This window comes from Hyperolius riggenbachi, chromosome 5, assembly GCF_040937935.1.
Source record: "Hyperolius riggenbachi isolate aHypRig1 chromosome 5, aHypRig1.pri, whole genome shotgun sequence".
Taxonomy (NCBI): Eukaryota; Metazoa; Chordata; class Amphibia; order Anura; family Hyperoliidae; genus Hyperolius; species Hyperolius riggenbachi.
This window is the reverse complement of record NC_090650.1, coordinates 149,945,941-150,018,029: the sequence shown is the minus strand read 5'-3', so window position 1 is coordinate 150,018,029 and position 72,089 is coordinate 149,945,941. Positions and strand designations below refer to the sequence as shown.

Genomic DNA, 72,089 nt, shown 5'->3' with positions numbered 1-72,089 from the left:
CAGTACAAGGTCACTGAAGGATGCACCAGGCACAGTACAACGGCACTGAAGGATGCAGTGGGCACAGTACAAGGTCACTGAAGGATGCAGTGGGCACAGTACAAGGTCACTGAAGGATGCAGTGGGCACAGCAGTGGGCACTGGATATACAACTATGTCACTGAAGGATGCAGTGGGCACAGTACAAGGTCACTGAAGTATGCAGTGGGCACAGGCGTGGGCACTGGATATACAACTAGGTCACTGAAGGATGCAGTGGGCACAGTACAAGGTCACTGAAGGATGCAGTGGGCACAGCAGTGGGCACTGGATATACAACTAGGTCACTGAAGGATGCAGTGGGCACAGGTCACTGAAGGATGCAGTGGGCACAGCAGTGGGCACTGGATATACAACTAGGTCACTGAAGGATGCAGTGGGCACAGTACAAGGTCACTGAAGGATGCAGTGGGCACAGCAGTGGGCACTGGATATACAACTAGGTCACTGAAGGATGCAGTGGGCACACAAGGATGTCACACTGTGTAATGAGATGCTTATATGCCAGCTAGCGAGCAGTGGGCACTGGGCACGGCACAAGGTCACTGACAGAATGAATGAACAGCACTGGCAGAGAGTGGCGGCGCCGGCGGTGTGACTGGCTGCCTGCAAATAGTACAAGTGTATAACTGTCACTAGAATATACAAGTGAACACTGCAGCTGCACTAACCTGCCTGCCTGCACTACACACAGATAATCCCCACTCCCACTACACTGACTACACTGCAGCACTGAACCTGCCTGCACTACACACAGTTAAATAATCACTAGACTCCCACACTCCCACTACACTACACTGACTACAACTAACTACAGCAATCACTCACTGAATAGCTAACTGTGTACAGTATAAGAGCAGTGTTAGCAAAAAAAACGCTTTGTTTTTAACACAATAAATGCACTTGCTCAAACAACAATGGCCTGGAGATAATCCTCTCAGCACCACAGTCTAGCAAGGACAGAGCTTTTCCATCATGGCCGCCGCTTTATATTCAGGAGGGGAGGGCATAGCTCCCCTCCTGTGATTGGTTGCTAGGGCCTGGCTGGGGCCCTCTGATTGGCCTGCAATGTGTCACTTCCACATAGTTTGACGCATTTCCGCTAACCACGACTTCAGCGCCGGGTTTCACGAGCGTGAATGCAGATTTCTGTCTGCATTCACGCGAAGCCAAAGCAGATTTTCGTGGTTGAAAATCTATTCACGGCTTAGCGTGTCCGAGGCGGAATGCGTCAAAATGGTCAAGAATCCACGCGTAAGCGTGATCACGACCTGGCGGTGAGCACCACTGCCTGACATACCACTGCTATGTGGACGACACCCAACTATATCTTTCCTTCAAGCCTGGTGTGACAGACCCAACTCTAACTATAAACGCCTGCTTACGTGAACTACAGCAATGGATGAATGACAACTGGCTGAAACTGAATGCAGACAAAACTGAAGTCCTTCTGATCGGAGGGCAGCGCAGGACAACAAAGCAACTTAACTTGCAGTCTTCACCACTGGGAATAGGAGGCACGGATCTGCGCTGCGGAGCGCTGTAGCATATATAGATCTTGCTTGTCAGTTGCTGGTTGTCTGCCGTTGCGAATATTTACGTGTGAGCACTCAGAGCTCAGTCAGATCCTACAGTGTGTTAGAACCAGATGGACCTGGGAATTCACACTTAGCCAGATTCCGCTCTTGTTATTTACTGTGTTATACTTTAGACCAGTTCCAGGGTGTTGAGACCAAGGACCTCACACCCAAGCTTAGGATTACTGTGTCATTACTGTGTTATACTTTAGACCAGTTCCAGGGTGTTGAGACCAAGGACCTCACACCCAAGCATAGGATACTGTGTTATTCTGTAGACTAGTTCCCGGGTGTCGAGACCAAGGACCTCACACCTCAGACTAGGATTGTGCTTGATATCTGTTATGACCTCTGGCTCTGTTGACCTCTCTCTTGCTTTCTGATTCGGTACCTCTGCCTATCTGTCTACCAGTTGCCAACCTTGCCTGTACCCGGTTACCGAATCAGCCTTCTGTCTCTGTACCTTATCTGCTCATGTGTTGCCGACCTGGCCTGCCCGACCCTTCTGGCTGTCACTCATCCCTCGAGTGATCAGTCTGTCTGTACTACCCGTGACACTAATCGACTAGGTGTCAGTTAGCTGCAAGGACCTCCTGCTCCTCAGAGAGTCCTTCCTGCAGTGCAGCCAGTGGCCTCTATCCCATAGGAGTCCCCTGGCTGCAATACAGTCTGATTCCCAATCCATCTGGGAATCCTGGGCTGCAGTACAGTCTGATTTCCAGTCTACCAGGGAATCACTGGCTGCAAGATTATCTCTATCTCCTCCTCTTAAAGAGATAGTCCCTGCACAGCCGGGGGCCACCTGCTCCTCAGGTAGTCGCTGGCCGTAGTATATCTGTGTCTCCCGCCCCACGGGAGATAGCCTACAGTTGCACCAAACACTTACACTTCATTAGGTGTCCAGAGGTTAGTCATAATTGTATTATTGGTGATTCTGCAAATCATCCATAATCAGGTATACATCTGTATTGTTGGTGATTCTGAAGATCATCAACAATCAGATTCTCTCTGTGTGCCAACACCAATCATTACACGTAGCCTGGGAGTTCTAATTGATGGGGATTTAAACTTCAGAACTCACATCTCTGCTGTGGTGAAATCATCCTATTTTCACCTTAAGAACATCGCAAAAATCAAGCACCTCATCCCCCCAGAAGATCTACCAACTTTAGTTCATGCCTTAATTACCTCCCGACTGGACTACTGCAATGCTCTCTACACTGGCCTTCCAAAAAAGGTCTTATACCGCCTACAGCTGATACAGAATACTGCTGCCAGACTGCTAACCAACCCCGTCACTGCCACATAACGCCAGTGCTGCACTCCCTTCACTGGCTACCTTTAGAATGGAGGGTCCTATTCAAGATCGGCCTACTGACATTTAAATCCCTGAATAATCTGGGCCCTGGATACATGAAAGATATGTTGTAGCTGCGTAGCAATCCCCGCATTCTCAGATCCACAGGTTCTAATAATCTAGTCATACCCAGAGTCTACTTGGAAACTTTTGGTCCCAGAGCCTTCTGTCATGCTGCCCCTACATTTTGGAACTCCTTACCTCAACAGATCAGGACAGCTCCATCCCTGGACGTGTTTAAATCCAGACTGAAAACCCACCTGTTCAGTTTGGCATTTGCAGAAATATAACTTTTGTTGTGTGAATACTTCATCCTACTACCAATTACTGAATCTGAGAGAGCCTAAGCGCTATAGAAATGTTATTGTATTGTATTGCAATACATATGTAAGTAGAGCAAGTATTTATCTACTTATCTATTTGTGTTTTTATTTCTGAGATAGTATGGCTGACAGCTCCTCTTTAAGAAATGATGTTACTAAGAACAGGCGGATACCAGAAACATGCAGATAATACCTATGACAGGCAGATAATATGCATCACAGACAAATAACACTCGCAACACTCACCCCTCGGTGCCCAAACATACCCTTTGGCGCTCAACTATAGTATCGCTGAGCCCCTTTTCCCGATCATGCGCCCATTGTACTGAAGTCTCTGCACCAAAACTAACCCCTGGTGCTCAGCTATACTATAGCTGAGAGCCCTTTAGGAGTAATAACTAGTACTCGGAGTTGAGCCAAGTTATAGCCAAGTGGCCAAAAGATTTGAAAGCCCAAACACCCTAAGCGGAAAGGCGCTCGTCTATACTGTACTATAGTTGAGCGCCCTTAATTAAAAATCACTGCACCCAAATTATTCACTTGTTTCTGTGATAGCAGCATTTTGCATTACAGCCTATGGTGGCGCCCAAGGCGTTCATTTTACCTGCTTCAGGTCTCTTCTGGCAGATAGGCAGGTAGTAGTGGGCAGTTTCAAATGACTAATTAGCAGTGACAAGTATCTGACCACTGCCACTTTTGCTTCTTGTGATGCTGCAGGTAGAGGCAAACCACTGGTATGATTAGAAGCTTGCTGGCATTGCTTGCTGCTTGCTATATTTTGCCACTAGCAGCTCAGACAGCTGACGCATGAAGAGGCCACATCAGTATAGACCAGGCATGGGCAAACTTGGCCCTCCAGCTGTTAAGGAACTACAAGTCCCACAATGCATTGCAGGAGCCTTACAGCTACAGTCATGACTCATAAAAGCAAATGCATTGTGGGATTTGTAGTTCCTTAACAGCTGGAGGGCCACATTTGCCTATGCCTGGTATAGACACACAAATATTGTTATCCAAAACAGAAATTTTCCTACTTAAAACAAAAATATATTTGTGATTATTCCGATTGGAGAGAGTATAATATGTCTCCCATAATGCATCACTGCATATGCAAACTCCCTTTGTTTTCCCTGGATGGTGTAATGGTTAAGGGCTCTGCCTGTGACGTAGGAGACCTGGGTTCAAACCTCGGCTCTTCCTATTCAGTAAGCCAGCACCTATTCAGTAAGGAGTTCTTTGGGCAAGACTCCCTAACACTGCTACTGAGTGCGCTCTAGTGGCTGCCTCGCAAGCACTTTGAGTCCGACAGGAGAAAAGCGCTATACAAAAAAAGGAATTATTATAAGCACACCTCCAGAACTGCTTAAATGCAATGATGTGTGAGCTTGTTATTTGTACAGATGTTGTCCAGAGCTATTAGTCAAGACTGCCATCAGAAATTTGTGAGCCCCATACTAGTTTATCATGCTACCCACTGCTGAAAACAAATAAGTTTCTAACTATGGTAAAGCTGAATGCTCAACAGAACTTGCTGGACCCAAAAGATTAGATGATAGAGCTATAGTACACAACTAAATTTTAGTTTGCCATTCCTGCCCAATCATTTAATGATCAAGAAATTGTTTGGAACGGTTAACTGCACAAAAAGTTGGCTGCACATCCCCTCCTATGTAAGCAAATGACTTTCTGGCTTCAATATGGATGGGTCGGACCAGCACTGCTATTCTACATGCAGGCCACCAATGTTTAACCTCTTGAGGACTGCAGTGTTAAACCCCCCTAAAGACCAGGCCATTATATGTAAAATGGGCCACTGCAACTTTAAGGCCAAGCTGCAGGACCGCACAACACTGCACACAAGTGATTCTGACCCCCCCCCCTTTCTCCCCACCAACAGAGCTCCCTGTTAGTGGAGTATGATCACTCCCCGTGTTTTTTTTTATGTAAATATTTTTGTTGTTTATATTTTAATACGTTTTACAATTTTTTTTCTTATTTTTACCCTTGACCCTCCCTCCCCCTGCCAGCCAATCACTGTGATCAGCTGTCATAGGCTTCAGCCTATGACAGCCGATCACCTTCAGGTCTCCCAGGGAGACAGCCGTGTCACACGGCTGTCCCCAGTACAGCGCTGCTGCTGATTGCAGCGATGTACTATGTCAGTAGACGGCGGTTTTGCCGTCTAACAGTCACCCGAGCGGTGATAGCCGCTCGGAGACTGAGATGCGCACACAGCGATCTCCTGCAAACTGCCGCCCCAGGACTTTACGGCAATCGGCGTTAGGCGGTCCTGGGGCTGCCGCGGCGACCACGCCCATTGGCGTGACACGGTCGGCAAGCAGTTAAGCATGCAGCGGACTGCATCTATAAGTAATACATTTTGTGTATGGATGGCTGGTAAAAAAAGCCTCAGGGGGCCGCATTCGGCCCGCGGGCCTTAGTTTGAGGACCACTGCTTTACACTGTCGCATTGTTAGAAGGTGTGGTTATAGATAATGGTTATGGTTAAAGATTATGACGTGGTGGCTGATTATGGATCAAACAACATGAACAAATTAAACGGCGAATATCAATCATGTCTTGATCTCCTATTTTTTAACTTCTCACTTTGCAATGTTCCTCTTTGCTTGTCACTCAGAGGGGCTCACACTCTAATTTCTACCCTAGTCATATGTCTATGTATGTATTGTGTAGTGTATGTACCATAGTCTATGGCCAATTTAGGTGGAAGCCAATTAACTTATCTGTATGTTTTTGGGATGTGGGAAAAAACCAAGGTGCCCGGAGGAAACCTACGCAGACACGGCAGAGAACATACAAACTCCTTGCTGGGATTCGAACCAGGGACCCAGCGCTGGGCTTCCTCCTTATTTATGTTCTGCCAGGCCCTAATGACCTGAGCCCACTAATGCAGTTCTGTCTGAAGTTTAATCTTCATCTAGTGAACTGCATGCTCAATTGGGTTAAGATCAGGTAGCTGACTTAGCCATTCAAGAATTTTCCACTTCTTTGCTTTAATAAACTCCTGGGTTGCTTTGGCTGTATGTTTTAGGTCATTGTCCATCTGTATCATGAAACATGCATTTACCTGGAGTTGAGCAGACAGTATGTCTCTGAACACCTTCAAATTCATTTGGCTGCTTCTGTCTTGCATCACATCATCAATAAACAGTAATGTCCCAGTGCCCCATGCTGCCATGCACACCCAAATTATCACACTGCAGCCACCGTGTTTTACAGATGCTGTGGTATGCTTTGAACAATGAGCTATTCCATGCCTTCTCCATATTTTTTGTAGTAGAGGTTGATCTTGGTTTCATCTGTCCCAAAAATATTTTTACAGAACTGTACTGGCTTTTTTTAGATGTTATTTAGCAAGGTCTAATCTAGACTTCGATATCGATATCCCTACCCAGGGCTATGGAGTCGGTACAAAAATCCTCCGACTCCTCAGATTAGGATTCCTACGACTCCTCGACTTCGACTCCTCTAATTTGCTTGTTACAATTTTATTGATTGAAAGTAGATAACAAAAACGGCATCTCATCACTGCCAACGCATAGGATTTTTTAAGTGCAACTGAAGTGAGAGGGATATATGAGAGGCCATATTTATTCCCTTTTAAACAAATCCAGTTACCTGGCTATCCTGCTGACCCTCTGCCTCTAATACTTTTAGCCATAGACACTAAACATGCATATGCAGATAAGGTGTTTCTGACATTATTGTTAAAGCTGACAAGATTAGCTGCATGCTTGTTTCTGGTGTTATTCAGACATTACTGGAGCCAAATAGATCATCAGGACTACCAGACAACTGGTATTGTTTACAAGGAAATAAATATGGCAGACTCCATATTATTCTCACCTGAGTTGTCTTTTAAAGTTATATTAAGATGACATCTACTTTTAGGAACGAAGAGCTCATGGACAGGAAGCTGACACTTTGCCCTGTCAGCCATCCTGCCCTGTCATTGTCAATGTGAATGCCCCAGTATGTTTTCTGTATAATAAGATTCACGGGAGCCCCATATCTGTTGGGTTCCAGTTTGTAGCCCTGCCACTTTGCAGTAAAAGGCCTCTAACTTTGCAATATCTGATATAGAAAAGGCCAGGGACATTTTCTGCAAGGAGGCAGAGCTGTGCACCAGAACTAGTGTTGGGCGAAACAACTAGATGTTCGGGTTCGGGCCGAACAGGCCGAACATGGCCGCGATGTTCGGGTGTTCGAGCCGAACTCCGAACATAATGGAAGTCAATGGGGACCCGAACTTTTGTGCTTTGTAAAGCCTCCTTACATGCTACATACCCCAAATTTACAGGGTATGTGCACCTTGGGAGTGGGTACAAGAGGGAAAAAAATTAGCAAAAAGAGCTTATAGTTTTTGAGAAAATCGATTTTAAAGTTTCAAAGGGAAAACTGTCTTTTAAATGCGGGAAATGTCTGTTTTCTTTGCACAGGTAACATGCTTTTTGTCGGCATGCAGTCATAAATGTAATACATATAAGAGGTTCCAGGAAAAGGGACCGGTAATGCTAACCCAGCAGCAGAACACGTGATGGAACAGGAGGTGGCGCAGGAGGAGAAGGCCACGCTTTGAGACACAACAACCCAGGCCTTGCATGAGGACAAGAAGCGTGCGGATAGCAATTTGCGTTTTGTCGCCATGCAGTCATAAATTTAATACAGATGAGAGGTTCAATAAACAGGGACCGGAAACGCTAACCCATCACAGATGTTCATTGTTCATGTTACTTGGTTGGGGTCCGGGAGTGTTGCGTAGTCGTTTCCAATCCAGGATTGATTCATTTTAATTTGAGTCAGACGGTCTGCATTTTCTGTGGAGAGGCGGATACGCCGATCTGTGACGATGCCTCCGGCAGCACTAAAACAGCGTTCCGACATAACGCTGGCTGCCGGGCAAGCCAGCACCTCTATTGCGTACATTGCTAGTTTGTGCCAGGTGTCTAGCATCGATACCCAATAGTTGAAGGGTGCAGATGGATTGTTCAACACAGCTATGCCATCTGACATGTAGTCCTTGACCATCTTCTCCAGGCGATCGGTGTTGGAGGTGGATCTGCACGCTTGCCGTTCTGTGTGCTGCTGCATGGGTGTCAGAAAATGTTCCCACTCCAAGGACACTGCCAATACCATTCCCTTTTGGGCACTAGCTGCGGCTTGTGTTGTTTGCTGCCCTCCTGGTCGTCCTGGGTTTGCGGAAGTCAGTCTGTCGGCGTACAACTGGCTAGAGGAGGGGGAGGATGTCAATCTCCTCTTTAAAGTCTCCACAAGGGCCTACTGGTATTCTTCCATTTTGACCTGTCGGACTCTTTCTTCAAGCAGTTTTGGAACATTGTGTTTGTACCGTGGATCCAGAAGGGTATAAACCCAGTAATTGGTGTTGTCCAGAATGCGCACAATGCGTGGGTCGCGTTCAATGCAGTCCTAGGCCGAAGAGGTCATAGCCTAGGGTCACAAAAACCTGTTTATTTGGGCTATTTCAATGGTAGTGATGGTGACGTACATAAATCTCAGCCATGGCCGTTAGCAACGTCTGAATTTCACGAAATGTCTCATGCAGGTAGAAGACATATTGTTAGACTTGGATTCCAAAGATGGGGTCCCTACATCTCTGCAAACCAGAGTTACAGGGGTCCAAAATTGGTAAAATCCCCCATAGACTTTCATTGCCTCCCTATTTCACTTTCCAAAATCTCACATCTTTTCAAAGGGCAATGGCTCAGCAGTACCAAATTTTCTAGCATTGTAGGGACCCTTAGGGGGAACATGACTGGTGAGTTTCGGGCCCCTATGCCAAAGAGGTCATAGCCTAGGGTCACAAAAACCCGTTTATTTGGGCTATTTCAATGGTAGTGATGGTGACGTACATAAATCTCAGCTATGGCCGTTAGCAACGTCTGAATTTCACGAAATGTCTCATGCAGGTAGAAGACATATTGTTAGACTTGGATTCCAAAGATGGGGTCCCTACATCTCTGCAAACCAGAGTTACAGGGGTCCAAAGTTGGTAAAATCCCCCATAGGCTTTCATTGGGCCTACTATTTACCGTTCCAAAATCTCACACCATTTCAAAGGGCAATGGCTCAGCAGTGGCAAAACTCACCAGTCATGATCCCCCTAAGGGTCCCTACAATGCTAGAAAATTTGGTACTGCTGAGCCATTGCCCTTTGAAAAGATGTGAGATTTTGGAAAGTGAAATAGGGAGGCAATGAAAGTCTATGGGGGATTTTACCAATTTTGGACCCCTGTAACTCTGGTTTGCAGAGATGTAGGGACCCCATCTTTGGAATCCAAGTCTAACAATATGTCTTCTACCTGCATGAGACATTTCGTGAAATTCAGACGTTGCTAACTACCATGGCTGAGATTTATGTACGTCACCATCACTACCATTGAAATAGCCCAAATAAACAGGTTTTTGTGACCCTAGGCTATGACCTCTTTGGCCTAGGGGCCCGAAACTCACCAGTCATGTTCCCCCTAAGGGTCCCTACAATGCTAGAAAATTTGGTACTGCTGAGCCATTGCCCTTTGAAAAGATGTGAGATTTTGGAAAGTGAAATAGGGAGGCAATGAAAGTCTATGGGGGATTTTACCAATTTTGGACCCCTGTAACTCTGGTTTGCAGAGATGTAGGGACCCCATCCTTGGAATCCAAGTCTAACAATATGTCTTCTACCTGCATGAGACATTTCGTGAAATTCAGACGTTGCTAACGGCCATAGCTGAGATTTATGTACGTCACCATCACTACCATTGAAATAGCCCAAATAAACAGGTTTTTGTGACCCTAGGCTATGACCTCTTTGGGCTAGGGGCCCGAAACTCACCAGTCATGTTCCCCCTAAGGGTCCCTACAATGCTAGAAAATTTGGTACTGCTGAGCCATTGCCCTTTGAAAAGATGTGAGATTTTGGAAAGTGAAATAGGGAGGCAATGAAAGTCTATGGGGGATTTTTCCAATTTTGGACCCCTGTAACTCTGGTTTGCAGAGATGTAGGGACCCCATCTTTGGTATCCAAGTCTAACAATATGTCTTCTACCTGCATGAGACATTTCGTGAAATTCAGACGTTGCTAACGGCCATAGCTGAGATTTATGTACGTCACCATCACTACCATTGAAATAGCCCAAATAAACAGGTTTTTGTGACCCTAGGCTATGACCTCTTTGGCCTAGGGGCCCGAAACTCACCAGTCATGTTCCCCCTAAGGGTCCCTACAATGCTAGAAAATTTGGTACTGCTGAGCCATTGCCCTTTGAAAAGATGTGAGATTTTGGAAAGTGAAATAGGGAGGCAATGAAAGTCTATGGGGGATTTTACCAATTTTGGACCCCTGTAACTCTGGTTTGCAGAGATGTAGGGACCCCATCTTTGGAATCCAAGTCTAACAATATGTCTTCTACCTGCATGAGACATTTCGTGAAATTCAGACGTTGCTAACGGCCATAGCTGAGATTTATGTACGTCACCATCACTACCATTGAAATAGCCCAAATAAACAGGTTGTTCTGACCCTAGGCTATGACCTCTTTGGCCTAGGGGCCCGAAACTCACCATTCATGTTCCCCCTAAGGGTCCCTACAATGCTAGAAAATTTGGTACTGCTGAGCCATTGCCCTTTGAAAAGATGTGAGATTTTGGAAAGTGAAATAGGGAGGCAATGAAAGTCTATGGGGGATTTTACCAATTTTGGACCCCTGTAACTCTGGTTTGCAGAGATGTAGGGACCCCATCTTTGGAATCCAAGTCTAACAATATGTCTTCTACCTGCATGAGACATTTCATGAAATTCAGACGTTGCTAACGGCCATGGCTGAGATTTATGTACGTCACCATCACTACCATTGAAATAACCCAAATAAACAGGTTTTTGTGACCCTAGGCTATGACCTCTTTGGCCTAGGGGCCCGAAACTCACCAGTCATGTTCCCCCTTAAGGGTCCCTACAATGCTAGAAAATTTGCCACTGCTGATCAATTGCCCTTTGAAAAGATGTGAGATTTTGGAACTGTAAATAGGAGGCCCAATGAAAGCCTATGGGGGATTTTACCAATTTTGGACCCCTGTAACTCTGGTTTGCAGAGATGTAGGGACCCCATCTTTGGAATCCAAGTCTAACAATATGTCTTCTACCTGCATGAGACATTTCGTGAAATTCAGACGTTGCTAACGGCCATGGCTGAGATTTATGTACGTCACCATCACTACCATTGAAATAGCCCAAATAAACAGGTTTTTGTGACCCTAGGCTATGACCTCTTCGGCCTAGGACTGCATTGAACGTGACCCAGCATTGTGCGCATTCTGGACAACACCAATTACTGGGTTTATACCCTTCTGGATCCACGGTACAAACACAATGTTCCAAAACTGCTTGAAGAAAGAGTCCGACAGGTCAAAATGGAAGAATACCAGCAGGCCCTTGTGGAGACTTTAAAGAGGAGATTGACATCCTCCCCCTCCTCTAGCCAGTTGTTCGCCGACAGACTGACTTCCGCAAACCCAGGACGACCAGGAGGGCAGCAAACAACACAAGCCGCACCTAGTGCCCAAAAGGGAATGGTATCGGCAGTGTCCTTGCAGTGGGAAAATTTTCTGACACCCATGCAGCAGCACACAGAACAGCAAGCGTGCAGATCCACCTCCAACACCGATCGCCTGGAGAAGATGGTCAAGGACTACATGTCAGATGGCATAGCTGTGTTGAACAATCCATCTGCACCCTTCAACTATTGGGTATCGAAGCTAGACACCTGGCACAAACTGGCAATGTACGCAATAGAGGTGCTGGCTTGCCCGGCAGCCAGCGTTATGTCGGAACGCTGTTTCAGTGCTGCCGGAGGCATTGTCACAGATCGGCGTATCCGCCTCTCCACAGAAAATGCAGACCGTCTGACTCAAATTAAAATGAATCAATCCTGGATTGGAAACGACTACGCAACACTCCCGGACCCCAACCAAGTAACATGAACAATGAACATCTGTGATGGGTTAGCGTTTCCGGTCCCTGTTTATTGAACCTCTCATCTGTATTACATTTATGACTGCATGGCGACAAAACGCAAATTGCTATCCGCACGCTTCTTGTCCTCGTGCAAGGCCTGGGTTGTTGTGTCTCAAAGCGTGGCCTTCTCCTCCTGCGCCACCCTCCTCCTGTTCCATCACGTGTGCTGCTGCTGGGTTAGAGTTACCGGTCCCTTTTCCTGGAACCTCTTATATGTATTACATTTATGACTGCATGCCGACAAAAAGCATGTTACCTGTGCAAAGAAAACAGACATTTCTCGCATTTAAAAGACAGTTTTCCCTTTGAAACTTTAAAATCGATTTTCTCAAAAACTATAAGCTCTTTTTGCTATTTTTTTTTCCTCTTGTACCCACTACCAAGGTGCATATACCCTGTAAATTTGGGGTATGTAGCATATAAGGAGGCTTTACAAAGCACGAAAGTTCGGGTCCCCATTGACTTCCATTATGTTCGGAGTTCGGCTCGAACACCCGAACATCGCGGCCATGTTCGGCCCGAACCCGAACATCTAGATGTTCGCCCAACACTACACGTGACCCGTTCGGCCAATCACAGCGCTAGCCGAACGTTCGGGTAACGTTCGGCCATGCGCTCTTAGTTCGGCCATATGGCCGAACAGTTTGGCCGAACACCATCAGGTGTTCGGCCAAACCCGAACATCACCCGAACAGGGTGATGTTCTGCAGAACCCGAACAGTGGCGAACACTGTTCGCCCAACACTAGCCAGAACCCAGCTGGTACTGGGATCCAGTGAATCTTATTAAACTGAAAATGTGTTGGGACACTCTAACTTTGAAGCATTAGCACACCTCTGTGTTTTTTATGTGCACCAGAGATGCATTTTAAGTAAACTTAGAATATAGCTGTAGAGTAGCTGTTAAATAGAAATCAAAACTAGTCCTTAGTAAGAGTACTTGTAGAGGGTCCAGACAGGAACAAAGAACATCGATCAGGCCGTAGGCAATCTAACTGTGGGTACATGTAAGAGTGATGTGCAGGTATGTTTCAGGAGAACAAGGGGATTCTGCTTCTATTAGGCCTAGTTCACATTACACGCGTTGCCGTCCGTATTTCATCAACCCGTGTAGGAGGCAGACACGCACGAACATCATAAGCGCATAGACTGCACTGTTTGATGTTCACTCTGCATGTGTTGTGTACCAGTGCGGTGCGCTAACACATGCTGCTTGCATTTTTTGGCCAAGCGCGCAGCTGAACCAGTCACTGGATCAGCTATGCAACGCAGATGGTGTGCAATTGTACGCGTTGCGTTCCGATTGCACGGCCATCTGCGTGTGATGGTGTGAATGAGGCCTTACACATTCTTCATGCACGATCTGAACCAGGTTTACGGGTGATAGACAACACCTCTGCGATCAGTGTGCACAACATTCTCAGTGGATTCACAACAACCCAGCGGGGAGTGCATATGTATAGTACTACTATGTAACTTGGGGAGTGCATATATATATATATAGTACTGCTTTGTATATTTATTGATTTCATGAGCAAAAGGAGTGCATACATTTTTTTTAACAAATTATTTTATTGATTTTAATACAACAAAACAGTGCCGAGAGGCCACAACAGGACAGAATTAAGCTTAGATACAATCAGAGGTCAACAATATCATAAATCATAGTACAGGATATTCTAGTACATAGTGGCTCCTTCCTAGAGATTCTTTTAAGAATTGTTCATAGAGTCCAGGGAGCCCAAATTGTATCAGGAGCATTAGATACTTTGTCCGAACTTAATTATAGTCCATCAAATTATAACCTCTGTATTAATGCAGGGTATATAGCTTAAAAAGAGAGAAGAGAAGAGAAAATAAACAGAAGAAGGGAAGAACAGGTTAGTTAGGTAGCCTCCACCCCCGCCCCCCAGCACCACACCACCAGGCATTACAACCAGATTAAAGTTATTAATATTAAAGATTATAACTTTAGCTTAGGAAGGAGTGTCAGAGGTAATATCTGGATTACCAGTCCATGGAGACCAAATTTTTTCAAATTTATTTGGACAATTTCTACTCAAATAGGTCAGTTTATATAATGTCAAAGATTGGTTCACTGTTTTCTTCCAATGATTGATCGAGGGGCCCCCAGCGCCCTTCCATACTCTTAGTATTTTTTTGCGGCCATAAAAAGTAAGTAGTTGGATTAAATACTGAGCATGCTTATTGAGGGAGGTTTCGCCAAGTATCCCCAGGAGCGCCAACTTGGGATCAGGAACAAGTTGGACGGTTAAAATGGCGTTAATTATCTGGAAAACCTCAGTCCAAAACGTAGCGATGACAGGGCATTGCCAAAATACATGAAAAAAGGTACCGTCTTGTTGATTGCATTTAGGGCAAGTAGCACTGTTTGCACGTGAAATGCTGTTCATTCGTACTGGGGTCATGTACGTCCTATGCAGGAACTTAACTTGAATCAGTCTATCTCTAGAACATATCGGAAGCTTGATAAAGTTCTCCAAGATATCCTCCCAGTCTTGGCTATCGATTCCCACAATATCCTCATTCCACTTATGTTTACATCTATCCCACCTTTTAGTTTCAGTATACAGTAGCTCCATCCCTATTAGTGTAACAACTACACATCAGGCTTTTATTCTTACAGCAGAGATGGTATTTATGATATATAAAATAATCCTGTGTACACATCAGATATACAGTCACAATCAGATATGTGTATCTGACTTTAAAAATATGGTGACTGCTTTATTGTAGCAGCACAAGTAACTATTTTTTGTTTGGTTTATTTCATTTTTGTGGACTAAGCACTGCTATTACTGTATATATGTTATTTATGCTGACTATTACATGAGAAACAAAACATTTTGTCATATTTTCTCTTTTATTTACAGTTTAAGTTCATTAGGAGTCGGAGTCGATGGATTTTTTTCCCAACTCTGACTCAGACTACAGGTACCATAAAAAATGCTCCGACTTCACAGCCCTGCTCCTACCCCCAGAGATTGTTGTTCACTTGGTTGGCTGTTGTCTCTTCACTATAAAAATGAATCTAAGATCATCCACCACTGTTGTCTTCCGTGGACGACCAGGTCTTTTCAGGCATGATCGCAGGGGCAGCTTTTAGTGCTGGACGTGAGTCTCATGTCCAGGAACCTTTTACTGTACCTTAGCTAGTTTGGATATTAAATTAACGTCCAAGAACCATAAGTAGTTAAAGAGAAGATGAACAATTATCTCCTAGGAGAAAAAAGTTAATTGCATATGAGCCCAAGGCCAATATGGTATTAACTTTTTCTCCTGGGTCTTCTCCTAGGTGAGATTTTCAAACTTGTCAATAAAATGCCTTCTAACCCACCAGCAACCCCCCAAAAAATGCTAAAAATGTTTTTGATAATGCTTTTTCACCTACTTTCTTGACACTCTTTCCATTGCAAGGTACTGAAAAGCTATTTTAAATCAAAGATGATAAATTTTCTCCTAGGAGAAAACCAGCTGGTGTTCCAGCAGCTTGTTTGGCTCTTTCCTAGAGCACAGCCATTTTATTGTACTGGCCAGCACAATTGGGTTGTCTCCTGACCATATGGCATCCTTACTATCCATGTATATGCATATGCCCATGCACAGACAGGCTACTTATAGAGGCGCTTGCATATGCATCTTTCTTATTCCCTCCAGTGATGCAGTTAGCCACATACCACTGCTGGAGCGGATTTGTTATCATTAGTTAACGCTTTGGCGACCGGCTGCCTAACTCCACTTAAGGACCAGGCTATTTTACATGCGGGGGCCGTGTTTGGGGGGGTCAGACAGCCGGATCCCCAGTGTGGCTGCTGGGCATGGTGTCCCCCCTTTAGCCAGATATCCCCCCTGTAGCCAGCAGCCTTTACTCACCTTCCAGGCTCCAGCGATGAGCAGCTGTGGATACCTTCACTCCGGCTCCCCACTCATTCTGCCGCTAAGTTCCGGGTTGTGGCTTGATCACGTCATCAAGCCGGGACCCAGCACTTACGTCAGAGCGAGCGGGGATGCCGGCTGGAGCAGAGGGGAGCGCCAATCGCCGGGGGAACGTCAGGAAGGTGAGTGGATGCTCTTCTTCCCCCCACTGCCGCAGCGCTAACAGGGATCACTAGCCATCGTAGTGATCACGTGATCAAGAGCCATACACGATGGCCCCTGATCACGGAGGGGAGAAGTCAGCTGTCATATGACAGCTTAATCTCCCATATCGGGTGCACAAGATTGCGTCGGGAGCAGAAACGGCGGGCGGCGTAAGTCCTTTGCCGCATCAGGCTAGAACAGCCACAAGTGTGGCGTAGGATTTACTACGGGCGATCCCCAGTAGGTTTAAAGGAAACCTGAAGTATGTAAAAAAAAAAAAAAAAGATTCACTTACCTGGGGCTTCTGTCAGCACCCTGCAGTTGCCCCATGCCATTATCAAACGATCCTCCTGTCTCCCGCCGTGGTTCCGTTTCACTTTCTTAAGTTGCCGTTGCCTGCACAGCCCTGGCAGTGTGCGTCCTTGTTCATCCTCGAGCCTCCAATTAATTCTGTTATCTGGAGACACATGACTGCTAAAATCTGTTTTTTTAGGGCACAATATTATCCAATTCTGGTTTCAGGTGGTACATAATTACCTAATTTAGACATTTAGGGGCCATGCAGCTACCTAGCTGTAGATCCAATGAGCAGAAAAAGGGGCCTTGCACACCCCTTTATAAAACTTTGCTTTTATTCCAATCGAGTAAAAAAGGCATACATTACATATCCTGTGGAAAATAGAGAGAGGTTCAGGCAGGTGGAGAGGTCGACAGCCATTTCACGCCGTTATATGTAGTGGTGTATCGTCAGGACAACCACCCCATATGAGATCCCGCCTTATATAAACACTTACCCCAGTCAATGAGGAACAGCTGCAGTCTACCGCCCAGAGAATTGCCGTTCATTTGTGGAGCGCACGCCAAGCATTCCAAAGAACGTTGGGCAAGCGAACTTCCGCCTCATGGAGCGCAACCCAGAAGACGCATCCGTGTCATATCCGGCGAGCACTCCACATCTAACTACGTCAAGCAGATGCGCCTAGACCGGCGCACCAACTTTAAGTGACATCTGCGTGGTGTCCCGAACTGTCCACAAGAGGGCAATTTAACAAAATTATGTATACGACGGCTGGCCAATAAACTATAAACATTCTGCTGCCATCTAGTGGCCAAACAGATTGTGGCCACCAGTTGTACATTACTAGAATCAGATAACGAAATGATTGTGGCAGCTGTTCCCCAAGGATACAATTACCAATATAAAAATAGTTGCAATCTCTATAGGATCTCAGCCACAGTCCGTCCCCATGGGGGAGAGCACTACACATTTAATATATAAACAAAATAAATACTATTTATAGAGGCGCTTGTATATGCGTTTTTCTTATTCCCTCCAGCGATGCAGTTAGCCACATACCACTGCTGGAGCGGATTTGTCATCATTAGTTAACCCTTTGGGGACTGGCTGCCTAACCCCAGTTAAGGACTATAAAGAGAAACTACATCTATCGATGCTAAATGGTATTCAGATTGCCATTCAAAAGTACCCAGAATATTCAATACTTCTGTAGTGTCCCCCACATATGACGGCAATGATCTCAAAAGGGGTCTTAACTGGAAGTCCAAAAATTGGGATAATGACTCTGTTAGTGATCAAATGGCTGAAACAATAGGGCGGCCCTGTGGGTTTTCCAAGGATTTATGTATTTTTGGAATACAGTACCACACCGGTACTAGCTGTTGTATCTGGGGCACACATCTCACAGTTCTTGCATCTAATGACACACAGCTACTTAATTCAGTATTAGGTTTTATATGGCTTGCTATTTCCAGACCTGTGGATACATGGCAGCATAATTTTGATAACGGTGGAGACATAGCTACCTAATTTTTGTATCTGGGGCACATGGCTACCTTACTCTTGGTTTTCAGACACACAGCTACTTAAAGGAACACTATCAAACAAAGTGTTCTAAAATGACTATGTACAAATGATGTCTAAGTAGCTGTGTAAACATTTTCCTACTTTTTATGTTAAATATCAGATGCAAAAGCTGTAATTCATTGTGTGTAGATTTTAGTTCGGTTGGATTGTCTCATTTGCCTAGGTGAATATCTGCAGTCTGACATGCTAAGAACAGTGTAATATTTAAGCAGAGTTATATGAAATGCATCTGGTGTCAGGTTTCACATACTATTACAAATGTTTATGTTGCACATAAGATACATTTCCTCTGAGTTCTGCAGACAGCTCTGTTGGAGACACAGGACACAGGCAGCTGCTAAGAGCTTTCTTTCGCACAGGTTTAACAGATGTAGTGTGAGGGATTCCCCCTCCCTTAATGATTTAGTCTGTGAGATTTTAGCGTCACTGAAGTGTGAAAGTATTTTGATAACAGTAAACATAGAGATAAGCATTGGAATGTATATAGCAGCACTTCCCAAACAATTCCTATCTCAATTGAAGAAAAAAAACATGCTAATTCATAGTTTTACTTTAACACATTCTTCTGTGGGGGCACATGGCTACTTAATTCTGGTATCTGAGAGCACATAGCTACCTAATTCTGATATCTTGGTGTACATTGTAGCTTAACTTTGTTATCAGGAGGTAAATGGCTACCTAATTCAGTTATCTGGAGGTTGCCTATATGATGGATCTGGAAGCACACCGCAACTTCTTATTTGGGGATTGCGTATAGCTACTTAAAATTTTTTAATCTGAGGCCACACAACTACCTAATTTAGATATCTTTGGTCACATGGCAACTCAATTCTGATATCTGGGGCACATAGCTACCTAATTATTTTATCGCAGGGCACATGGAAGCTTAATTTTGATATCTGGGGCACACAGCTACCTAATCCTTGTATCTCGTCTTAAGCTGGCTCTGCATATTTGCAAAAAATAATAGCAGTTCATCACTAATTTGAAATAATATATTAATATGTATTTTTTGATTTTATTAATATTTAATGTAAAAAAACAGAGCTGTTTAATAATTTTGGTCTAGTTTTCTTAATTCTAAAGAATATAGTTAATATGTATGTTTATTTTGATAAAAGTTTAGTATAGCGATATTAAACCTACCCTATTTTACCTGCTGTATTTTATCTTTTTGGTCTTGTCACATCCACATAATCATGCGTGTGTATATCTGTGTGTCAGTAATGGGGGGAGGAGGGGCATTACTTACCCATTTTGGGGGAGGAGGGGCATAAAACATCCTTCTTGCATTTTTTAATGACAAAAAACTCATCTCCATATTTGGAAGGCCTTAGATAGAACTGGAAGTTTGAAGACATTCATGATATCATTTTGAAGATGCCTTTAATAATAAGCGTTCCCCTAAGAAAGTAAAAGATTCTTTTTTCGCTATTTACATAATTAACATAATTGGCTGAAAAGGAAATAAATACATACTGTATGAAAAAGATTTCATTGAAAAAACTTTGTCATTTTCATCTGTAAATCTTCTGTTCTTCATCTGGATTTTTCTGTTTTCCATCTGTGTCATCTGTATACTTGTTTTCTTCATATGTAATTGTTTGGTCAAGCTTGAAGAACACTATCTCAAGCAACAATGGTTAATTTGCATATATTCAGCAGTGATGCACTGGGAGACATTTCGGAGCTCACTCCAACCTGAATTATTGCAAATTCTTTCTGTTTTAAGAAAGCAAACTTTTGTTTTCCATAACATTTTAGTAAGGGGGCTTTTAGGACCATTGTAGCCCCTTACACCAACTCCAATGATTTCTGGTTCACCATGACCTTGCTGGTTAGTCTGTACAACTGTCTTTGTCACTTCTCTGCTGCTGACTGACCAGAAACCCCAGCATTGTTGATTTGGAATTTCCTGCCAAACAACCCTGCTGGTTGATTGTTTTCAACCAATAAGTCTTCTAAGGCCTCTTGCACACTGCAAGTGATTCTGATTTAGATTCCGCATTTTAATCAGTTTTTACATCCGATTCAGATTCCGATTTGCAGTGTGCAGGGAGCAAACTGATTAAAAAGCGGAATCTGAATTGGAATCACTTGCAGTGTGCAAGAGGCCTTAGTGTGAGCGCTAACTTCATTTTCCCACTGAGGCTTATTTTAATTTATCATTGGTCCTTTGTAGTGGAGCTGTGTTGGAAAATTCAGATATGTTAATATGTGGACACACAGTCAATGGAGGTGTGGGATGGGTCACCTTATTCAAAGAAGATAAAAGTATTACAGATGAAGACAATAAGACTATAGATGGCCTCATATTCTCCAAGTCCGCCTCCATCAGCAACCTGGACATTGTGTCCTTCCCTATCTCTGACCATCACCTTCTCATCTTCACTGTATCACCATTCGCCCCATCCCTCCCAACCCTTTAGCCGGTAGATGGCAAAGAGACCTGCGTAATCTCAACCCCACCATCCTAGCAGGCCCCTTCCTCTCCCTTACCTACCTCCCCGCCCTAACATGTTCCAATCAAGCGACAGCACAATATAATTTAACCCTCTAATCTGCTTTAGATGAAGCTGCCCCCTCAATCTTCTGACCCAAAAAGCCCCCAACGCTCAACACTGGCACACCACCAACACACGTAACCTCAGCACAGTAACGCAAGAAGTTGAACAAAAATGGAGGAAATCACATCTCAATCCCAATTTGCAAGAATACAAGGCCAAGCTGCTACTCTTCCACACTGCCCTTTCTGAAGCCAAAAAGAGTTACTTTGCAGCCCTGATTGGAACCCAAGCTTCCAACGTTTGATGGCTGTTTGCCACCTTTAATTCCCTACTCAACCCCACTCCTCCCTCTCAGCCAACGAATTTGCCTCTTCACTATTTCACCATTAATCATTAAAATTGCAACAATTTGCAACAAAATCTCCCTCTTTGAACCCTCCTTCCCATCTCGTCCTAGGAAGTTCCCTAATTCCACCCTTCCCATCTCCTTATAGGTGGTTCTCTCACCCCCCCCCCGCCTCTCCCTTGTCTCATCCACCCCTCACCTCCTTTGCTCCTGCCACCATTGACACATTCAGCCTTTTGCTGGTGACCTCCCCTCCCACCTCCTCCCCCCTTGTGTCTGTACCCTCAAACACCCTTCGCCCCCACTTCTCTGACCTAGTCCCAGTCCTCACCTCCTTGTTCAACCTCTTCCTTTCTACAGGTACCTTCCCCAAAGCCTTCTAACAAGCCTCCATACTTCCCCTACTGAAAAAAACCCTCACTCGACCCATTCCTACCCTCAAACTACTGCCCAATCTCCCTTCTTCCCTGTGGCTCTAAACAAATTCCCTACTTGACCCCTACAATCTGGATTCTGACCTGCACATCCAACAGAAACAGCCCTTGCCAAGGTGATCAACAACCTTACCCTTGCCAGAGCCAAGGGCAGTTACTCCATCCTGCTCCTCCTTGACCTCTCTTTGGTATTTGATACTGTAGACCATCTCATCCTCCCCAACCCCTATAGACCTTGGGCATCCATGACCTCACCTTGGATTGGATCTCCTCCTACCTCTCCAATCTCTCCTTTATGACCTCCTTTAACGTCTCCTCCTCAACCCCTGCCCCCCTCTGTTCTGTGCCCCTTCTGTTTTCAATATACACTTCCTCCATTGGCAAACTCCTCTCCTCCCGGGGCTTCAAATACCACCTTTATGCCGACAACACTCAGATTTACCTCCATACTCCTGATCTTCTCTCCACCACCATGGACAAGGTCTCCTCATGCCTCTCAACTATTTCCTCCTGGATGTCAGCTAGTTTCCTGAAGCTTAACCTAGACAAAACTGAGCTCCTGATCATTCCACCCCACGCTGCTGCACCCCACCCAGATTTCCACCTCATAAATGCTATCACGACTATTTGCCCTACCTTGCGTTGCCTTGGCATCACCCTGCACTCTGCCCTTTCCTTCATTTCCCACATCCAAAAACGTCACAGAGCCTGCAATTTCCGCCTCCACAATGTCTCCAAGATCTGCCCCTTCCTGACCCCAGATACTACCAAGCTGCTCATCCATACCTTCATAATCTCCCTCCTTGATTAATGCAACTCCCTTCTGTCTGGCCTTCCCTGGAACTGCATTGCCCCCCTTCAATCAGTTATGAATGCAGCTATCAGTTTCATCTATTCTTCTCAACGCTCCGCATCCACCCCCACTCCCCCGTAAATACCTACACTAGCTCACTATCGGATTCAGGATTAGTTTCAAGATTCTCTGCCTGGCCTATAAATCTGTGTACATAACCTTCCCTACCTACATCTCTGAGCTTGTTCACAGGCATACACCAGGCCATCCCCTCCGGTCCTCCAACAACCTTCGCCTAACTGCCCTGCGCATTTCCCACTCCCATGCAGGATTTCTAAAGAGCAGCCCCCACCCTCTGGAACTCCTTTTCACCACCCATCAGACTTGCGCACTCCCTCAACACATTCAAGCAGACCCTCAAACCCCACCTATTCAAGATGGCCTACCCACCCCTTACCACACAGTAACTCTCTGCTGAATACTTATTCTACAGCCCTACCTAGTGTATCCATCTCCCCTCCCCTTAGATTGTAAGCCTTTGCGGGGGCCTCCCTTCCCTAGTGTATTGTACATGATTGTGTTCCCCCATCATTGTGCTCCTTTCCTATGACTGCCTCTTACTTGAATTACTAGACCTACCTAACCAGACCAAAGTCCCATGATCATATATTTTGCACCCGTTGCCTTGTATAACTTTGTCCTATGTTGTATAAGCTTGTTACATTACATCTGCCATCTTTTGTACCATTATGTGTATTTATTATCCAGCGCAGCCTAAATAAATAATAATAATAATTAAACAATAAACACTGATTAAAGGCTAAAGAAACAAATGAAGAACAGAAGACTTACAGATGCAAAACGAGACGTATAGATGAAGAAAACAGGATTGCTTCTGGACGGCCGTAGTTGAAATCTTCACCCTGTTTATGTCCTCTTAAAACTACCAGGGCATAGATTTCAACTTCCGTGTTCCCGATGCTCTTGCCAATCTTGCTCTGCTGTCATTGGCTCCTGACCTTGTGATTACTGTAAGCCAGTTTACTAAAGTGAAAGGACATTTCCGGAGAGCTTAACATTGGACAAAGCTTCCTTGCAAGCGATTTTCTGAAACCCCTTTCAATGTACATGTCAATGTTGAGAACCACATTGGCCTGAATTGCTTAACCACTTGCCGACCGCCTTAAGCCGATGGGCGGCGGCAAGGGCTGGGCCCAAACGACCGCAATACGCCCATCGGCGGTGGCGGCGGCAGGCGTGGTTAGGCGGAGATCGCGTCAGCAATGACGCGATCTAACGCCGACACCTGGCCCCGCCCACTCTGCGCCGTAACCCGCCGGCCAATTAGCAGCGCCGGCGGGTTTCAAACAGCGCGATGGGGCCAATGAGAAGTGTATAATACACTTTGTTATTGTAACAAAGTGTATTATACTAGCTGCCTCCTCCGCTGATGGTCACTCGTCGTGCGACCATCAGAGAGGACAGGCAGCCCGCAGATAAGTCACAAAACACACACTTTAGCCCTCTCAGACCCCCCCGATCGCCCACCCCAGCCCTCAGAACCCCCCCGACCACCCCAACACACTAATGTTTACACCCAAGCACCCCCTATAAACCTATCAATCACCCCTTGCCACTATCTAGCGACACTATCCCCTAGATTAGGTCCCTAACTGCCCCTAGGATCCCCTGATCACCCCCCTTACCCTCAGATCCCCCCCAGACCTCCCCCCCCCCTGTATACTGTATACAGCTCTATAGCTGCCTTACCCACTGATCACCTGTCTATCACCCATCTATCACCCCTTGTTACCACCACCAATCAGAGCAGACCCTAAACTGTCCCTTGGGGTCACCTGATCACCCACCCAGACCCTCAGATTGCCCTAAGACCCCCCCCTCCTGATAACCTCCCCAGTGCATTGTTTACATCTATTCTCCCCTGTAATCCCTAACTGATCTCCCATCGTCACCCCCTGTGTCTGCCACCCATCAGATCAGGACCCAGTCTGCCCCGTGCGGGCACCTAATCAACCCCCCACACCCTCAGATCGCCCTCAGACCCCCCCCCCCCCCCAATCCCCTTCCCAGTGCATTGTATTTGATTGTGCTGTAATTGTATTTGATTGTGCTGACAATGTATTTGATTGTGCTGACATCATATTTTATTGTGCTATAATTGTATTTGATTGTCCCGTGATCGGCTTTGATTGTCCCCTGATTGGCTTTGATTGCCCTGTGATTGCCCTTTGATTGGCCTGTGATTGTCTTTGATTGCCCTGTGATTGGCCTGTGATTGGCTTTGATTGGCCTGTGATTGTCCCGTGATTGGCTTTGATTGTCCTGTGATCGACTTTGATTGTCCCGTGATCGGCTTTGATTGTCCCGTGATTGCCCTGTGATTGGTCTGTGATTGGCTTTGATTGGCCTGTGATTGGCTTTGATTGGCCTGTGATTGGTTTTGATTGGCCCGTGATCGGCTTTGATTGGCCCGTGATCGGCTTTGATTGTCCCGTGATCGGCTTTGATTGTGCCGTGATTGGTTTGATTGCCCTGTGATTGCCCTGTGATTGGCCTGTGATTGGCTTTGATTAGCCTGTGATTGGCTTTGATTGTCCCGTGATTGGCTTTGATTGTGCCGTGATTGGTTTGATTGCCCTGTGATTGCCCTGTGATTGGCTTCGATTGGCCTGTGATTGGCTTTGATTGTCCCGTGATTGGCTTTGATTGTCCCGTGAATTGAGTGCCCTGTGATTGGCCTGCGATTGCCCTGTGATTGCCTTTGATTGTCCTGTGATTGTTTCTGATTGCCTCTGATTCCCCACTCGCCACCACCCCCCTGTCACTATCCTAGTGATCTAAAAACAGTGATCAGTGAAAACTGTCACTTTTTTAGTATCACTAGTGTTAGCAGTTAGGCCAGTTAGCTAGGCCCCTTTGTAAGTGTCAGTTAGTGCTCAGCCCACTGCACCACAGTCACTAATTAGCGTCATCACTGTCGCTAATCAACATTGGTACTATATAGTATCTGTAAGTGATCAATACTGATCGCAGTCGGATCTATTAGGGTCACTAGGATCCACAAAAAAACGCAGTGTTTGCCCGATCAGGCCTGATCGTTCGCCTGCACTTGCGTTCAGCCTGCCCCACCGCAGTGACAGAATTTTTTTTTTTCTGATCACTGCAAAAAACACTGTACAATAGCTGTGGCACTGTAAACATCAGTTTTGATTATTTTTTTTTTATCAAAACTCAGTGACCACAGCTTTCTACCTCTCAAATACTCCCTTTTGCTAGGTAGGTGCTCTTTTTTTCTGGGTAGTCTCAGAGGAATACCCCCTAAATTTAGCAGTCCACCATGGCAAGAAAGGGGTATTCCGATGATGAGGTTCTCAGGTACATGGCCCAGTCGGATGAGGACGATTGGGATGCCTCATTCGACGAATCTTCCGGGTCAGAGTTTGAACCTGAATTGAGCAGTGGCTCACTGACCGATAGTGATGACGAGGTTGAGGTCCCGGCTAGAGCCAGGCGTACCATGTTGTTGGACCGCAGGTGGCGCAGGATCGGCCTCAAGGGCAGCAGAGTGGTGTTCATGCTGGTCTGAGATTTCATTGTGGGGCAGGCACCAGCAGCACAACATCTCCTGGACCTAGAAACAGTACTTCCGTAGACCCTGGTGAAGTGGCGAGCACCAGCATGGAAGTTGAAACTGGTTTGGTGGTACGTGCAGTAAGATCCCAGTCGCAGCCACCAAGAAGACGGGCCCGTACTACCCCTAGTTTACCAGAGGTACTGGCAAACCCAAATTGGCAATCCCCTGATTCCACCGCACCCGTATTTCCCCTTTTCACCGCCCAGTCTGGAGTCCAGGTGATGACAGATAATCTAGGATTGGCCCTAGACTTTTTCTATCTGTTCTTCACCCAGGATCTCTTAGACTTAATTGTGGCAGAGACCAACCATAAGGCCACACAATATATAACCGCCAATCCGGAAAAGTTCTTTGCTCAGCCTTTTCGGTGGAAACCAGTCCAAGTTTCCGAAATTAAAATTTTTTTGGGCCTTCTCCTTCACACGGGACTAGTAAAGCAGAATGTGTTGCAGTCTTATTGGTCTATGGACCCAGCATATCATGTTCCCCTGTACTCTGCTGCCATGTCCAGGACACGATTTGAGAACATCCTGCGCTTTCTGCACTTCAGTAACAACGAAACCTGTCATCGAAGTGACCACCCTGCTTTTGACCGGCTCCACAAAATTCGACCCCTTACAGGCCACCTGTCATCCAGATTTGCAGATGCTTATACCCCTGACCAGGACATCTGCGTAGACGAGTCCCTCATACGTTTTACCGGGCGCCTTCGCATCAAACAGTACATCCCAAGCAAGCGCGCCCGGTATGGGGTGAAACTGTATAAGCTCTGTGAAAGGGCCACAGGCTATACATCTTATTTTAGGGTCTATGAGGGAAAAGACTCAAAATTGGAGCCGGTCGGATGCCCTGACTACCTGGGGAGCAGTGGAAAGGTTGTGTGGGACTTGGTGTCACCCTTGTTCCAGAAGGGGTACCATCTTTTTGTGGACAATTATTACACAAGTGTGGCCCTCTTTCAGCACTTAAAAATAGAAAAAATCCGATGCTGTGGCACCGTGCGGCCTAGTCGCCGGGGCTTCCCCCAACGGCTCATTACCACCAGACTTGAACGGGGGCAGAGGGCCGCCTTGTGTGCTGACGACCTGCTCGCGGTGAAATGGAAGGACAAGAGGGAGGTTTACTTCCTGTCCACCATTCACGCAGACACGACAGTTGAAATTCAACGGCGAACTGAGATCATTGAAAAACCCCTTGTCGTCCACGAGTATAATACTAACATGGAAGGGGTGGACTTCAATGACCAGAAGTTAGCGCCCTATTTAGTTGCCCGAAAAACAAGACGCTGGTATAAAAAAGTGTCTTTTTACCTCACTCAATTGGCAATTTACAACAGCTTTGTTCTCTACAGTAAGGCTGGGAGAACTGGATTGTTTATTCAATTTCATAAACAGATCGTGATGGAACTCCTGTATCCAGGAGGTGCCGTGGCCCAACCCCAAGATGCAACTAGCCGGCTGCATGGAAGGCATTACGCATATCCAATTCCGAGTACCCCAGGTCACCGAATCCGAAGAAAACGTTGTCGGGTCTGCAGCAGGGCTGGAATAAGGTGTGACACCACTGTTTATTGTCCCACCTGTCCTGACCAGCCTGGCCTATGCCTAGGGGAGTGTTTTGAGAGGTACCACGAGCAGGTACACTATTAGATAGTAGGGAACTCCAGACACAGCGGTAGGCACACAAGGGTCTCTCAGTGCTATTTCACACTGTGCGATGCGTTAGGGCAAAATGCCTAGCGAAAGTCACACTTTGCGGTCTCCCCCTACGCCGGAAGTGCTTGACTTAATGCTAGTGCATGCCTAGGTTACTGCGTGGCTTCTGTGGCAATATCGTCCGGCCCGGAAGTCATGTTAGTCTATGGCGATGCAGTTCATTACTAGGCCGAATGCTACTCTTGTGGTATTGCCTGAAGGTCTGTTTTGGACGATACGGTGCGGCGGGCTCAACCCACCGGATATGTCAATATGCAGTGTGAAACCAAACATCGGGTTTCCAGAGACCCTAATACACAGGGCTGCCAGAAACCTCTCCTTTCACTTGGGACAAATTGCGTAATGTACTTCGCCACAACTCTGTGCGATTTGCACTTCGCACATTGTCCCATGGGGGAGGAGAGGTTTGTCCTTGGGAGGTAAATAAAAAAAAAAAAAAAAAACAGGTAAGCAAAAAAGTTAATATTTGGCTCGCAATGTTAAGGTTTTGATTAAAAAAGTTCAAAGTTTATTAATGTTAATGAAGTAATTGCTTTGCTGCTTGCTTGTTTTTTGTTTTTTGTTTGTATTTTTTTTCTCTTTTTCCATCCATTAACCTTCCAGGTGGACCGAGCGAACGACTGACCAGCTGCAGCACTGATGGTGCATCCTGACAGAACATTGCGCGTCTGTCAGGTTACACAAAATCAGTGCATGCAGCTCTGCAGGACGAGATTTCTCCTCCGCAGTCAAAAAGATACGTTTGCCGAGGCATATGGGCCGAGGAGTGGTGTTGGGGTTCATACGCTTTGGCAAGCACTTTGTATCAAAAAAGAACTCTGGCAATGATTTGTTCATCCACATTGATCGGTGTGAATGGATAAATCAGGTTTGCCAGGGCATACGAGCTGGTGGGTTTGGATTTTTGGGGCGGCAGCTCCTATGTCCTGGCAGACGCCTTCCCCTCATTTTTTTTTCTATTTTTTTTGGCAGATATTTTTTCATCCACATTGATTGATTGATTGTTTGACGTTCATTTTTCCTTTCAGCCCAGAGTGCATTGCCCTTATGCCCAATATAAGGAGTATAGCAGAAACTCCTAATACTGGCCATACATGTAATGATTGCAGAGACCCTAAAATGCCAGGACAGACCCCACGAATGATGCCATTTTGGAAAGAGGACACCCCAAAGTATTCTGTTAGGTGCATGGTGAGTTTTATTTTTTGTCACAGGTTAGCAGAAATTGTGTTTTTTTTTTTTTTTTTTCACAAAATGTCATTTTCAGCTAACTTGTGACAAAAAATAAAATTTTCTATGAACTCACCATGGCCCTCATGGAATACCTTAGCGTGTATTCTTTCCAAAATGGGGTCATTTGTGGGGTTTGTTAACTGTCCTGGCAAGTGGGGGGGGGAGGTGCTAAATTTTAAGCACCCCTGTAAAGCCTGAAGGTGCTCATTGGACTTTGGGCCCCTTAGCACAGTGTATTTTTACACATACCCATGCTGGGTGGGAGAAATATCTCTGTAAATGACAATTTTTTGCTTTTTTTACACACAATTGTCCATTTACAGAGATATTTCTCCCACCCAGCATGGGTATGTGTAAAAATACACCCCAAAACACATTAAACTAATTCTCCCGAGTGCGGCAATACCACATGTGTGGCACTTTTTTGCACCCTAACTGTGCTAAGGGGCCCAAAGTCCAATGAGTACCTTTAGGATTTCACAGGTCATTTTGAGAAATTTAGCGGAAATTGATTTTTATTGTTTTTTATCACAAAGTGTCATTTTCCGCTAACTTGTGACAAAAAATAAAATCTTCTATGAACTCCCCATACTAACGGAATACCTTGGGGTGTCTTCTTTCTAAAATGGGGTCATTTGTGTCATTTTACACATACCCATGCTGGGTGGGAGAAATATCTCTGTAAATGGACAATTGTGTGTAAAAAAAAGCAAAAAATTGTCATTTACAGAGATATTTCTCCCACCCAGCATGGGTATGTGTAAAAATACACCCCAAAACACATTAAACTACTTCCCCTGAGTGCGGCGATACCACATGTGTGGCACTTTTTTGCACCCTAACTGCGCTAAGGGGCCCAAAGTCAAATGAGTACCTTTAGGATTTTACAGGTCAGTTTGAGAAATTTCGTTTCAAGACTACTCCTCACGGTTTAGGGCCCCTAAAATGCCAGGACAGTATAGGAACCCCACAAATTACCCCATTTTAGAAAGAAGACACCCCAAGGTATTCCGTGAGTAGTACGGTGAGTTCATAGAAGATTTTATTTTTTGTCACAAGTTAGCGGAAATTGATTTTTATTGTTCTTTTCCACAAAGTGTCATTTTCCGCTAACTTGTGACAAAAAATAAAATCTTCTATGAACTCCCCATACTACTAACGGAATACCTTGGGGTGTCTTCTTTCTAAAATGGGGTCATTTGTGGCACTTTTTTACACCCTAACTGCGCTAAGGGTCCCAAAGTCCAATGAGTACCTTTAGGCTTTACAGGGGTGCTTACAATTTAGCACCCCCCAAAATGCCAGGACAGTAAATACACCCCACAAATGACCCCATTTTGGAAAGTAGACACTTCAAGGTATTCAGAGAGGGCTATGGTGAGTCCGTAGCAGATTTAATTTTTTTTTTGTCACAAGTTAGCAGAAATGGAAAGTTTTTTTCTGTTTTTTTTTTTGTCACAAAGTGTCATTTTCCGCTAACTTGTGACAAAAAATAAAATCTTCTATGAACTCACCATGCCTCTTTGTGAATACTTTGGGATGTCTTCTTTCCAAAATGGGGTCATTTGGGGGGTATTTATACTATCCTGGAATTTTAGCACCTCATGAAACCTGACAGGTGGTCAGAAAAGTCAGAGATGCTTTAAAATGGGAAAATTCACTTTTTGCACCATAGTTTGTAAACGCTATAACTTTTACCCAATCCAATAAATATACACTGAATGTTTTTTTTTTTTAATCAAAGACATGTAGCAGAATAACTTTCGTGCTCAAATGTATAAGACATTTTACTTTATTTGAAAAATGTCAGCACAGAAAGTTAAAAAAGTCATGTTTTTGACAAAATTCATGTCTTTTTTGATGAATATAATAAAAACTAAAAATCGCAGCAGCAATCAAATAGCACCAAAAGAAAGCTTTATTAGTGAGAAGAAAAGGACGTAAAATTCATTTAGGTGGTAGGTTGTATGACCGAGCAATAAACCGTGAAAGCTGCAGTGGTCTGAATGGAAAAAAAGTGCCTGGTCCTCAAGTGGTTAAGGGGCAGACCTCCACTTTTCACAGTGCCACTTTCTGGACCAGTATTAATAAGGATTTATGGTGGCATGCTGTTTTTTATTAATATTATTATTTTAAAATAAGTACAGTATATGATATTTAGTACAACTTGTACGAATAAATATTTAGAAAACATTCCTGCGTGTTTTAATATGCCACAGGAGCATCACCAGCTATTACTTGGTGAGCACTACAGCCATCACCAGCAGCGTAGTGACGACCAGGAACTGCCCTGTGGAAATTTCCAATTTGCCATTTTGGGCCATGCTTGCAAATGCTTTTATACATGTCCAGAACCATTTTTTAAAAATATATCCATGATCGCTGGTTTCCAGTAATTGCAGATTTATGCCCTGGTTTATTGCCCTGGTCCTGTATTTTGTCTATATAAAGGGCTATGAAATTGCTTACAGGAGTATTTACTACTACAATATTTTAACTATTTTTGAATAAGTAGACTTTTATGTGTTGTGCTAATCTGTACTGAAGCATGTATGTGTGTGTGGGAGTAGCTCAACGTCCACTTCAACGGACCTCACAACTGATGAGAACCTAATATATCTACTGGAATGTTTGGTAAAAGAAGAAGAGAAAATAAACTAATTGCACTAATTGAGGTTTTCATTAGAATTTTGGTTCAGGGAAAAAATGATTTTGACTTGTTTGAGATAACAAAAGCAATCATAAAGCTCTCTTGTGAATATAAGGCTAGCTCTGACAAAAGGCATTGTGGTGATTTTGCAATGCTACAAAGCCTGAGTCATGTACTGCTGCTAATATTTATGTGCACAGTAAGCAAGCAGCATAAAGTGCATTACCTCAATACTTGTGTTACCCATGTATCGCTTGTCACGCTTATTGCACAATGCTCGGTACTCTGCTGCAATTAGTACTGGTAATATACTGCTGTGCGGTACTCTGCTGACGGTAGTACTGGTAATACACTGCTGTGCGCTACCTACGCAAAGTAATATTACTCGCAGTATGTGAATCAGGTCCTTTGTGAGGGAGCTGGAAAAAGTAGAAGTAAAAAAAAATCGTCTAGAATAGAATTACACAATATAAAATGAAACTGTTTTCATCTTGTAACAACTGGCAAATTTAGCAATCTAATGCATATTGATGAAATATTTCAAACATATATTTCTTTTCTTGAACAGTCATTGATGTAAATTATTGAAAAAAAACTGTTCCTTTCTGGGGAAGATCATGTACCTCCTCAAGGGTCTGCTAAAGATGAAATAACAACGAGGAAGCTTTACAAATTTGCTCCAGGCAAACAACAGTCTGAAAAATATTGATTTGCGAAGTGGGAGGCAGTTAGTTTGGCGCATCTTCTTTGACCTGCCTCTATAGAATCCCCATCAGCAGCAAGAGTCCTTGCATCCTTTGGCTTCAGATCCTGTCGCTTTCACATGGCACAGGCTAGGGTGATACTGCAGCAGAATAGAAGCACAACTTCCACACCCCAAAACAGCGCTGTGCAATTTCTGGTATTTCATTGGACATGATTGAATCCCCTCTGTTTTTCTGTTTTAGCACCCAATAGAGATGTCAGCAACCACAGCGATATCACAAATCTTGTATCTCCTAAGATATAAATTAAGTATCACAATTTGATCATGCCATACTTAGAAGACTTTTAAAATTCAACTTACCTTCAAGCCTGCCTGATGCAATGTGTCCTTCCTAAAGAGGAAGAACAGGACCAACAGGTGTAAGATAAAGGCATTGTGCACACTTCCAAGGAATGCTGCTCATGCATCATAAGTCACAAACAACCTCAACATTGAGACAGTGGAAAATGTCTTCCCTCTCACATGGTGGCACAAGCACAATATAGAAGCAACTAGTGGTCTTTAAACCACCTTCACAACCCGAAGCAATTAGACATTCCCTCAGGAGGAAATGATACTGCTTCAGTTTGTGATGCTCTAGCTGGGATGTAAGCAGGTTACTATATTAGTGATTGTGCCCCATTATTGATGCAACTACCTACTTTGAAAAGGAAAGTTGGCTTAAAGTGGACCTAAATTTACGCATAGGAGAAAAGGAAAACACAGAAATACTAACCCTGTTCGCATTTAGTCTAATTCTCCTTTATCTGGAAGTAATAAGTCACTGTAATTTGAGCTGACGCCTCTTCTCTGATCTGTGCTGTGGTCTGTGTCTTTCAGAGGCTATATGTAAACACAGGAAGTTTAACCCTGTATGTGCTTCCAGTAAACGAGGAAGTAGCAGTTCTGACCCATCTCTGAGGTGTTCTGTAAGCGGTAACAAAGAAATGTTTTTCTGTAAAGGATATTATGCTCTTGTCTCTCTTTTAGAGCAGAGAGGAAGTCCTGGGTTTAGGTCCACTTTAAGGCCTGTTAATGCAAACCGACACACACAATTGTATTTCCTTTGCATTTGCAATTACATTTTGGTGCATTGGGACAAAATCACAATCGCTTCAAGAGGGACTGTAGTGAAAATAACATGAATAAAATGTCTTATTTGTTACAATATTCATGTATAGCTTATTTAGTCTGTTTGCCCACTTTAAAATCTTTCCTCTCACTGATTTACTTCTGACATTTATCACTGGTGGTGACATCTTCAGTTCTGCCAGGTGATCTGTACAGAATTTTCATTACTGAGAGTTCTATGCATAGAGGGAGATATTGCTTGCTTGGCAGTTGGAAAAAAACGTTATTTCCCACAATGCAGCATCGTTCACAGCAACCTGTCACGACCATGATCATGACATTACACGGTGTGTGTGTGTGGGGGGGGGGGTGCCTACAATATCAGCCATAGAGACCCCCTGGTGATCCGTTCGAGACAAGGTAAAGATTTCTTGGGGGAAAGGGGGTATCAGCTACTGATTGGAATAAGGCTCAATCCTTGGTTAAAGTTCCTCTTTAACAAATGTAGTGAGCATTGTGATTACAACTCCATAGCAATCTCATTGTGATGATTTGCTCAGCTGCCTGTGCAGGCAGCCAGCCTTTTGACCATTGTGTAGGTTTGCATGCTGCAGGACTCTGGAAAGAAGAGCTTCTGTAAGTTTTGCAGCTTGTGCTTGCAGAGGAATTTGCATACGTTGTCATGCAAATTGCCTGGCCACATTCATTGGAGGCATGTACTATAAGTACTATGTCTTTCCCACAATGCTTCGCTGTTCATAAGGATTTCGTCCTGTGTAACACTCCTGCCGGGAGTGTCAGCCATGCTCTTTGTTTGAAGATCAGCTTAGAGTAATTCCTGAATCTGCGCTAGGCAGGTTTTCCCTAGTGCAGTTAGGATTGTTTATCTGTTTGTATGTTCTGTTGCCATTGTCCTGTCCCAACGGTGGTCGACAGGAAATGGTTCTGATCTCTGTTCTTGGAGTATAGCTGGTGCAGCGGTTGCTACCAGCTATCTCTTCTGTTCTGTCTCCTGGGATCGTGCTAGCCACTTTTCGCTAGTGCTGTGGATCCTATCTCTCGCTTGTCCCTGTTTTCGTGTGTCTGTCTTGTCTGCTACGACCGCTTGCTGGAGGCTCGGTGAGGTAACCGTTAAGCAAGCGTTCGCGTCCTCTGTTTCATGTTTGTCTGTTGATGGTTAGTTAGGCGTGCTTGTCTCTATTGTGCTTATCACGTGGAGACCGAGCATAACCACGTGCACTGTTGCGAATGAGTGCGGTGTTCGCGGTTAGCTAGCGTTTGTTATTTTCCGCATCTTCTCATTGTATTATTTGCTGTGCCTTTGCTAACCTCGTATTCTGTTCTGATCTGCCTTGTGTCACGTCTGGCGATCGCACCTCTCATACCTTCATATCTGCTGTTGTGTTTGCGCGGTCGCGGGGTGGCGACTAGATTGGCGCACACACATACAATCTGTCCCTTTGCTCGTTCTCATTCGAAATCGCCTCTCTTGCGATTGCGTTCTGCGCTTCGTACAAATTCCTGTCTGGCATTTGTGGAGGTACAGAGGATTGGTTCCTCTGCACTCCCCAGCGCCATCTGCCGACAGGAATTTTCCCTCTACGGGTGCGTAGCACCTTTTGCTGGGTGCCTGCAAATATACGCTTGTGGAGGATTTCCGCCGTATCAGTGCACGCGTTGTGCGCTGATCACGGAGAAAGTTCCACAATCGTTACAGTATGAACAGCCCAACCCAAAACCCCAGTGTAGACGGAATTTCTGATTTGTACGATTTTGTCGAGTTTGGGTCCTGTGTCTTTAAGAGCTTTAAAAGGCTAAATTCAGAGACCAAGGCGGAATTTCTTTCTGAATGTGTGAGGTTTTGTCTGAATCCCACCTTTCAGATTTCTGATCCGTCCACGTCGGCTCTTCTTTTTGCCTATGTGCTCTTAAAAGACGATTTGATCACCTGGGCATATGATTTGTTAAAAATCAATTCCTGGAATGGTAATCTGTATCAGTTGCTTGCAGTGATATTCTCTCACTGGTTTAAACTGCCTGGCTTGCCACCTGCTCTGATTGAGTGTGTAGCTGCTGATAAGTCAGCTGATCTTTCCCTTCCATGCAAAACTTTTCAGTATGACAATCAGTTCAATGTGTCTGTTGCCACTTCAGGTTTTAAACAGCAGACATGCAAAGTGGCTAAAAAGAGAAAAACTAAAAAACGCAAGCATCGGAATAAAACACTCCCTATTGATGTTTGTAATGATGTTGTTCCGTCTCCGGCTTTTTTGCCCCAATCCAAAGCTCATGTGGATCCTGCTATAGGTAGGATCGCACACTATATTAAAGCAGTTAAACAATCTGTTCTTGTTCCTGAACTCCACCCCTATGGAGATTATTTGGATACTGGCCTGTTTGAACCCCCATTTGCTTCCTGGGATATTGGGGCCTTGCTGGAAGAATTCGATTTTGATTGGAAAGCCTTTTGCGATTTTTACATCGCAAAAAGCGAAAATGTCTTGAATGCTTGTCTCGATTCAATGTACCTTCTGATTGATTCCGATGAATGTGACAAGGATGAGGTGGATCTGGTGATCTATGTATGGCAAACGATTTTGGATGAGTTGCACACACACCAACCAATTGATTCCAATAAAGAAACATCGTTGTCGGATGATTGTTCCTGCCTTTCTGGGGTAAAGCATGTGAGTCTTGACTTTGTGCAATCTGAAATGAATGAGTGTGCCGCTGTGGTTGATTCCTGTGCGAATCCTGAAGGATTCGCTCCTGACAGTGTGCAGTTTGAATCTGTGCGATCTGATGCCTGTTTCTCGGATGTTCCTGCAGATTGTGATCGGCATGAGTCTGCCGGTTTCCTCAAGGATGTGTGGGATCCTTTGTCATTTAGAAACAGATCTTTGAGATCTTCCGTCTGTGACCCTGCTATGGGGAAAATTTCTCGACTATGCAGCGTCAAAAGTAAAATTATTATGCCTAATAAAGTTTATCCTGTTGATGTCGCTATTTCTTCTGCAAATGAGTCTCTGTCTCACCCTGTTCACACCTGTAAGGGCCCGTTGCCTGGGGACAGTTGCTCCAGCGTTTCGGTCCTGGATGCCTTGCAGTCTGCTCCGCAGATCGCGGAGGTTTGCGCTATGGAAGCGTCAGTTTCACAACCTAAAGTGATTTTTGATTCGCAAGTTTTGCGTCCTGGCTCCTCGGATTTGACATTGTTAGCCGAATCTAAGAGTGAGACAGCGCTTCGGTTTTGCGAATCTTATGCTGAACCTTCTTTGCCTTATTCAGAGACGCTTTCTCTGAACCTGCCCTGTACCATGAATAACAATATGATGTCCAATCACACTGACATTTGTGAGTCTCTTTCTTGCTCTGAGGGAAGTGCTGATTCTGCACCCTGTACTCTGGATGAGTCAATGTGGCCTTGCTTAGAATCCCATGCAGTGTCCCTAGAGGCTCGTCTAGGTATTGCCACTATACTCACCTGTTTTTCTGCAGTTTTGGAGTTGCAAGCTAGTTTGACTGATACGCAGAATTCTGGATGCAGCGAGATTAAAGTTAGGGAGTCAGCGTGTGTTCCAGTAAATATACCTGTACATTCCCCTCATGATGATGAGATCCAGTCTCAGGTTATGGTGGAACCGTTCCTGGGACATCTGCCCTGTCCACAAAATAAAGTTCCAGTTTTGCCCTGTAACATGGATAGTACAGAATCCTTCTTAGAAAACTTGAAAAATGATGTTCCTGAGGTCTTGTTTGATGTTCTGGAGGTCTCCGAGTTCCTCCCAAAGGGTGCAGAACTTGTAGGAGATGTCTCCTGCCCCCCAAGTCCTTCTGAGGTGTTGCCCTCTTACGTAGGCATTGCTGCCTTGCTGGCTACCTTTTCAGCTCTGGTGGAGCTTCAGTCATGTGTAGTCAATGATGATATTGCAGTCACAGAAATTTCCGAATTTGAATCCGAGTCTTCTTTTGAAAGTCCAGTGCTTGAGACCAATGCTCGTGATTATTCTCTGCCCGGTCCTGGTTTTGGTTTCCTCGTGTCGGACTCTGCGGTTGGCAGTTCCCCAACATGTCCTGAGGTTTCTCCTGTGCTGGTGTACCCCAATGTGCTCTGTGACCCAGAAAGCCCAAGTGTGCCTCGGTTACCAGCATACTCAGATGCTTCCTCGGTGGAGACATGTTCTGATTTAGCCTGCCTGCTTGCATGCCCAGAAGTGGTCCCTGAAAGTCTTGATCTTGATGGGTGTCCTCGTAATTCTGAATCCGGAATTGTCATTGGTTCCATGGGGGTTCTTGGTAATTCTCCATGTGAGCCTGGTGATTGTTCTGCCCTCTTGGGATCTCTGTGGAGCTTCAAAAGGTTCTGGGAGATTCCGTGAGAAATTTTGCTTGGTCCCCTGGATAAGATCAACGGTGGCTTTTGTGTTGTAAGGGACACTTCGAACAGGTATTGTGGCAGGTTTGGTATTTTCGGACGCTTCTTGGAAGGTGGTGGGTATTGTCTGGAGGGTGTCGATGGCTTCTTCTCTGGCGTTCACAGTCCTGATGGGTGTTATACTGAGACTGGTAGTACTGATGGGCATGTTTTGGTGGCTTCTGTTTCCGATGAGGTCGGTTTCGGGTGACTGACTCTGGAATTGGGCCTTGTTGGGCTGTCCCGACCATCATGAGTCTTCAGTTAAAGTTTTGTGGAAATACCAGTTTTGAGGGACGTCTAGAATCCGTCCCTGGAGGGGGGGGGGGGTACTGTGATGATTTGCTCAGCTGCCTGTGCAGGCAGCCAGCCTTTTGACCATTGTGTAGGTTTGCATGCTGCAGGACTCTGGAAAGAAGAGCTTCTGTCAGTTTTGCAGCTTGTGCTTGCAGAGGAATTTGCATACGTTGTCATGCAAATTGCCTGGCCACATTTATTGGAGGCGTGTACTATAAGTACTATGTCTTTCCCACAATGCTTCGCTGTTCATAAGGATTTCGTCCTGTGTAACACTCCTGCCGGGAGTGTCAGCCATGCTCTTTGTTTGAAGATCAGCTTAGAGTAATTCCTGAATCTGCGCTAGGCAGGTTTTCCCTAGTGCAGTTAGGATTGTTTATCTGTTTGTATGTTCTGTTGCCATTGTCCTGTCCCAACGGTGGTCGACAGGAAATGGTTCTGATCTCTGTTCTTGGAGTATAGCTGGTGCAGCGGTTGCTACCAGCTATCTCTTCTGTTCTGTCTCCTGGGATCGTGCTAGCCACTTTTCGCTAGTGCTGTGGATCCTATCTCTCGCTTGTCCCTGTTTTCGTGTGTCTGTCTTGTCTGCTACGACCGCTTGCTGGAGGCTCGGTGAGGTAACCGTTAAGCAAGCGTTCGCGTCCTCTGTTTCATGTTTGTCTGTCGATGGTTAGTTAGGCGTGCTTGTCTCTATTGTGCTTATTACGTTGAGACCGCACATAACCATGTGCACTGTTGCGAATGAGTGCGGTGTTCGCAGTTAGCTAGCGTTTGTTATTTTCCGCATCTTCTCATTGTATTATTTGCTGTGCCTTTGCTAACCTCGTATTCTGTTCTGATCTGCCTTGTGTCACGTCTGGCGATCGCACCTCTCGCGATCGCGTTCCTATTTCATATCTGCTGTTGTGTGTGCGCGGTCGCGGGGTGGCGACTAGATTGGCGCACACACATACAATCTGTCCCTTTGCTCGTTCTCATTCGAAATCGCCTCTCTTGCGATTGCGTTCTGCGCTTCGTACAAATTCCTGTCTGGCATTTGTGGAGGTACAGAGGATTGGTTCCTCTGCACTCCCCAGCGCCATCTGCCGACAGGAATTTTCCCTCTACGGGTGCGTAGCACCTTTTGCTGGGTGCCAACAAATATACGCTTGTGGAGGATTTCCGCCGTATCAGCGCACGCGTTGTGCACTGATCACGGAGAAAGTTCCACAATCGTTACACTCATCACACTGATGAAAACGGTTCACGGTGATCCCATGCTGTTCTGAAGTGGCATTGCGATTGCAATAATAATTCCATCAGTGACAACAGGCCTTAATTCTTACGATTTACATGACACCATCATTTTCTGTGGCACTGTACAAATTAATAAACAAACATGGGAACTAAATACAATGGAATCTCATAGTAAACCCCTGACCATTCGCCTATATGAATATACAATGTATGATGAATCCAGATATCATAAACCTCTTATATAGTAAACTACTTGGCCAGGCCCCTAAAAGTTTACTATAAAGAGATTCTACTATATATTTGGCTCCTCCCAAAAAATGGACAACATCAGGGGCATAAAGAGATACTCAAGAGTGATGTATAATGCGAAACAAGAGTTGATCATCTTATGCTGAACTATTGCAAATACCTCCTGTTTTAAGAAGGCAAATTATACACACTTAAAAAACTCAAATCACTGCGCTGACAACACAGGGTGTGAAATATGGTGGAGTGCTCCTTTAAAAGACAGTCAATATATACTCTCAACACATCGAAGCGCATCAAGCTAAATAAGAGATCCAATGCTTCAAGACTCCAAGGTCCTCAAATATATATGGACTATGTCTTAACCTCCCCGGCGTTCTATTGAGATCGCCAGGGCGGCTGCGGGAGGGTTTTTTTTTAATTAAAAAAAAACTATTTCATGCAGCCAACTGAAAGTTGGCTGCATGAAAGCCCACTAGAGGGCGCTCCGGAGGCGTTCTTCCGATCGCCTCCGGCGCCCAGAATAAACAAGGAAGGCCGCAATGAGCAGCCTTCCTTGTTTGGCTTTCCTCGTCGCCATGGCGACGAGCGGAGTGACGTCATGGACGTCAGCCGACGTCCTGACGTCAGCCGCCTCCGATCCAGCCCTTAGCGCTGGCCGGAACTGATTGGTCCGGCTGCGCAGGGCTCGGGCGGCTGGGGGGACCCTCTTTCGGCGCTGCTCGCGGCGGATTGCCGTAGAGCGGCGGAGATCAGGCAGCACACGCGGCTGGCAAAGTGCCGGCTGCGTGTGCTGCTTTTTATTTGAAGAAAATCGGCCCAGCAGGGCCTGAGCGGCAGCCTCCGGCGGTGATGGACGAGCTGAGCTCGTCCATACCGCTCAGGAGGTTAATAGTTAGCAGCATTGCCAGTTACAGGATCTTGGGGTACAGTTGCAGTGTAGATTGACTTCTTGAGATTAAGATAAGGGAGAGCAGACAAGTCATCCCATGTAAATATGTATGGCATATGGCAAATTCGGACAATTTTTACGGTGACAGGAGGCAATCTTTGTAAGAGTGACACCTACCACCTCACCCTCAGAAGTGGGCACTCACCCCTTTCAGATGACCCTTTGCCTCATCAATTCCTGCCATGCTTTGATGAAGACCAGAAACTTCCAAAAAGGCTGTATGCCTGTTAGAGTGTTGTGGCTGTGTAAAATTTAAAAGTTATAGGCTGGAAATCTGGGACACAACAAGATGATTTGCATATTTGATGCATCCTAGGAAACTACAGTTTCTCACTTAAAGTTGAATTATCACAAATACCTTCTGTTTTAAGAAAGCAGATTATACTCATCATTATTTTCTTAGTAGACAGCCTGTAGCGAGGATGGGGGGGGAGGCCCTAGAGCTGCGCAGCCGCACTCGCATCTATGCGGACTGCGCAGCCGTGGCCAGCTCCGGCGGCCATATTAGGAGAGGCATGAGAGCCCAACCTGGGCTGTGGGGTCGGGAGCAGCACGGGGGGGGGGGGGGGGGCGATTGCACTGCTGGGACCCGGCGGAACTGCACAGAGGGTGCGGATGGCGTCCTCCGTGCATTTGAACATGATGCAGGTACTTCACTTTTTTTGGTTATTGGCCTTGTAAGTCCTTTAAGAGTGGTAGTCTTAAAGGGGTTGAATAATTGTGTCAAGGGAGAAATCACTAAAAAAAAACATTTCATACTGTACTTTCTGTCTTCTTACTTACTGTACTTACTTTACAAAAACAATTGAACCGTGTACCGTGTTAGCCATGAGTAAAAGCAAGAAGTTTTGAATCAGGATGATACCATTTATTGGCTAACTTAGAGATGGATAAACAGTGAGCTTTCGACTTATAAAAAGCCTTCGTCGGACTGGTTCCTGACCAAAACTGAAAAACACAGCTTATATACACTGACATACAGAGGAGAAACATTCTTTAGCAAACATAAATGTAATTAGATGCCTTAACTGTTACTGAGGAGGCTTTCCCAGGCATCCTATCTAAACTGATAAGATCAATAGAATCCTCAACATGACATAAAGCAGACTCTGGTGATGGGGAGACATCGTAAATTCCGAATTCAAATGGTGACTGGCCTGGTTACATGCACCATTAATTCTAAGCTTAAGAGAATTGTGGCATTTAAAGCCAGCACCTGAAAGCAAATAAAATGAATAGTGACAGTGAATTCCATCTTACAAAGCATATGGCACAAAAATGAATGAAAAGATAGAAAAATTTAAATTAAAAGAATTGTGGCATTTAAAACCCATCGTACCAGCACAAGAAGTTAGAGTCCTTGTTTAAACCATCTTCTACAGTTTTGAACCAATGTATAATCCGACAGCCACCCAATCTTAAGCAGATGATAGTGAGGAGTGCCTTAAATAGGCAAGAACAGAATGGAACATTCCCCTGCCGAGGGAAAACGTGTGGGACCTGTAAACACATCCATTCCACTGACAGGATACTAATTCCAGGTACACAACAGGAATACAAAGTACAGGGCACCTTTTCCTGCGACTCATCTAATGTGGTATACGTGATCATGTGTGCAAAATGCCCCAAAGGAATTTATGTGGGAGAAACAAGTCAACCACTGCGTGATCGCATGACACACCACAGATCCACTATTAACAGCAGGAAAAAGGATATTACAAAATATACTGATCTCCCAATACCAACACACTTTTGTTTACCTGGACACAGTTTAAGCGATTTTCGCGTCACTGTATTAATGGGTGGCTTCAAATCGGGAAACATGAGACTAACACAAGAAACTAAGTTTATACATTGGTTCAAAACTGTAGAAGATGGTTTAAACAAGGACTCTAACTTCTTGTGCTGGTACGATGGGTTTTAAATGCCACAATTCTTTTAATTTAAATTTTTCTATCTTTTCATTCATTTTTGTGCCATATGCTGTGTAAGATGGAATTCACTGTCAGTATTCATTTTATTTGCTTTCAGGTGCTGGCTTTAAATGCCACAATTCTCTTAAGCTTAGAATTAATGGTGCATGTAACCAGGCCAGTCACCATTTGAATTCGGAATTTACGATGTCTCCCCATCACCAGAGTCTGCTTTATGTCATCTTGAGGATTCTATTGATCTTATCAGTTTAGATAGGATGCCTGGGAAAGCCTCCTCAGTAACAGTTAAGGCATCTAATTACATTTATGTTTGCTAAAGAATGTTTCTCCTCTGTATGTCAGTGTATATAAGCTGTGTTTTTCAGTTTTGGTCAGGAACCAGTCCGACGAAGGCTTTTTATAAGTCGAAAGCTCACTGTTTATCCATCTCTAAGTTAGCCAATAAATGGTATCATCCTGATTCAAAACTTCTTGGTTCTTTAAAAAGTCCTTGTAAGATTTCATTCTGAACACAATTACAATGTACACTAAATTCCCTAAAACCCTTTACAGCATTGGGGGTTGAAGAATTTTGAACACAACTATAGGATCATAACAGGCCACCTCTGGTCAGTCGGGCGCATGGCGAGACACCCTGTTGCTGATGAAATTCCCGGCAGTGAAAAATACTAGAGATGCTCTTTTGGATTTCGCAGAATTGAAATTTCTGATCGAAATTCTGCATTTCTAATCAGAAAACAGAAATTGGATCTTTGTGGAAATACTGCATTACTTCAACTCTATAATTTTAACCCAATCACAGAACTCAGAACCATTGGACCAATCAGAGAATGTAGATTTGTTTCCTCAAAAATCTAATTACCACGGTAATCTTAGACGAATCACAAGACTCAGATACTACCTAGTATTCCTGAGTCTTGAGATTGACCTAAAATTTCAATGGTATTAACACAGTACAATTCAGCATTCTCTGATTGGTCCAATACTTTTGAGTTAACTCAGATGTATTTAGCCAATCAGAGAATACAAAAAATGACAAAAAAAAAGACTCATCAGCAAGCGTAAAACTGAAATCCATGGAATTGGTAATTGGCATTGGCAGAAATCGAAATTTTCAATGAATCGGAAATCGGCTTTTCCTACCATCCCTATAAAATTCTATTCACCCTTCGGTTCATAGAAACTCAGGGGTTGGGTGCAGGTTATCTGGGGTCCGGCAGGTGCGGACTATAGCATTGCAGCTATGGCCACATTGATATCAGATGCCAAACGGCATTTGGACCTGCTTCGTCATTACTGTAGGGCTCATTGCTGGTTACTCTATATGTGAAAAACCTTTACACCACCACTCCACCCGATAGGGGTCTGAAGACAAATGATTGGTATTTGATGACTCTGTAGAATGGGAAAGGTATTTGCTTAGGCTGTGCCTATGTGCTAAACTTCTACTTCTGCCTTTGATGGCAGTGTTTAAAGAGCTAACATTAATAAAGAGCTTTTATTGCTGAGATTTTATTACTACTGTGGTGGTGCCGACCTATCCCTCAACTCTGCAGTTGTGTCCCAGAAGGTACACTAGGGCTTCAGGTCTAGGCACACCACTAACTTTTATTGTCCTATTTTTGGGATTGTTAAGCCACTGTGTGTGCCAGTTCTTTGCACATATTGCTTTCTTGTTAGACATGTGAAAGTAAATGGTAATGCCCTTTATAGAATTTAGAAACAGTAATCATGTGAACCCTTCATGTCCAGTCTATCAGGAAAAGAGCTATGTCATAGGATTGTAATTTAATGTCCTGTGCTGTCAGCACAACCAGTAAAAAGTAGCATTACCATAGTCTAGTTAAGAGAGATCTGTCAAGTGACTGCTGTAATCTGTGTACTATAACACCAATTTACAGGATTCTTATAAATTGGATGAGGCACCCAATTTATTAATTTTTTTAAAGCAAGCCAAGTTTATTGATGCAAGTAAGAAAACAGGGATACATAAAATAAATATTGAATACAGACACTAATGCTTATTAGCAATATTTGGCTAGCTTCCTGTAACTATGAAATAAAAAATACAAATGTTGCTGCAAGACCGACTATAACAGAGCATCAACCGAGAGGTCCAATCACCGACATGATAGTTGAACTATATCAGAGCACTAGCACCGGGACAAGGTTATATCTTAGTTCGTGGGGAGCTTCTCCAAGTTGCCCAGATTCTATTCAATTTTGATACCTCTACATTGATACATCACCTTCCATAAAGGAAGAACCGTATACGCAGATCTAATTCACTCATTACATATACTACATCAATATTGTATAGTTTGAAAAAAGTAGTAATAAACACAGTGAGCTTATAATATAGAGGTGGTAGAACAAATGGTATTATTATTTAATTTAGAGCTATAACATTTGTGGCACTGAATAATTAAAGTTAACAATCAATTTAAACATAAACATTACATAATATAAATAAGGGTAATACAAGTAATATACAGACATGCAGAAAAGCTAGTCAGTGGTACATATTAAACAGAAAATAGCAAGACTTATACAGTGCAGCAATTTCACGATAAAGTAGCCAAAAACTTTCAGTGCAAAAGGATAAAGGGATGCCATACAAAGAAAAAGTTGAAGGCTGTACAAACAGAAAGCTGGTCACATGGCCTGGCTAGGAAGAAAAAGAGATAAAGCTGGAAAAAAAGCATTTAGACAAGACAAGACAAATAACATGAATATTGTGCTTTTCTCCTGGCAGACTTGAAGTGCTTGAGCTGCAGCCACTAGGGCATACTCAGTAGGCAGTAGCAATGTTAGAGAGTTTAGCCCAAGGACTCCTTACTAAGTAGGTGCTGGCTTACTAGACACAGACAAGACACAGAACATTTATATTGCACTTTTCTCAAAGCGCCAGAGCTGCAGCCATTAGGACGCGCTCTATAGGCAGCAGCAGTGTTAGGGAGTCTTGCCCAAGGTCTCCCACTGAATAATTACTGGCTTACTAAACTGGAAGAGCAGAGATTTTAATCTAGGTCTCCTGTGTCAGAGGTAGAGCCCCTAACCGTTACACTCTCTATCCACCAGTAGTGAAGACGTGAGCTGCACAAGTACTGCGGCTTTATTTACATTTAAAATTGCAATCGGTGACGCCAACGATTTGCAATTTTGTACACAATTTTTTTCCTCCTCCTGGCACTCCACTGCAAGCTACGATTTTTGATTAAGTGTTTTTCTAAGCGCTTTTGCTGAGTGGGTTATTTTTTTAACTCTTTTACCCGTAAAAGAATAAATACAATGTATTTATTCTTAAAAGCGCTGGGGAAATACAGAGCACTTTTTCAAGCGCTTTGTGATTTCCCTATACCTTCCACTTTCCATATTAATACTAAGGACTGAACTTTAGAGCGCTAACCCATACCTTCCATACCTTCCATTGAGCAAAAACGTTCAGAAAATGATACAGGCAGCACTTTGCTGAGCGGATCAGAATCGAACCGTTTAGATGTGAACACACTCATAGGGAATCATTGCACAAGCTTTTTAGGGCGATTTTAAAAATCGTGGCGCTTGAAAAAAGGGCAAAAACGCCCTCGGTGTGAACAAGCCCTCAAAGTTTTTATTTATTGCAGTCAGTTTAAATTTAGTTTTTCAAGATTCATTGAATATAGAAAAAAAAATCAAGGCATTTAATAGGTGTCAAAATGAGCATAGATAATTACTCTTCTTAATAAAAAAAAAACAAAAACAGCCACTCATGGATTATTTGACTCGTTTAGAAATTGTTGTTGAAAAAGTTATGCAGTTAAAAATAAAAAGTTTGCACTTTATTCTAATCTGGGAAATTGAGATCAGCTAGAAAATAGTTGGCTTCCTCTTTATATTGAATGTATATGCAGTTTAACTTGAATGTATGAACTTATGGTGAAAAGAAAGATTTAAGATGGTAACAGAAATCGGGGAAGCCGGCATTTAACATTTACTTTTTCAAAATATTTTCACACACACTCTAACAATAAGGGGCAGATAAAGAGCTGAGCACCCGTGGACACTTGAAATGGACCTTCTCTTGTAGAAGGTCATTGAGATCTTTCAGCTTTATTTCATTGCATTCATTATTCTGCAAATACAGAGACTGTGGCCTTCCCTAAAGGACTCTCTCCTACTGTCTCTAAATCCTATTTACATCCCTCTTCACAATGGAAGAATTTAACCCTCTTTCTCTGAAGGTCATGTGCAAAACCTGGATAGATCTCCAAAAGTTATCTTTTAAGGATTATCCAGTAAAACAATAGAAGAAAGGAGACACACCATATGTTTTGTATCCTGATATGTTAAAATTAGAACATATATGCTATTGTTCATTAAATACATATTTTGTTTTAAAAGAAACATTCATAGAGTATACTTATGTTAAAGAAATAAAAATAACAATAAAATAATGTATTAGCTTTTTTTTGTTAGCAATGAGACATATGTTATTGTCATCAAAACTAGGATTGTATTTAAATTGCTTCAAGGGCTCACAGTTCAGTGTTGACCTTTCCACATGGTCTCCTGTCACTACAACTATTCAAAAGCTTGTGATCTACATTGCATTTTGGTATAATACTATAATTACAGGGTGTGAGATGATATTATATACATTATGATAAGTTTTAGTTGGGGCAGATTAATGTCTTGAACCCCATCACTGAAATCTTGGCTATGTGACTAATTTATTTTTAGAGTACAAAATTACATCGCTTTTTTTTTAAGATGCGTAATATGTGTTTGTTACACCTGATGGGACTGATAACATTTGAGCTTAAAATTGTACTCTTATTTATGTACTCATTTTGTTACTAGTATTAAAATTCTTATTTTAATGAAATTCAGAGAAGTACAAAAAGCTAAGGTTATACTCTAGTAATAAAAAACCTGAGCATAACAGATACTTAAGGCCTGTACCCACCACACAATTTCCCAGATGATTTTTCTAATGACTGGTGGTTTTTTGAGAGACGAGCAATCGTTTCTGTGATCTCGCAACATCGTTAGAGGCATGATCATGCAAACATAATTTTGTGTTGCGCGGCAAAAATGACCGTCACGGCGGATCTGCTCTTTTTAGATCCCCGTGATCCGTGCAACATAACACGATCACTTGACCACCTGTTCGTGCCTGTCGTATAATCTTGTGTAGTGTCGCTTGACCTCCTGCAGGAAGATGGATCTGGGAGCACTTGTCGTTAGGAGAAGTCACTGGATGCATCTTCCTGGGTCATTGCGGTAAGTTTGTAGCTTAACCACTTGAGGACCGTAAGCTTACATCCCCCTAGTGACCAGGCTATTTTTTACAATTTAGGCCACTGCTGCTTTAAGGCCTTGCTGCAGGGCCTGTACGGCCCTGCAGCAAGGCCTTAAAGCTGCAGTGGCCTAAATTGTAAAAAATAGCCTGGTCACTAGGGGGGTGTAAGCCTACAGTCCTCAAGTACTTTGTACTCAGCACACAAGTGATTTCCCCCTCCCCTTTTCTGCCCACCAACAGAGCTTTCTGTTGGTAGGCTCTGAATGTTGCCGCCCTGTTTGTTGATTTTTTTAATTTATTTTTTAAATAAACTTGTCTATTTTTTATTTTATACTTAGCCCTCCCTCCACCTGCCAGCCAATCACCGCAATTGGCTGTCATAGGCATCAGCCTATGACAGCTGATCGCTGCTGAGCCTCCCAGGGGGACAGCCATGTCACACGGTTGTCCCCACTACAGAGCTGCCGTTGATTGCTGTACTGTACCATGTAAATAGATGGCGGTTTCGCCGTCTGACACTCTCCTAGCGGTGATTGCCGCTGGGAGGAGACTAATGACGGAGCGGAGCTCTGTCATTCAAGTGGAGATGTGCGTGCGATCCCCTGCAAAACCCTACCCCAGGGCTTCACTCCAATTGTCTTTGAGCGCTCCTGGGGCTGTTGCCACGTCCACGAGAATTGGCGTTGAGCGGTCCTTAACTGTTACTTATAAAGAACTAATAAAGGTCGCTTACCTCAAGGATGACACAGAATATGTAGAGTGAACAAGAACAGAAATGTTATTTGCACAACGGCAATGAGTACATATGACTGACTTCCTCAGGGCACTTTTCAGTGCCAGCCGTAGATCCTAGCCAAGCACTGAGCACCTAAATTCTTATTTGTATCTTACAACCTCGGTTGAAGTTCAGTAATCATCCAGCACTATTGATGCTGGTGAACTGATTTCCCTTTTTTTCAAGAGAGCGACCAAACAGTACAGAGTGACCCTGTTACCCGAGTAGTTACAGTTATTTCTCCACAGGCCTAATTGGTTGGTTGCCCTATCAGCAACCTTATTTTGTGAGTGTTATTCATCTATCATATTAGCCCAGTTATAACATACTGCACCATTTGCGTTGTTGTTGTCTCTGTGTTTGTTTTCCAAGGTGCAGTTGCCTGTATTTCCCTAGTGACTTTTTGGTTTTGTTACCAAAACTGGTGTCTTTCAGCTTAAAGAGTAACTGTTGAGCATAAAATCAAAAATCAATTCTTTATTGTATCTGGTAAACAAGTAATGATGATGCTAACTAGGCAAGCCAAAAGTTAAAAATCATTTTTATTTTTCTTCTCCATAAAACATCATTCCCCAGTTTCCCTGGCTCTTATTTGGTACATCTGTTGCACAAAGGAAGTTGCAGGGCATGCTGGGTTTTCTTTTTTTCTTCTTTACTTTCTCCTCAGACTTAAAGAATGCAGCCTGATTGGCTGAAGCCTCTTTCCCTCCTGTTTTCCCATCCCACACCTCTGTTCCTCTCTGATTAGCCAATATTTCTCATGCAGAGACAATGCATTTTCTACTGCAGAGCTGGGAGGGAGGGTCTGAAGGCTGGTAGGAGGGCGGGCAATGATACACAGACAGAGTAAGGGAGGAAATTATGTCAGGATTGGCTTCAAGATAGACACAGACAAATGGAAAAGAAGGATTTTCTCTTTTTTTACCCTAGAAAAATCACTAAAATCAAAAAGTGGACAATGCAATGCATATGTTAGCCGATAATCCGAACATTTGTATAGCGCTTTTCTCCTGTCGGACTCAAAGCGCTCAAGAGCTGCAGCCACTGGGACGTGCTCTCAGGAGGCCACCCTGCAGTGTTAGGGAGTCTTACCTTGATCTCCTTACTGAATAGGTACTTGACCTAGCCAGGATTCAAACCCTAGTCTCCCATGTCAAAGGCAGAGCCCTTAACCAGTACACTATCCAGCCACTGCTATGTTATGTAAGTAGAGCAAGTATTTATCTACTTACTCGTATACATGTGTTTTCTTTTTCTGAGATAGTATGGCTGACAGCTCCACTTTAAAAGAAATCTAAAGTGAGAGGAAGACGAAGGCTGAGTTCTTTTATAAACAATGCCAGTTGCTTGATTTCTGATTTCTTGATTGTCTTACTTTGTACAGTGCCACGGAATATGTTGGTGCTTTATAAATCAATAATAATAATAATTTCTTCTGTACTGATGCTCTGTCTCTCATACTTTAAGCCACTGGCCAAAATAAGCATGCACATCAGATGCTTTGAATCTGGTCTGACAGCACTGGCTGCATACTTGTTGCAGGTGTGTGACTCATCAACTCAGGGCCCTTTCGTATCGCAAGGTGGCGCAAGTGCAATGAAAGTCAATGGAGCCTTGCTCAGTTAGTGCGGCTTGATGTGCCAGAAGCCAATATACTTGTGACGTCATCCTGTTTGCACAACAGTCATGGAGGGCAATGTGTGTAAGTCCGACATCGACGAACTTATCATCAAAGTGCAGGCTCACCCAGAACTTGGGAGAGCATTACCAAGACGTATTATAAAAATTGGGACAAAACTGAGGACTAAGCAGAGAAAGGTAAAGTAAACTTGTTATGTTTGTACTATTTTAGAACGTATGAGAGGCATTGTATGTTGGCACACTGTGTTTTTTACATATTGGCTGTCATAGCGTGGGTTGTAAATGTTTTATCTAAATGTGTCATGCACTACCAAAGCCGTTAGTGGAGTGGGAGAATGGAGGGACCCCAGAGGAAGCCAAGGGATCTCACAGGCTATGGGGGCTGGAGTAAGCAACAGGTAAGTTCAGATTCCATTTTTGTTGTCTTTTCAGGGTCCTCATCTGTTAAGGGCCTCATCTGAACCTTGCCAAATCAGGAGAAGGTAATCGATTAATCGGCCATACCAGACTACATGTTTTGAGAAGGGGTTTGTATCCACAAAGATGTGGCACTCCTCCCATCACCCCATGTAGAGGTTGGCAAGGAAGGACAAAACCTTCGCACCCATGGAAGCTCTGCATCTTTGGAGAAAGAACCCCCCATCAAAACAGAAATAATTGTGCAAAAGAAGAAATTCATTGACCACCTGGATGAAAGCCTGAAGTGGAGCAAGGTTGGAGGAATATTGGCAAAGATGAAACTCAAAACCTCCGTCAATAAGCATGCTCAGTATCTAATTCAACTACTTACCTTCTATGGCCGCAAAGAAATACTAAGAGTATGGAAGGGCGCTGGGGGCCCCTCGATTAATCATTGGAAAAAAACAGTGAACCAATCTTTGACATTATATAAACTGACCTATTTAAGTAGAAATTGTCCAAATAAATTTGAAAAAATTTGGTCTCCATGGATTGGTAATCCAGATATTACCTCTGACACTCCTTCCTAAGCTAAAGGTATAATCTTTAATATTAATAACTTTGATCTGGGTATAGTACCTGATGGTGTGGTGCTGGGGGGCGGGGGTGGAGGCGACCTAACTAACCTGTTCTTCCCTTCCTCTGTTTATTTTCTTTTTCTCTTCTCTCTCTTTTTAAGCTATATACCCTGCATTAATACAGAGGTATAATTTGATGTACTATAAATAAGTTAGGACGACGTATCTAATGCTCCTGAAACAATTTGGGCTCCCTGGACGCTATGGACAATTCTTAAAAGAATATCTAGGAAGGAGCCACTATGTACTAGAGTATCCTGTACTATGATTTATGATATTGTTGACCTCTGATTGTATATAAGCTTAATTCTGTCCTGTTGTGGCCTCATGGCAATGTTTTGTTGTATTAAAATCAATAAAATGATTTGTTAAAAAAAAAAAAGATGAAACTCAATCCATGATTGCTAAGTTATGTGGTGTAGACAAATACCTTGACATCCAAAGTCACCTATTTAAAATGTGGATGCCAGTCCAGGGCATCTAGACTGGCAAACACATGCTTGGTATCCTTAATAAGTAATGGAAGTCTCAGAACAAGAGGTTGGAGATGGAAGTCCAGCCATTCCCCCATCCCCAAGGGTACCAATGACAAAGACAGAGTAGTCAAGGGTGGGATCTCTGGGTAAGGACACATATGTGGCAGAGTCCTGAAGCTGGGGTATCAGCTACTGATTGGAATAAAGTTCAATCATTGATTAAAGTTCTGCTTTCATTTAATCAGAAAAAGAGCATGGAAAGTACTGTAAAGATATTTTACAGATGAAAAAAATTAGAAAGAGACGCAATTCTGAGCTATTTTCTTTTATTCAACTACTCGGTTTATGCTAAAAATGGCCTTAGACTATGGTGGGGACATTAGACTGTGCCTATGGTAGGGATTAGATTAAGAGCTCCTTTGAGGGACATGTTAATGATGTGACTTCATCGGTGTAGTCTGTTAAGTGCTGTAGAAGATTTCAGCACCATAGAAGTGTATAGTATTATTAAAAATAATCGCTACAATCAGCTCATATTTAATCACTGCAATCCTGCTAAATTAATTTTTTTTAAATTGTATTTTTTTTATCTTTTCTTGATGAATCAAAGCTGATCTTTCCAAATTCTTCCTAAGCTGCCTTAGTCATATTTTTGTCCACTAATAAAATAAATTGCACTGGCTTTGAGATACAACAATGCACCCCCGAGGCTGTGTTTGTTCATCTCTTGCCATACAGCGTCTGTGGTGATTTGGCTTTCAGAGAGGCTATAATAGTTTACCTTACAGATGAGCATACATCAAAAGAGATTTGTTTGTGCTCTGCAGCTATAAGAAAGTGATGCTTATTTTAACAACCCAAGAAATTTCAGCAGCGTCTCAGAAGGTGAGAAAAAGTGTTTGCTGGTTATAAGCACTTCATTCTCTGCTGCAATACATTTTTGGGGGAGGTTGTATGGGAATATTCCTAGCATTCTTTTTTTTTGCTTTACATTACTTATACCACTTTTTGCACTGCTTAACATTTTAAGTTTTTTAAAATAAATATTTTCACTATGTATTGTATATGTACCTAAATTGGTTTATGTATAATTTTATCATATATATATTTTGCAAGAAACACAAGAGTTGTATTTATCAACAGTTTTGCCATGACAGATGCGCTTAAAAGGGGGGAATGCTTTGCAATAACTATGATATGTCAGAGTAAGAGTGTGTAACATTGTCTGCTCTAAAACAGAGGTAGTTTTTTCCTACTGGTGGGATTCTGCTTTGGACAGAGGCAAACTTTTTGCCACCTCTGACAGGTTCTTATTTTTTACATAGATAGGGCTTCAGATGAGGATATCAGTGAAGAAATCAGAAACAGAAATATTTTTATTGCCAAGCACAACTGGGTCGTACTCGGCATTGGATTAGGCACATACTATTGCTCAGAGTAGAGAAAGGAAATATAGATACTAGAACAAGCAAAAACAGAAGTATAAATTAATAATTAAATAAACAGGAGTACAAAAGTAGACCACAGGAACAGTTCTGAACACAGTGTTACGCTACATAGTCAAACAGTTCAACTGCCAGTGGGGGTAATCAGTGGTGTGGGTGAGCACTGGGAGGGATGGGATGAAGGGGGTTCAAGAGGTTGACAGCAGAAAGGAAAAATGTGTTCCTATGCCTCGAAGTTCTGGTGGAGATGGCCCAAAACTTGCAACCTGAAGGGAACCAACTGAAGAAGAGGTGATCAGGGTGTGAGTGGTCGCTGGCAATCCTCAGTACTCTGAAGCATAGTCTGGAGTTGTGGAGGAGGTCGAGTGAGGGGAGAGGACTACCAATAATTCTCTCCGCCGATCTAATGACTTTGAAGTTTGTATCTGTCTCTGGTGGAGGAGCCAGAGTACCAGCCTAGGATGGATGAGCAGAGGATGGACTCAGTGGTGGTGGTGTAGATGCTCATCAGCAGCTCCTGGGCCATGCCAAACGTTTTTAGTTGGTGGAGGAAAAATAGCCTGTGCTGGGCTTTCCTCTGGATCAAGGTGTTGTTTGCCTTCCAGCTCAGGTCTTTGGAGATGGTTGTGCCCAGAAGGCGGACGCTGGCCACTCTTACAACATGGGTACCATCACTGTAGATTAGTGGTGGCGTAGGAGCATGCTATCTGAAATGCACTATCAACCCAATAACGTTGGCTTTGTTGAGGACCAGCCTGTTCTCACTACATCACAGGCATATCCTGTCAACCTTCTGACGGTAGTCCTGCTCACCATTGTTTGTTACAAGGCCAATGATGATGGTGTTAGCAAATTTGATGACTTTGACAGAGTTCGCCATGGATCTGCAGTTGTTCTTTTAGAGGGAGAACAGGATTGACAGCACGCAGCCTTGTGGGGCTCCCGTGTTTATTACCCTTGGTTGGGAGGCGACATCCCCCAGCTTAACAACTTGGGACCTGGTGGTCAGGAAGTCTGTGGTCCACAGGCAAAGGGTGGACATTCAGTGCTGCTAGGTTGTTCTGAAGTATGCGGGGGCAGATGGTGTTAAAGGCCGAGCTGAAGTCCAATAGGAGGATCCTGACATACGAGTTTGACTTGTCCAGGTGGTCATTCATGAGTTCTAGGCAGATACTGATAGTGTCATCGGAACTGTTTGCTCTATATGCAAACTGGAATGGCAAATTAGAGAGCTTAAGGTGGGACAGGATGACTCTTTTGAAGGTTTCCATGATTCTGAATGTTAGGGCCACGGGCCTGTAGTTGTTGAGGTCAGGGTTTCCCTGCTTTTAGGCACAAGGATGATAGTCGACTTTTTGAAGCACCCAGGAAATTTACCTTCCTGAATAGACTTTGCATAGATGGAGGCGAGGATGGGAGCAAGCTGCCGTGGGCAGATTTTCAGGCAGGCTGGTGACACATCGTCGGGACCAGAGGCTTTTCTGGCATTCAATGTTGACAGGTGGAGTAGGATATCAGCCTCACTCACAGCTGGAGGAGGTGGGCTCAGGTCTAAGGCATTGTATTCTGTGGCTGAGTGGTGGGTGGATGCCAACATTTGCTACACTGGTGCCACCTGGTTTTCAAACCTGCAATAGAAGTTGCTGAGGTCCTTGGCTAGCTCGGCTCTAGGTATCGGGGGGGGGGGGGGGTTATAGTTTATAGCAGCCTTTATCCCTTTCCAGACAGCACGTGAGTCATTAGATTGAAGGTTTCTCTCTGAAAACTCCTTCTTTGTGGCTCTCAGTTGTCACTTCAGGTGATTTCTTGCTGACTTGTAGACCTCTTGGTTGCCAGACTTGTGCGCATCTTCCTTTCTCCTTCTTAGTTACTGAACTTTGTTAGTGAACCACGGTTTACTATTAGGATAGACTTTGAAGGACTTGGTTTGTATACAGGAGTCCTCGCAGAAGCTGGTGTATGAGAGGATGTTGTCCACCCACTCATTTATGATTGGTGCTTCGAAGGCCATCCAATCGGTGCAGTCAACGCAGGCCTGGAGTTGGAGTTTGACCTAACTTTACCACACTTTGTTGGACTTGAGGGCCAGCTTCGCTGATACCAGGTGCCTCCAGTAGGTGGGGATCAAGTGAATGAGGAAGTGGTCGGAGGAGCCCAGCACTGCTCACAGAAGGGCTCTGTAAGCATCTTTCAGCTCTGTGTAGCAGTGGTCAAAAGTGTTTAAAAGTCCTAGTTGGGCAGGCCACATGCTGGTGAAAACGTGGCAGCTCCTGGAGGAGATTGGCTCTATTGAAGTCACCCATTACAGTGAACATGGAATCAGGAAATGACACCTCCCACTGCGTGATGGTGTAGTGTGATGGTGTAGCTCAGGTCGCGTAGAGAATGTCTAGCTTTAGCGGGTGGTATGTACACCCCAGCTTCAGCGGGTGGTATGTACACCCCTACAAGGACATAGGAGGAGAACTGTCTGGGTGAGTATTTCAGCCAACAGTTGACAATTAGAAGTTCAAGCTCAGGGGAGCACATCCTGGCTAGTACTGATGCGTTTGGGTGCAATAAATGGCAGATGTAAAAACTTTTTCTCCTAGGTTTTCTACAAGGAGATAATTTTTCATTTTCACTTTAAAATAACTTTTTAGCAATCTGCAATTGAAAAATGTTCCAAACAGTAGGTCATAAAATACTATCAAAATTATTCTGAGTATTTTCTTGCTTGCTGGTGGCTTAAACTGTATTTTATTGATACGGTGTGAAAATATCACCTAGGAGAAAAGGAGAATTGAATAGGGCCCTGTAATGGTGTGTCCTTGTTCTCTAGCTCAGTGCTGAGCTTGGCCGTGCCTTCTGACTGCACAGAGCACAGAACACAGAATAGCGTCACTGAACAATACTCTGCAGGATGCTGGAGAGAAGCAGAGCTGTCTGCAGCCATTCTTACTACCGCCACCTGGGGTCTGTAATTTTTAATGCAGCGTGCTTTCTGTCTGTACCAGGTGACAGCAATGAGGATAACTGGTATGCTTTGGTCTCTTGCCAGCCACAGAGTTCCATCTACACAGAGCTGAGGTTAGTAGCTGGTGCTGGAAGTTAATGTGGAAAGAATGGAAGGATAAAAGTGTAGGGAAGGGTAAAAGTGAGTGTGAGGAGGAGGGAAGGGTGTGGGGAGGAGTGAAGGGTAAAGGTATGTGTGGGGAGGAGTGAAGGGTAAAAGTGAGTGTGGAGAGGAGGGAAGGGTAAAATTGAGTGAGGGGAGGCAGATGAGAGCAGGTAAGGCTGGAAGTGACTGTGCAAGTAATAGGTAAGCCCAGGCTGTACTCCCCTCTTTGACCACTTGCCACACCAAAATGTATTTTGTGCCGAATGGGGTGCACTGCTCCATACTCCACCAGTGAACCATGGTGGGTTATGTAACAACACTGTCCCAGATACTGTAGCAAAGGAAAAAGTGCATATGCATCTTTTCCAAAAGTGCTGAGGCACTTGCATTGCAACTCTGGAGGAGTACACCTGTACTCTTTAGAAAACTGACACTCTGCTGCCAGAAAGCCTGGGTTGTGCAAGTAGCTGACTCTTCAGCTATAACCAAGTTAGTAGGTTTAAAGGAATAAAAGAAAAATCTTGTGCGATGCATAGATCTGAGTCGAGAGAATTGTTGGGAATCGTTGAGAATTGGAGATTGGAGTTTTAATGTAACCTTAATTTTTATTTCTTTTTTTAAGTCCTTAACTTTGGAATGCTCACAATTTATATTCGCAGGAGGATTTACTTTTTTGCAGAGCCCCACCATAGCATCCAAATAGAGCCAAACTTTAGGAAGATTTCTTTCCTGACTGCCAAACCCTTTTCAACAGTGCGCTGATGTCCTTGCCAAGGCTCTTTCTTTACAATGATTTTTATTGGTTTGATAAAGATAAAAGATACCAAACATGTTCCATAGTAAAGTATATTGTGGGGAAGCACTGGCTGTATTGCTCATATATTTGTTGCATAGTGTAATAAACCATAAATTCCACATTGAAGTGGTTTGCTGATACATATGAAAATAAAACATCAGCAGCTGAACTGTCATGTTTAACATCAATATACAAATAAACCTATCAAAATAGTTGTTTGTTCATTACATTGAATTGTCGAATATTATTATCTACTCATAACCAGATAAGTGAGAAAACCGAAAAGGAGTTGGGGCAGAGAGAAAATGAAATGGAATTTGGAGAAAGGGGAAGTTAAGAAAGGGATAAGTATGTCTCCAAACATTAACTATTTTTGAAATCTAACTAACCTATAGCTTACCCATCTTTTGTCTCCGCTCCAGTTTGTGTGTTTGCCACACCTCACTGTGTCTTGCTGTCACCTCCAGCCACCTTATTCTGCCCAAATCAAGAAATACATGTGAGATTGTTTTGGGCCGTCCACCCACTTTTTCTTCAGCGTGGACGCCGTTCACCCTGGCTTGTGTGGAGGGGAGCAGAGCAGAGAAGGCGAGCTATGGGGACAGCGGGAATGGGCGGACATCTCCCCCCCCCATCCCTCACCTTCGTGCTCCCCTTCCTGCCTCTCCCCTCCAGTGTTGTGAAGTGTCGGGCCCGGCGGCGAAAGTGGGCGGAGACTTACCGCCTTCTTCCGGCCGCAAGGGACGCTCCGCTCTGTGTGCGGCTAGAAGACCAGACTAGCCGCACACAGAGCGGAGCGTCCCTTGCGACTGAAACGCAGTAAGTCTCCGCCCACTTTCGCCGCCGGGCCCGACACTTCACAACACTGGAGGGGAGAGGCAGGAAGGGGAGCACGAAGGTGAGGGATGGGGGGGGGGGAGATGTCCGCCCATCCCCGCTGTCCCCATAGCTCGCCTTCTCTGCGCTGCTCCCCTCCTGCTGGGGGCAAACCTGGCTACCTGGGCACATATACCCCTGCCTACATATACTGGGCATATATACCCCTGACTACATATACTGGGCACATATACCCCTGCCTACATATACTGGGCATATATACCCCTGACTACATATACTGGGCACATATACCCCTGCCTACATATACTGGGGACATATACCCCTGCCTACATATACTGGGCATATATACCCCTGACTACATATACTGGGCACATATACCCCTGCCTACATATACTGGGGACATATACCCCTGGCTACATATACTTAGCACATATACCCATGGCTACACATACTAGGCACATATACCCCTGGCTACACATACTAGGCACATATACCCCTGGCTACATATACTGGGCATATATACCCCTGACTACATATACTGGGGACATATCCCACTGGCTACATATACTGGGCACATATATCCCTGGCTACATATACTAGGCAACTATACCTCTGGCTACATATACTGGGGACTACTATACTCATGGCTACTTATACTGGGGACACCTATAGACCTGGCTACCTGGGGGTACCTATTTTGGGGGAACTGCTGTCAGATTATCTGCATTTTTGTGGAACCGCTGTTATGTATTTTGGGGAACAGCTGCCAGATTATGTGTATGTTAGGGGAACGGCTGCTGCCAGATTACGTGTATTTTGGGGAACTGCTGCCAGATTGTGTATGTTTGGGGGACCACTACTGCCAGATTATATGTCCTTTGGGTGTTACGTGTATTTTGGGTGATCCGCTGCCAGGTTTCGCGTATTTTGGGGAACTGCTTCCAAATTATGTGAATGTTGGTGGAACTGCTGCTGCCACATTGTCTATTTTGGGGGAACCACTTCCATATTATCTGTATCTTGGAGGAACTTCTACCAGATTATGTGTCTTTTTGGTGAAATGCTGTCAGATTACATCTATTTTTGGGGGATACACTACGGCAGAGCTCAAACTTCCTCGGCAGACCTTTTACATCACTGCTAAGGTCATGTATATTTGGCCCCACCCATGACCACGCCCACGGTGTGCTTGACCACGGCCATTTTTTGGCGCGCCACAGGAGTCCTTCAAGTGAGCCCACTCACTTCTTTTCCCAGGACTAGACCCCTGCCTGATGTGCTTAGTCTCATCAAGAAAGCTTTGAATGAACAGTTTTGTAGTTGATTTTCAAATTTTGGCATTCCTGCTTTTGTGATGTGATTTAATGGCAAGCTTAGGGATTTATGAAAGGATCATGTTGATTCTAGGAATATATTTAAGAGAAGACATTTGATGGATTTTGCTATTTTAAGAAACATACTGTATCTTTGTTGATGATTTAGCTGATCTGGAACCAGTATGGTTTGAAATGTGGACATTCCCACCAAATATGAAACATCGTACCCCATAGTGTTCTCCTCCACCAGTATTTGTCTGAAGAATCAGAGAATGTATTTTGTAAGAGTTCTTGGGTTTAATACAATATTGAGATAATTTTATAGGCAGTCACCTGGCTCTTGAAGGCTGTGGAGCTTTTGTGAGTTAGCTGAAATGCTCTCTGCCAGTCCTCAAGCAAGCTCAGTCTTCCATTTTTTTCTATTCACATATCTTACAAATCTGGAACTCTTTATAGAAAAATGGTATTGATTAATCTTTGTAGATTTGGCACAGGAAAAGTTGCTTTTATTGTTGTGCATTCTCAGTGGAAGTCCAATTTTTTGGCCCATTTATTTTTTTACTTTGCAAATTTTAATATATGCGTGAATGTATCAGATTGAGTTGGGTCTGCATGTTCACAAAGTTCTCATAACTCTAGTATCACACCCTGGTCTAATAAAAAGTTTGTGATCCAGAGACCTTTTTGCAAGAAGGATGCTGAATGCTGCCACCTTTGGCAGTCTCGCAAAGATTTAATCAGACTTCAGGTGGTTTTAAAAATTTTCACCGACGGCTAATTTCAAAGCCCCCTTTCAACAGTGGCAACAAGGGAAAACTAAAAAAGTTCTGAAACACCTTGTCGTTTTCCAGAAAGTCTCAGGTAAAGTGACAGCAGCAAAATTAACATTTTATGTGATGGACACTTGGACAGCATACAGCATGATCTGGGCGGAGTGAATCAGCAATGTCACTCAGAAGTGTACATTCAAGTAGCTTGAATGGAGTACTGAAATTCGGCTGCAGGAGGAGGCAATGGGCCTGAGATGAAGCATAGACCGCATTGCTAGCTGGCAGCTTGACTTGGGTGAACTGCATCAGCAATGCCACCCAGAAGTGAATATACAATTAGTGTCAATGGAGTACTGAAAGGCAGCAGCATGAGGCGACAGACTGAGATGGAGCGTGGGTCAAAAAGAGCATTTGTTACAGATAGCCTAGCAAGCTCATGGTGAACCAGAACTCCTAGGTGTACAAGGGGCTAAAAAGAAACAAAAAGCTCTCTTACTAAAACGCTGTGCAAACAGAAATTAGCCTTCTGAAAATAGAAGGTTTTATTCAAGTTGGAGTAAGCATATAATGTCTTTCACTTTGCATCACTGCTGGATATGAAAATTGTCCCTGAAACCTAAACACACCTCCTGAACTGCTGTAATGCAATGATGTATCAGCTTCAGGTGCATAGCAATATCCATAGCAGCTATAGCAGCTGCAATGGTGCTTTGGAGCATGGGGGGTCCAGGTGGTACTTAATGTATTCACCATTAGCTTTCTTGTGTTCCTCCACACTCAAAGTTTGTCTCAGTGCCCATCTACTATGTGCAGTGTTGATTGCATGAGAATGTAATTTGCCCAATTAACTCATATCCATAGGTTAGGCTCAAGTTGCATTGCTTAAAGGACAACTGAAGTAAGAGTTATATGGAGACTGCCATATGTATTTCCTTTTCAGTGATACAAGTTACCTGGCTGTACTGTTGATCCTTTGCCTCTAATCCTTTTTAGCAATAGACCTCAAACAAGCATGAAGATGACCAGGTGTTTCTGACATTATTGTCAAATCTGGCAAGATTAGCTGCATGCTTGTTTCTGGTGTTATACAGACACTACTGCAGCCAAATAGACCAGCAGGGCTGCCAGACAACTGGAAATAAATATGGCAGCCTCCATAGTCTTCTCACTACAGTTGTCCTTCAAGAGTGCCTACATCTGAGGGACAACAAAGGGATGATTGTGGTGGTGCTGGCAGTAAAGTAGATTGCAAGCTGGCAGCATGGCCTGCATGACATTGGTGATGAATGCCACCCCTCTATATTGTGCTAATAAGCAGAAAAATTAAACTGACAGTGTATTGGTGGTTGCTACAGACTCAGCACAGGAGCAATGTAGATCATAAGGGCATTTTGGTTAGCCACAGTACTAGTGTCAGCAAGTCAGTGGCATCTGTGGAGTGGAATGTTACTCCCCCCCCCCCCCCCCCACACACACACACTTTCTTCTCCTTCCCTTAGATTGCCACTTTCCAACAGGCTACACAGGGTGCCATTTTGCATATGGATGACCGGTATGACATTGTTATCACCTAGAAGTGGGGCAAAATACGACCCATGGACCGTACCCTGTCCATTTGTCATTTTTCTGGCCGGCCAATGCAGTGTCAGGTGTATCTCTACTCTATCCCTCCCTCCCTGCAGATTTGTCAGTTTCCTGGACAGGCCAGCAGATGGAAGTATGATGCACTTCTGCCTTTCTCCCACTCTTAAACACTGTCCATCAGCTTCTACGCCCCACCTCTCAAAGCACGGGAGTGTTCTACTCTGTTCTGTGTAAGCCCCACCTCCCTATCAGCAATGCACACTAGCTCAGAGAAGGCAGTGCTGGATAGGTGGGCTGTTTAGAGCTGCTATGGCTGAGTGAGTGGCTCTATCACACCATCTTTCCCCACTTGGTTCTGGCCATGTAAGTTTCACTGGCCTCCTTTACAGACTCTTAATCCACCTAGCCCTGTCACCTGCCTCTCTCCAGCCACCAAAAACAGCCTCCAATTAGCAACCTCACACCACTCCCACCTGCCTCTCATCACCCTCATCTACCTCTCCCCACCCAGCATCCAGACCTGCCTCTCACCACTCAGCACCCAGACTTGCCTCTCCCCACCCAGCAACCTTACCTGCTTCTCCCCACTCACCCACCTCTCCCACCCAGCACTCTGACATTTCTCCCCACCCAGCACCCTTACCTACCTCTGCCACCCAGCACTCTGACATGCTTTGCCCTACCCACACCCAGACTTGCCTCTCCCCATCCAGCACCTTCACCTACCTCTCCCACCCATCATTCTAACCTGCCTCCCCATGCCACACCCTGACCGGCCTCTCCTACCCAGCACCCTGACCTGCCTCTCCCACCCAGCACCATGAACTACCTCTCCCCACCCAGAACCCTCACCTACTTCTCCCACCCAGCACCCTGACCTGCCTCTCCCACCTAGCACCCTGAACTACCTCTCCCCACCCAGAACTGTCACCTACCTCTCCCACCCAGTACCCTGACATGCCTCTCCCACCCAGCACCCTGACATTCCTTTCCTACCCAGCACCTAGACCTGCCTCCCCCCACAAGTACCAAGACCTGCTTCTCCCTACCCAGCACCTGGACCTGCCTCTCTCCACCTTGCAACCCTACCTACCTCTCCCACCCAGCACTCTGACATGTTTCTCCCCACCCAGCACCCTCACCCTGACCTGTTTGCCCACCCCTGTTCTAGCTTGACCACTCCCAAAAATTGTGGCCTTCTCTAAGGCCACCAGAACCCTGCACAGCGTCTCCATCAGCAGACACTGGCATACATTTTGAAAATGTATGTTAGTATTATAAAATTCATCACAGTACTGTAGGTGTAAAAAAATATATTTGTATATCAATTTTAAAACTGTAATGTAATGTTTGATTAAGAAGCACTCTAGTGACATATATTAGAAAGTAGTAAATTGTTCCGAAATGGATACCCACTTTTACGTTAATTATCCTGGTTTTAGCATCAGAAACACTTCCATTAACTATATATTGCTGTATACAGATATTTAATCCCACCCTCATAGTGATGTTGAAGTCTTGGCTGTTTGTTGTGCAACATTCTTTTCCCAATGTATTCTGGAAGACCAGGTATTATTTCTACTGGCTTCAGAACACACCAGAGCTGGGACAAGGTCACCCAGCACCCAAGGCTGAGACACTAAAGTGCGCCCCTCCATCCCTCCCACCCCAGCTGTCACACACTGATTGCTATTAGACTGTGAGGTGCCCCAGGGCCCCCAACACCTTAATCTCTAGTTATCTGGCTTGCAGGCACTGCTATGTATCCCCTTTTCTTATTTCTCTCTGCTTCAAACACAATAGAGGAATGATAGCTGAGTGAGTTGTGCTCCCCTTCCTACACTGCGCCCTAAAGGCTGGAGCCTCTCTCGCCTCTGCCTCGGCCCGGCCCTGGAACACACAGCAAACAAACATTCTGCAGTGATGCACCTGCCAGCAGATGTTGCCACTGTGATACATTTCTTCCATCAATAAATTTTTATTGAGATTAATAAAGATTGATATACATATTAACATATAAACAGGCGGTACGATACTTGGTGATACATAGTCATGAGTAAACAGGTAGCAAAAGGACTGACCCATCTAACTTGTCTACACACTGTGATACATTTCTGAATGTTACTCAGGGTAAGGGAAAGATTTCACAGTGGGCAACACTGATTAATAATTAAAGTAATATTGAAAAAAAAAAAAAAGCAAATTTGATTTATTATGTTATTTTCAGTAAAGTTCTTCTATAAAGGGAACCTAAACTGAGGAGGATATGAATTTTTTGTTTTAAAATAATACCAGTTGCCTGACTCTCCTGCTGATCCTGTATCTCTAATACTTTTAGCTACAGCCCTTCAACAAGCATGCAGATCAGGTGCTCTGACTGAAGTCAGACTGGATTAGCTGCATGCTTGTTTCAGGTGTGTGATTCAGCCACTACTACAACCAAAGAGGTCAGCAGGAAGCCAGGCAACTGGTATTGTTTCAAAGGAAATATCCAGGGCCGGCCCGCTCATGAGGCGGGGTGAAACTTTTGCCTCAGGCGGCAAATTTCTAGGGGCGGCATCCTCCCATCGGTGGGTGCGGGGAGCCGGCCGCCCAGCTGGAGGGGTAGCGGGCAGGACGGGGGTATTGGGCCTAGCGGCGGGCAGGGGGGTCGGACCCCCCCCCTCCCTCGCCTGGGTCCCCCGTCCTCCGCTCCCCTCCAGCCTTAAATAGATAAGAAGCGCAACTCGTAAGAGGCAGTGGGCGGGGAGGACTCACCTCTTCCTCGCTCGATCCAGCGTGCGCTCCACTGACGTCCCTTCCTGCAGCGCCGTCCACTTACAATACAGTGTATCTACCCAGATGGTATATAGTTTTAACTCAGGAATAAATAATCAGAACAAACTAATGTGTGTATTTTCCTGGGCTTATTGTGTATTTATAATTGAAACGTGAAGATAATTGGCAGCACTGATGGTAAATATAGCAGCCTGCCTAGACCCTTACCTCAGTGTCTTTTGGGGTACGCAAGTCCCCAAAAAATATGGGTTGGCACTGCCTATAGCAGTTAAAGCTCTGTAATGCTTAGGAGAATTGTCAGCAGTGACAGACTGCTATTTCGGGCTTGATAAAGGGCAGGATAGCCCGAAACAGCAGTCTGTCTCTGCTTAACTAGTACAGGCAGTGCCAACTCATATGTTTCTTTAATAACTGAAAACACAGAAAAGGTTCATTATCATAAGAGAAATACTTATATTGAAACTGAACCCTGTGGTATGATTTTCCATTGACCAAGCCCAGTTGGTACTGTTAAGAATAAAAATCCATCTCATCCACCAAATTCAACTGTGAGTTGGAATTTGAACTGGGAAACAGCCAAAAAGCACATGATAATGATTGAGTATTAAAAACATGTGCACCTATTTCATGTTCCTACTAGGACATTTTACTACAGTGAGCTAAGGCAAAATAAAACACATTATTAAAGAAAAGTCCTGGGATAAGAATATTTACAAAACCCATGATTTCCATCTGGTATAAAATACAAATATGTAAGCAATATAATGTTCACATATTTAAAATTCAAACTAGCATATTTATTCAATTACAGGCACAAATAAAATGAAAGGAATTTCCAACCTGCTCAGCTTTCAGCAGAAATATGGCCTATGCCTACCCTCCATAATTAGTTTGTTTTAAAACTTCCCTCCATATGTTTGCCTAAACTATGCGTTTAGTAAACCCAAAAAACACCAGCTATAGTATACATTGTCTACATTTGTACTGTGTGAGAGAAACCCACAAAGGTTTTAAAGCTAATAGAAAAATGCTTGGTTTGAAATAATTGAAGCTTGTACTCTATTGCAGGTCTTTACTCTATACAGTAGCTTACCATTGAGGGTACAAAACTAGTCTGATGTGATTATTGATTGATGCTGCTTGATCATTGTGCCACATGGTTCCAGTTCGATTTCAAGCAGGAGTCTGACTGGAATCTGTTAAATCAGAAAAATCAAAAACAGCCAATTAGACTATTAGTAATAAACCATGAAGTAGTCAACATCTTGAGCTCTCTTTCTGTCACCTTGATGTCTTTTGGTTGCTTTTGTTTCTCTACTGATTTGCTTTTTCTCTATCTGTGCCATCTTTGTCATTCTCTGTGGATATGACACAAACTTTAAACACATTTTTTTCAATTTTAAAGGGGTTCTGTGGGGTATAACCCCCCCCCCCCCAAAAAAGCGTCACTTAATTGGGGCTTCTACCGGCCCCCTGCAGCTTTGAAGTCCCACGCCATCACTGAAGCCCCCACTGTTCGTCGCCGCCGGTGACCTGCTAATTATTCATCTAACTAGACGAATAGCACTGCGGCTGCGCGGCCGTGGCCGTGCAAGTCCTCGCTCCTGCGTGCGTCATTGGGAGCTTGCTGCGTAGACACAGTACAAGAAAACTTCCAGTATGAGCTTCTAGAAGATCTGTTTATCTTATTAAGATGCCAGAAGGCATGGCCCCGTCTGCTGTCCTCAAGGGCAAGGTTAACCCTGACTGGGGCGTGGTCAGAAAGCGTTATATTGCCAATCCCAGGGGATGAAGAAACTGACAGCAAATTATGTGAAATGAATAAATAGTCAATTCTAGTGTATGAGTTATGGAGAAAAGAAAAAAATGTGTAATCCTTCTGAGAAGGGTTATGGAGCCTCCGAAATCTACCAAATTCATGTCATGTAATAAGGATTTATATTTATGAAGGAATTTTCCTGACATAGTAGCCCTCTGTAAGGATGAATCCAATAAGGCATTCAATGCCAGATTTAGATCTCCTCCCAGCATAATACTCTCTTCTGCAAAAGAGCTTAGTTTACTTAAAAAAGTTTGGAGAAAAATGACCTGATGTACATTAGGTGCATAGAAAGATTCAACAGTTTTTTTTGCTATTAACCTCTTGAGGACCACAGTGCTAAACCCCCTAAAGACCAGGCCATTTTTTACTAAAATGGCCACTGCAGCTTTGAGGCCAAGCTGCAGGGCCGCACAACACGGCACACAAGTGATTCCCCCCCCCCCCCCCCCCTTTCCCCTCACCAACAGAGCACTCTGTTGGTGGAGTCTGACCGCCCCCCAGAGTTTTTTTTTTTTTTAATAAATATTTATTTGTTTATTTTTATAATATTTGTAACTATTTTTTTCTTAATTTTATATTTCCCCCTCTCTCCCCCGGTCAGCCAATCATAACGATCGGCTGTGATAGGCTTCAGCCTATCACAGCGGATCACTCCTGTGGGACAGGGGGACAGCCGTGTCAGATAGCAGCACTGTACTATGTAAATAGACGGCGGTTACCGCTCGGAGACTGAAGGCGGGGCGGAGCTTGGCTATCTGAGCTTATTCCAGACAATGCTCTGCCGATTAATGGATTTACACTCTACAGATCTGACCGGGACCCACTTACTTCTGGCAAAACCAAAAGTGGAGGACTCTGCTTTTATATTAATGATAGATGGTGCATGGATGTTACAGTTATTAAGAGGACATGCTCGGCTGGGCTGGAAACACTCTTCATCAACTGCAAACCCTACTATTCACCCCGTGAGTTTTCTTCATTTATTTTGGCTGCTGTGTACATCCCTCCACAAACATGTATGCAGCCTGCGCTCCAAGATCTCGCAGATCAAATTACTGAGGTGGAAAGGGAGTACCCAGATTATTTTTTTATCATACTAGGGGATTTCAACAGTGCTAACCTTTCCAAAGAACTCCCTAAATACAGGCAACACGTCACAAGCGGAACTAGAGAAGGTAAGACACTTGATCACTGTTACACTACGACTAAGGACTCGTATCACTCTGTCAGCAGGGCAGCTTTGGGGAACTCTGATCATGCTGTTATACAGCTTATCCCAACATATATCCAAAGACTAAAAACTGCCAAACCTGTAGTGACCACAGTTAAGAAATGGACTAGTGAAGCTGTAGAAAAACTGCACAGCTGCTTTGATTTAACTGACTGGAATTTATTTAAAGAATCCTCCAGTGACCTAAATGAATACACTGACGCTGTGACATCATATATTAACTTTTGTGAAGAGTCCTGCATCCCCACAAAAAAAGTGCACCAGGTACAATAACGATAAACCCTGGTTTACATCACATCTTAGGAAGCTGCGCCTCGATAAAGAAAGGGCACATCGTACAGGCGATAAAGTCCTCTACAAAGCTGCGAAATACAAACTGCAGAGAGCCATTACCGACGCAAAAAAAGATTATTCACAAAAACTCGAGGAAAAATTTTCTAACGCCGACTCATTCACAATATGGAAATCTCTACATTAAATTACCAGCTACAGGAGGAAATCTCCTCCCCCCTCACTACATAACCTGCAGCTTGTAAATGAACTGAATACATTTTATTGCAGGTTTGACACACAATTTGCATCTCTGCCACAGGCAAACTGAACACTCTTCCTGCCAGCCAACGTCTCCACCCCCTGCGGTGCCTCAGCAACTACACAACACAGGAGGCCAGACACAATCTATTGACCTGTCCCCAGATGTGCATGCTCTAACAATATGCCAATCAGATGTAAATAAACTCTTTAAAAAACAAAACACCAGGAAAGCAATGGGACCAGACGCTGTGTCTGCGAAATGCTTGAATCTCTGTGCCGACCAATTAGCGCCTGTACTTACAGACATATTCAAAGCATCTCTAGAACTCTCAATTGTTCCTGCCTGTTTTAAAAGCGCAACTATTGTACCAATTCAAAAAAAGCAAAAAACCTACATGTTTAAATGATTACAGGCCTGTTGCCCTGACATCACTGGTCATGAAAGCATTTGAAAAACTGATAATGACTTATCTGAAATCCATCACAGATCCCCTGCTGGACTCTTTGCAATTTGCCTACAGGCCTAACAGATCCACAGACGATGCCGTGAACATGTGTATGCATTATGTACTACAGCATTTAGATATCCCAGGAACCTACACCAGGATTTTATTTATAGATTTCAGCTCTGCATTTAATACCATAATTCCATCACTGCTGCACAGCAAGCTCTCCCAGCTACACATACCTGAATCCCTCTGCAAATGGATAACCGACTTCTTAACCAACAGAAGACAGCGTGTTAGACTTGGTAAACTCACATCAAGCTCTCTGACAGTCAGTACTGGTGCACCCCAGGGCTGTGTGCTTTCCCTACTGCTGTACTCACTTTACACCAATGACTGCATCTCCACAGATCCATCTGTTAAGGTTTTGAAGTTTGCAGACGACACAACAGTTGTTGGTCTCATTCAAAACGGGGATGAGTCTGCATACAGGCATGTGGTGGGACAGCTTTCCTCCTGGTGCAGCATCAACAACTTGGAACTAAATGCTCTCAAAACCATGGAGATGATAATAGACTTTAGGAGATCTCGCCCCCAGCACCTCCCCTTAACCATAAATGGATCCACAATAACCCAAGTGTCGTCATTCAAGTTTCTTGGGTCCACGATCTCAAACGACTTAAAATGGGACAACAACACTACCACTATTGTCAAGAAAGCACAACAGAGAATGTACCATCTACAGCAGCTGAAAAAGTTTGGCCTACCTCAAAATCTAATGGTGCAGTTCTACACTGCAATCATCGAATCCACCATAACATCATCTATGACTGTATGGTTCGGCTCAGCATTAGAAAAGGGGAGGCTGCAGCGCATCATCCGATCAGCGGAAAGGATAATTGGCTGTAGCTTACCTTCCCTGCAGGATCTTTACACTAGCAGGTGCAGAAAGAGAGCAACCAAAATTGCCTCTGACCCCTCTCACCCAGCTCACTCCATCTTCCAGCGCATGCCTTCAGGAGTAAGATTCCGGTCAATCGCTACCAAAACCTCTAGACACAGGAACAGTTTTTTTTCCTCAAGCGGTAGCCATACTTAATGCTGAACCACGTTAGAGCTGCTAGGACTGAAAGTAATCAGCACAGAACTAAACATGAACAATTCTCACATTGCTTACTGCCACTATACTTATAATGTCCTTAACTTGTAATATTCACACTGTCTGTCCTTGTATTGTTTTTGTTTGTGTTTGTTAAGCAACTGCCAAGACAAATTCCTTGTAGGTGCAAACTTACTTGGCGAAAATAAATCGATTCTGATTCTGATTCTGATGTCCCAGGCACTGGGAGCCGGAGCTAGGAACAACAACCAAGAGCCCCCAAGCCTATAGTAGGATCTCATAACCATACTAACTTAAAACAGAATAACATTAATTATGAAAATCTGCGTATTAACAAGGGAATTAACTAATAAATGATTGCAACACTTTGTTGAAGTTAGCAGCACAGTTCTCCTGAAGGGATCAAGTTGACAGTCAAACATTAGCAAAAATTCTGATCCACTGATCCAGGAGCAACAAGAGAGGAGAGCCTGGAAGACCATCATCACCCAAGGGAGAGCCAGGAGGAGGCACCCCAGGGACACAGATCCACTTCCAACAAAGACAGCTCTGGGGTAAAACCACTGGGTAGAAACAGAGTCAAGTCAAAAAACCTTAAGCAATAGTTCTGCGTTACATGGGGTCCGAGCGCTGCAAAAGGCCTAGCAAGCCATTGGGAAGTAGGGATGAACTGCAAGAGCTCAATAAACAGTACTCACTAATAATTTCAACGAGGCCTGCGAACACGTTGAGGTTTGGCAGTCGGAACTCCATCAGGGTCCCATTTTGGAACGTCCACTGGAGGGATCTCAATAGCATTAAAGAAGTCAGGGAGATCCTGAGGATGGTTAAGGTGAAAGATTGGGATCCCTTTTTCACTACTAGCTGAAATGGGAATCCCCATTAGTGGTATGTTGCTCCTTCCTGCTGGAGAGCTTGCAGCAGAGGCTTCAAGGCACATAGTTGCGAGAGAGTGGAAGGGGCCAGGTCTTGGAACAAAGCGATCTTAACGCCCAGGTGGTCAAGAGGGCCGCTCTGTCATGATGCCACCATTATCTGTTCCTTATCTTGAAAGTTGCGTAGACGACAGATGATATCCCTAGGAGGGTCTTGATCTTTAGGCATAGCCCGTAAGGCTCTGTGCGCACAGTCCATTTTAAGCCTGTGGTCCGTGGGTCGGTTAAGCAGGCTATTAAACAAGGAGATGAGAGTGTCAAAGATAGTGTCTGGCTGTATCGTGTCGGGGACTCCGCGGATGCGGATATTATTCCTGCGCCCCCTGTTCTGGAGGACCTCCATATTTACTTGCAGCATCCAAGTGTGGTATCGTTGCCGATCACTTCCCTCCTTGTGACGGGTCACTTCAGACCAGAGCTCCGACATGTCATTTGGAGCGAATGCCCGCTCTCTCTGAGCGGGTGGAAGAGACTATGCATTCGGTCTGCTCATCCAGGTCTTGTTTGGTGGGCAGGCCGTGCAGGTACCTCCATATATCTTCAAGGCTAATCATTGCTGCTGGGCCGGCCTTACTGGGTGCCGCGGCCTGTGAAGAATGTGCGTCTTCGGCCATTTTGATAGATCCTTAACTGGGGCTGTGAGCTTGAAAATAGCGAGTTACTGGGCGTTGCGATGGGGTCTTAGAGCAATGGTCTGGATGCCCACCCTTACCAACCTTTTTCTTGCCTCTGTGGGCACTCATGAAGGGGGAGTAAGATGCTTTAGAAGGGCTTAGAAAGAACACAAGACTGGGAGCACAGGAGAACACATCCTCACTCCTCCATAGCTGGCTCCGTCCCCTGGATGTTTTCTTTTAAACAATACCAGTTGCTTGTCAGTCCAGCTGATCTCTTTGGCTGCACAGGATCAGCAGGATAGTCATGCAACTGGTATTATTTTAAAAGGAAAAATCCATATCCTTCTCAGTTTAGGTTCCCTTTAAGTACCACCAAAAAATCCTGTGCAGGAAAAGTTCCACGACAATCCTGGGTTGTGCCAGCCTACAATCTGCAATTGGGCCTTCATTGTTTTGGGAATATGACCAGCTCAGACAGCATTTGGGTCTGGAGCCAAATACAGCTAATACGTCATTATCCATTGTGGTACAAGATTATGCTTATGCATAGATATGATGGTGTGCAACTCATAATACAGTCTTGGATTGGATCATGAATGGTGGACTTGTTACATTCTCTAGTTAAAATTCTGCTGGGACAACACAGGATCCTTGTGGAACTTTTTCCTTCACAAAGGATTTTTTGGTGGAACTTTAGTCACTGCTGACTTCTGGTATTCAGCTTAGCTGAGGACGCCCAGCAGGCAACTTATGTGTTGCACAGGTTACTTCTCTTTTTTTTTTAATTTGCGCCTTAGCACTTGTTATGCCCTTGGGGGTGGAGGGTGGTGTCTGTTGATTTAACATACAGATTTTGATAGTTGTCCTTTAACTAGAGAAGAACGGTTTCTGTTGTGTGATTACTCTTATAAGAGTATGTAGGTTAAAATGTATTGCAAATGGCACATGTGATTATAATGAGGAAGTTGGATATTTGAAAAATCAATCACATGTTCGTATGTC

At 44.2% G+C, this 72,089-nt stretch overlaps 1 long non-coding RNA gene across 1 annotated transcript; it reads right to left on the bottom strand.

Annotated features, from left to right (window-relative positions):
* Positions 1 to 32,261: 32,261 nt before the first annotated feature.
* Positions 32,262 to 65,554, bottom strand: LOC137517527 (uncharacterized). The gene is made up of 3 exons (XR_011020556.1): positions 65,476 to 65,554; positions 32,715 to 32,745; positions 32,262 to 32,646 (listed from the first exon to the last, which is right to left on the bottom strand). It is a non-coding gene; the product is annotated as an uncharacterized lncRNA (long non-coding RNA).
* Between the last annotated feature and the right edge of the window lie 6,535 nt (positions 65,555 to 72,089).